Source organism: Crinia signifera, chromosome 8 (assembly GCF_055691185.1).
Source record: "Crinia signifera chromosome 8, ASM5569118v1, whole genome shotgun sequence".
Taxonomy (NCBI): domain Eukaryota; kingdom Metazoa; phylum Chordata; class Amphibia; order Anura; family Myobatrachidae; genus Crinia; species Crinia signifera.
In genome coordinates, this window is record NC_139224.1 from 45646991 (window position 1) to 45719079 (window position 72089).

Here is a 72089-nt window from a genome sequence, read left to right on the forward strand (position 1 = left end):
GCAATCCCCAGCGCGGAGGAGAGAGCCAGTGCACTGCCCACGCTATAGGGGCTTAGTGTGACAGTGCTGAGACCTTGCCTGCACGCCAGAGGAGTGAGAGAGGCCCTGTAGGCTGCTGCATTGGATGGGCTGAGTCTACAGGATCGCTGAGGGCGAATGCCTCCATCTTGAGGTTCCAGGATTGAGAAGTACTGGCCGCCATCTTGTCACCCCTCCTGAGCAGGAGCACCTAACCGTGAGTGTTGCCCTTGAGGCCCCTAGGGATCCGGCACTACACCTACTTTAAGCCCCACCAGAGTCATACCCAACACAGGGGTAGACCCTGCATCCTTGGAGTTGGGCACCCCCCTGTAAGTGGCCTGCCCGCAACTTCCAGGCCACCGGCCTTTCTTCCCCCGGGCCGCCCTACCCAGTGAGGAAACCCGTTCACTATAAGGGCCGAGTAGGCCTCCTCACTGCGGCTAAGACTGCATACCCTCCTCCCCCGAGGACTGCGTGGAGTACTCTCTGTTATAACTCAGGATACCCTGGGTAGAGGGCCAGTAAATACCCAAGACACTAGACAGACCCTACCCCTGCCCCACGACTGGATATGTGCACCACCATGGGCCCCAGCCAAACTCCTGTGCACAGGTCGGGCCATTAGGGCATGCGAGTTAGGACATTATACAATTTTCGCGAAGGGTTGTCAGGCGTAAGCTGAGTAGGTTACCGGTAACTTTAGCTTAGTTTGGGATACGTCACTAATACAGAGAAAGGTGTCGTAAAACATTTCCTTTTGCTTGAACGTTTATTGCACTGTGAAACATTTCCTTTTACTTGAATGTTTATTGCACTGTGAACCATTTCCTTTTGCCTGAATGTTTATTGCACCGTAAAACATTTCCTTTTGCCTGAATGTTTATTGCACCGTAAAACATTTCCCTTTACCTGAATGTTTATTGCACCGTAAAGCATTTCCTTTTTACCTAAAAATAAAAGGTAAAGCTAATCTGATAGTGGAGTGTTCTGTGTCCATTCCTGCATCCTGAGAAGACTCCTGACTGAGATCCAGATACTGGGGAAGAACGGCCCCCGCCGCATCCATAAGGTAACTCCTCCTTTTGGGTGTCTACAGTTTTCTGGCGTCACGAACAGGATCTAGTCGACGCGGAGTATAATCTGATCACAGGATGGACGCACCACAGGCCGGGGGTGGGCAACCGCCCGGTGTGCCCCCCAACGGCGACCAACAGGCTGCCCCGCCAGTGGCAGTGCCTGCCCCAGCAGCAGCTCCTCACGCCCCCATCACACTACCCTACTACTTCGGAGCTCCATGGATGTTGACATACAGTGGGGACCCCAACAAGGGTGCCACATTCACAGCCTTCAAGAACCAGATGAAGTCCATGGCCCAGCTCTACACCCCGAGAGAAGAGCAGAGGGTACAGATCCTCATCGGCCAACTCACGGGCTCGGCCCTCAGCGAGGTCGAATCATGGGAGGACGACCAAAGGAAGGACACCGACCAGATCTTGGAACGGCTAGCCACGATCTTCGAGACTGCCACCCTCCCAGAGTTGAAGATGCAACTCTACGGTCGGAAACAGCGACCAGGCGAAACCCTCCGGGACTTCGCCATAAGTCTACAAAAGACCCTGAGGCTCATCCAAGCGGCCGACAAGGATGAGGTGCGTAACAGTGATGAGGCGCTCACACTCCAATTCGTGGAAGGGGTGTCGAACTCTAACATTAAGACCCAACTGCGACTCCTAAGGATGCAGATGTCGGGGAAGTCCTTTGCTGATTTTAAGAACGCCGCCATCTTGACCGTCGGGAACCACGTGGACCCCGAGGTGGAATACCCGGAGATGGTGGGGGCCCGAGGAGCCGTAGCCTCGAGTTCGGAACAAGTCGGCCGACTGAAGGGCCCAGCCAGCCGGGGTGGCCAACCACCAGCGGATGATTCAGAGCAGGCCCTCCAACGTCAGGTAGAAGACCTGGCCCTCGGGATGGCAGCTATGCAGCGGGACATACGCCAGCTGGTGCAACAGACCACGTCGGACCACGAGGAAGCCAGATGGAGGGCGGAAAGGCAGCCGTCAAACCGGAGGCGATGGGACCCGCCTCGGGAATATGGGAGGCGAGCCTCGGACCAATTTGACCATCAAGGTCGACCCATCTGTCGCCACTGTCAGGAGGCCGGGCACGTCGAGAGAAGCTGCCCCTCACCCGACCATTTAAACTCCAATGCCCCGAGGGAGAGGGCCGAACCTCGGGGAGAACGCCGGGAGTAGACTCAGACCCGGAGGAATGGTGGGCCCAATATGTAGGACAATGCCCGAGGATCCCAGTGGTGATCGATGGGATAGAGGCAGTGGCCACGATCGACACTGGGTCACAGGTATCCATGATACAGCTACCCACTCTCCAAAAGTATTGGGGGAAAGAAGTGCCGCTCAGACAGCCCCCCACGCAGGTGAAGGTGGTCGCTGCCAATGGCCGCGAGGTCATCTGCAACGGGTACTGGGAAGCCGATTTACAGGTTGGACGAACATGGTTACCCAGGCAGGGGTATTTAGTGATCACCTGTGGGAAAGGAAGAGTCGCCCCCATCATCCTGGGCATGAACATATTAAGGAATTGCCCTGAGGAGCTGATTGCAGCGTTAAAGGAAGAACCAGTTAACCAAGACCAGGCTGGAGAGTTCACCCAACAGCATATCATCTGTGTCCAGGGGAGCCAAGTGGGCGAGAGAGTGCTGGCCCCGCGTACCCAAGGGACGGTCAAGTGGTTTAACGTCCGAAGGGGGTATGGCTTCATCAACCGGAACGACACGAGGGATGACATTTTTGTCCACCGGACAGCCCTTAGGAGGAGCCACTCGCGGAGATCTTCGTACAGTCTCAGAGAAGGCGAGACGGTGGAGTTCGACGTGGTAGAGGAGGAAAAGGGTGCCAAGGCGGTGGACGTGACTGGTCCAGGTGGCCTGCCAGCGAGAAGAAACCGGCCGGACCTCGACAGGTGTCCTTTCCGCAGACGTGCTCATCGGTGTCAAAGTGGGCAGATGGCGGCGTCGATTTCCCTCAGGCCAGTCTCGCGGCATTCATTCTCAGAAGTGAACCTCGTCCCCGCCAATAGAGGACAGAAGCCGGTCGCTGAAGAGGAGTGGAATTACCGCACCCCTATGGTTAACAGACGTCCACGGCGTAGAGTCCGCCATACCTGGGAGGCCGAGCCCTACATGGTCACCAAGAAACCGAGGGCAGTGGTCGAAGTCCACGGAAGCGGAATACCAGACGAGGCCCAACTGGGTTGTGGGTATACTACCAGCATGGTCGCAAAATTTAAGTCCCATGCCCTAGGGCACTATCAGCATTGTATCTAAATGTGTCCTACCGTTATGTATAATGCCGTTCTAGTGTTATACAAAATATGTATGTGTAGGTTGTTCGCTTATAATTTTGCTATGATAACGGTTAATAGGTTGCCCTTCTTACTGAAAGTAGGTGGACTATGAAAGAGACTTTATTAATTCAGAACTTTTGAACGGTTTGGACTTGTGTCTCCGATAGTGTGGCGTGAGGACACGACCACAAAAAAGTATGGGCGGATGTAAGCCCCAGGACAGGGAAGGGGTTAACCCCCAGTGACGGCGCTGAGTGACTGGCAGGTGAGGAGGAGGAAGGGGCGGAAGAGAGGAGCAGCGTGGTAGGAGGAAGGGGCAGGGTGTACTCACGTGGGTCTGGGAGGAAGCGCGAAGAGTGAGACAGGAGAGGAGCCGCAGCAGCGTGGAGAAGACGGGCAGAGTAAGTGCCTGCCGCAGCCGCACGAGACGCGGTCTACGTCGGGTGACCCCCGCCGACCTCTAAGAGAAGGGAGAGAGAGGAGACGCGGCGCACCTCCCCATCCTCTAGCCGGGCACGGAGAAGCGTTCTGTACAGCAGTGACCCCCGCTGACCTCCCCAGCAGCGAGCCAGCACCAGCGCGCCAGACGGAGGCAGCGGGAGAGACGGGTGACGTCACGCGACCCCCGCTGACCTCCAGAGATACGCAAGGAGCAGCCTGACAGTGCCAGACCCGGGGCCCGCGGCGGGTGACGGAGCGGCAATCCCCAGCGCGGAGGAGAGAGCCAGTGCACTGCCCACGCTATAGGGGCTTAGTGTGACAGTGCTGAGACCTTGCCTGCACGCCAGAGGAGTGAGAGAGGCCCTGTAGGCTGCTGCATTGGATGGGCTGAGTCTACAGGATCGCTGAGGGCGAATGCCTCCATCTTGAGGTTCCAGGATTGAGAAGTACTGGCCGCCATCTTGTCACCCCTCCTGAGCAGGAGCACCTAACCGTGAGTGTTGCCCTTGAGGCCCCTAGGGATCCGGCACTACACCTACTTTAAGCCCCACCAGAGTCATACCCAACACAGGGGTAGACCCTGCATCCTTGGAGTTGGGCACCCCCCTGTAAGTGGCCTGCCCGCAACTTCCAGGCCACCGGCCTTTCTTCCCCCGGGCCGCCCTACCCAGTGAGGAAACCCGTTCACTATAAGGGCCGAGTAGGCCTCCTCACTGCGGCTAAGACTGCATACCCTCCTCCCCCGAGGACTGCGTGGAGTACTCTCTGTTTTAACTCAGGATACCCTGGGTAGAGGGCCAGTAAATACCCAAGACACTAGACAGACCCTACCCCTGCCCCACGACTGGATATGTGCACCACCATGGGCCCCAGCCAAACTCCTGTGCACAGGTCGGGCCATTAGGGCCTGCGAGTTAGGACATTATACAATTTTCGCGAAGGGTTGTCAGGCGTAAGCTGAGTAGGTTACCGGTAACTTTAGCTTAGTTTGGGATACGTCACTAATACAGAGAAAGGTGTCGTAAAACATTTCCTTTTGCTTGAACGTTTATTGCACTGTGAAACATTTCCTTTTACTTGAATGTTTATTGCACTGTGAACCATTTCCTTTTGCCTGAATGTTTATTGCACCGTAAAACATTTCCTTTTGCCTGAATGTTTATTGCACCGTAAAACATTTCCCTTTACCTGAATGTTTATTGCACCGTAAAGCATTTCCTTTTTACCTAAAAATAAAAGGTAAAGCTAATCTGATAGTGGAGTGTTCTGTGTCCATTCCTGCATCCTGAGAAGACTCCTGACTGAGATCCAGATACTGGGGAAGAACGGCCCCCGCCGCATCCATAAGGTAACTCCTCCTTTTGGGTGTCTACACATACAGTATATTAGGGTAGAAATTCCCATATTTATACATTCTATATAGGATATCATTATCATAATGTCTTGGAAATCTCTGAAAATTTAAAAAGTGCATTTTTTTTTCCCTTATGCTGAGATACTGTCACCACGGCATATTTTATACTTAGTATGGAGCTCTGCAATTTCTCTGTAACTCCTCCCCCCTTTTGAGCACAGCGTACAATACCGCTGAGATCAATATGATGAAACCTAAAGCAAACACTATCTATCAGCAATATTATTTACAGTACACATTTCTTTTGTATCTCTTTGGCTGCTTCTATATAACAGTCTGTATGTGAGACATCAGCAGCGTCCCCCGCTACACTCCCTTATTCTGACTCTAGTGTAAAGGCCCCCATACATTAGGCCGACTTGTCCTATGGACAAGTCGGACCCAATTTACCTGGGAGCCGCCCGGCAGCTCCCCGGGAGGCTCACATACAATTTGGTACTTGATGTGCCATTTTTTGCATGGGATAAATCGCATGCGATTTATCCCATGTTAAAAAAAACCCGGGGAGCTGCAGGGCAGTGAGGAGTAGTGGGGGCGGGCAGCGGCAGTAGTGGGGGCGGGCAGCGGCGGCGGGGGCGGGCAGCGGCGGCTGCGGTGGTGGGGGCGGCCAGCGGTGGTGGGAACGGGCGGCCAGTGGTGGTGGGGGCGGGCGGCGGGGGCGGTGATCGCTGCTGACCTGGCCAGGCAGTGTACTTACTTACACATAGCAGCAGCGGGGACGGGCAGTGCAGTGGCGGCTATTATATTTTTAAAATACTTGTCAAATGACCGGCCGCTCTCTGATTGGCTGAGAGCTCTCCGGCCAATCAGAGAGCGGCCGGTCATTTGACAAGTATTTTAAAAATCTAATAGCCGCCACTGCGCTGCCTGTCCCCACTGCTGCTATGTGTAAGTAAGTACACTGCCCGGCCAGGTCAGCAGCGATCACCGCACCCGCCGCCCGCCCCCACCACCGCTGGCCGCCGCCGCTGCCCGCCCAGTGTCTGCATGCATATGCCTGTCAGGTGGCAGGCATATGCATACAGGGAGGTCGGACGTGATCGTATGTACAGACCGTCCGACCTCCCTGATCCGGTCCGATGCGCACGGGACCGCGCATCGGATCGGATCAGATATCACACACATACGATTTTGGGCCGATTTCATCCGATTATCGGTACAAAGTGCCGAAATCGGATGAAATCGGACCAAAATCGCATAGTGTATGGGGGCCTTAACAGTCTGTATGTGAGACATCTGCAGCGTCCCCCCGCTACACTCCCTTATTCTGACTCTAGTGGAAATAATGAAGCTGATTTCAGACTTACAGCGCTTGAGGATTACATTGGAGGGTGTTAGGAGAGCTATTTCATATTTAGTTTGTTACATGTTTATAACAGTAAAGCATTAACATACTAAAGTAATGCAGTATACAGTATTGGAATTTTCTTATAACCAGTATAATAGTGTCATTACCTTTATGAATACAAGTAGCTGATTTCTCTTAATACATGAAACAAACAAAACTTATGTTAAATCAATTAGGATAAAATACATTTTATTTTCTGCTGTGAATCTTTCTGCAGACAAATATCTTATCTGTAGTAACAAAGCATAGCCCCTCTTAATAATACACTGCACGGCGACTCATAGCCCCTCCCTACAAAGTGCAGAACTGCTGACACTTTTGTACACTGTCATATGACTGAACACAGTTAAATTAATCAAAATAAAATAGATTTTAGTTGATCTGTTCAGATTTTAACTAGAGATGTGCGGCTGCCACTTTTTCTGGTTTTGGTTTTGGATCTGGATCTCCCTTCGTGTTTTGGATCTGGATTGGTTTTGGCAAAACCACCCTTGTGGGTTTTGGTTTTGGATCTGGATTTTTTTGGAAAAATGCTAACAATTGCTAAAATAATAGTTTTTGGGCCTGTTTTTGCCCCTAAAGTGTTATTAAGCTCAATAACATTAGTTTCCACTAATTTCTAGACAATTTTGATCACTTCACAGCTCACAAAATTGTTTTCATTTACTGTAGTAGGGCCATAAGGTTATCCCGAGGTAGCTGGATGACTAAGCTAGGCGACAGCAGTGGGCATCACATACATGTGGACCTTACACTTCCAACCTGGCACATGTTGGAAGCAGAGCAGCACTACAGGGGCAGACAGGGTGGCAGTTTAATAACCCCCCCCCCCCCCCCCAAAAAAAAGAGCAAAGAATACAAAGATGTGCAAGTTGAAATTGTCCTTGTAGCTGCGCTCCTCTGTTAGAACCTCCACACAAGTACCAAGAGCCCAATGTGGATTGATTTTGCAGTTTGGCATGTTCAGCCAAGGAGCAGTGGGTGTTTGGTGCAGCATTAACTGTGTCTGCAAGGTAGTATCTGATTGGATCAGTTTAATATCTAACAAGACCCCTATCTGGCGTGAGGTCACGTGGTTTGTGAAGTTACCTCCTTATCAAACTTGATCAGACTGGCTATGCGTGCGTTCCATTTCCTCCCTCACCACTTCACCACATTACATGTGTTCCTCCCGAAGCCACGCACTTGGTCTAGTACGCTGACCATCAGCAGCTGTTGGGACTTCTTCTTCCCAAACATTTATCAATCCATCCATACTATCCCAAAAGGAGGATAAATACTCTGGATGTCACTGATGACATATATTCTTCCCCAATAGAGAAGGACTGATCTTCGTTCAAAGCTATACTAGTAGCTGCGCTCCTCTGGTAGAAGATCCAATCAAGTACCAAAACCCCTGTTTGGCTTGATTGTGCACTCTTCCTCATGTTCAGCCAAGGAGCAGTGGGCGTTTCGTGCAGCACTTATTTAGTCTGCAAGGTACTATCTGATTAGATCAGTTTAATATCTAACAAGACCCCTATCTGGTGTGAGGTCACGTGGTTTCTGAACGCTGGGAGCATTACCAGTTGCCTCCTCATCCATCACCTAATGGGTGGAGGGGGGTGGGGTAATTGGTGGCAGGGGTGGGGTAATTGGTGGCCTCCACCTCTCTAGGACCCCAGGTTAGGAGATCCCTATATAGTCTACCCTTATAGACCGCTATCTAGGTAGTAGGGTCAATTAGTCTGCGACATCTGTCACCCAATTTACCGCTAAGGTTAATTTGTTTGAGCTGGCTGGCTAGGTGTGTTTTCCATTACCTCCCTCACCACTTCACCAAATCACGTGTGTTCCTCCCAAAGCCACGCACTCGGTCTAGGAATGGATAAGACCATGGATGTCCCTGAGGACATGTTTTCATCCATTATGGATGGGGTGGAGAGCGAATCACCCATCTCCCCACCATTCATCCATCAAAGATTTAAAAATTTATGACGCTACAAAGAGCCAACAAATGACGCAGAAAGAGGTGCAAGAAAAAGATTTGCTGGGGCCCTGCCACCCAGCCATCCATCCATCCGGGACATCCCATCCAAAAAAGAAGTACGATAGGAATGGATGAGACCATGGATGTCCATGAGGACATATTTTCATTTATAATGGATGATGTGGAGAAAGAAATCACCCATCTCCCGACCATTCATCCATCAAAGAGGTAAAAAATCAGGACGCTACAAAGAGCCAACAAATGACGCAGAAAGAGGTGCAAGAAAAAGATTTGCTGGGGCCCTGCCACCCAGCCATCCATCCATCCGGGACATCCCATCCAAAAAGAAGTACGATAGGAATGGATGAGACCATGGATGTCCATGAGGACATATTTTCATCCATAATGGATGATGTGGAGAAAGAAATCACCCATCTTCCCACCATTCATCCATCAAAGAGGTTAAAAATCAGGACGTTACAAAGAGCCAACAAATGACGCAGAAAGAGGTGCAAGAAAAAGATTTGCTGGGGCCCTGCCACCCAGCCATCCATCCATCCATCCGGGACATCCCATCCAAAAAAGAAGTACGATAGGAATGGATAAGACCATGGATGTCCCTGAGGACATGTTTTCATCCATTATGGATGGGGTGGAGAGTTAATCACCCATCTCCCCACCATTCATCTATCAAAGATTTAAAAATTTATGACGCTACAAAGAGCCAACAAATGACGCAGAAAGAGGTGCAAGAAAAAGATTTGCTGGGGCCCTGCCACCCAGCCATCCATCCATCCGGGACATCCCATCCAAAAAGAAGTACGATAGGAATGGATGAGACCATGGATGTCCATGAGGACATATTTTCATCCATAATGGATGATGTGGAGAAAGAAATCACCCATCTTCCCACCATTCATCCATCAAAGAGGTAAAAAATCTGGACGCTACAAAGAGCTCACAAATGACGCAGAAAGAGGTGCAAGAAAAAGATTTGCTGGGGCCCTGCCACCCAGCCATCCATCCATCCGGGACATCCCATCCAAAAAAGAAGTACGATAGGAATGGATAAGACCATGGATGTCCCTGAAGACATGTTTTCATCCATTATGGATGGGGTGGAGAGTTAATCACCCATCTCCCCACCATTCATCCATCAAAGATTTAAAAATTGATGATGCTACAAAAAGCCAACAAATGACGCAGAAAGAGGTGCAAGAAAAAGATTTGCTGGGGCCCTGCCACCCAGCCATCCATCCATCCAGGACATCCCATCCAAAAAGAAGTACGATAGGAATGGATAAGACCATGGATGTCCATGAGGACATATTTTCATCCATAATGGATGATGTGGAGAGAGAAACCACCCATCTCCCCACCATTCATCCATCAAAGATTTAAAATTTATGACGCTACAAAGAGCCAACAAATGACGCAGAAAGAGGTGCAAGGAAAAGAATTGCTGGGGCCCTGCCACCCAGCCATCCATCCGAGACATCCCATCCAAAAAAGAAGTACGATAGGAATGGATAAAACCATGGATGTCCATGAGGACATATTTTCATCCATAATAGATGATGTTTAGAGAGAAATTACCCATCTCCCCAACATTCATCCATCAAAGAGGTAAAAAAATTAGGACGCTACAACAGCCAACAAAACGACGCAGAAAGAGGTGCAAGATGACATTGTCCTTGGGCCCTCCCACCCACCCTTATGTTGTATACAGGACATGCACAGTTTAACAAACCAATCATTTCAGCGACAGGTACTTCAGCGGCAGGGACTGCCAACTGTGGCTGAAATGATTGGTTTGTTTGGGCCCCCACGAAAAATAAATGGCAATGGGCATTGCACAAACTGGCTTTACAAGATGTCATCCTTAGCATCAGATTCCTCAGCCTCATCCTCTTCACACACAATTAATTCGTCGTCGCTGGAATCAACCAATAACGGAGGACTGTGTGTATTAGGAGGACGTAAGTGCTGGTGAAGGAGGTCAAGTTCGTGGAATTTGAAATTCATTTTTATAAACATCATCTTCTCCACGTTTTGTGGAAGTAACCTCCATACGCCGATCGCTTACAAGGTTCCCAGCTTAGGTCGTCACACTGGACACAGGATATGTCGTCAGTCGTCACACAGGACAGGACACAGGATATATGTCGTGAGTGACTCGTGACACTGGACAATGGATAAGATATAGGCTGTCACACTGGACACAGCCCCTTGTATTACTGCAGCCCCTGTACACAGTGTACTACTCAGCAGCACTGCAGCCCCTGCGTGTGAGCACTGCAGCACTGAGTTAGTTAGTTAAATCACAAAAAACACAGGGTTCAGGGCTAAATAAATCACAACACAGGGCTTACGGCTAAATAAATCACAACTGGGCACGGGCCACAGGACAGCCCCTGGACAGTGGACACTGCAGCCCCTGCGTGTGAGCACTGCAGCACCTAGTTAGTTAAATCACACTACAGGGCTCAGGCCTATAAACAGTCACTTACTCTCAAGTCTACAACACAGGGCAGTGAGGGCACAGGGCAGGTCACGGAGCACAGCACAGCACAGAGCACATGGCACGGAGCACAGCACAGGGCAGTGAGGGCACAGGTCAGGTCACAGAGCACATGGCACAGAGCACAGCACGGAGCACACGGAGCTTCCCAACCACCCTCTTCCCTCTCCAAGATTGGAGTGAAGATGGCGGGGCGCGCGTGCGTCTTTTATAAGATCCCACTCTCGCGAGAATCCGACAGCGCGATGATGACGTTCGGCCTCGTTATTGGTCCGGAATTCAGGCGGGAACTCCCGAGCCGGCTCGGATCTGGCCCGGATCCCCGATATTCGGATCTGTCGGATCTCGGGGATCCGGACCCGCTCATCTCTAATTTTAACCAAATGTTCTGTTTTGCTCTATTAAATACACACCATACGTTGAGGTAGAAAAGAGTTTTTTACACATTTTTAGAATTAATTATGTATATTTTCAGACTTTAAACATCATACAAGCTCCTTATACAGACAAAAGAACAGCTCCTGCCGAATTCAGGGAACAGTCATTTGCATAATCTGAGATAACATGTAACATTATTTTGGGGAGTCTCTTTTTGACTGTTATTAAGGGCTTTTTATATTGGAGCTAAAACAAAAACATTTATTTAAATTACAGTACTAGTCAAAGAACTAAATTTGCATCAATCTTTACAGAATATACAGATATCATTCAAATAACTTTTAAACTTTACAAATAACGTATATATACTTAGCAAAAGAGTTTCATATCATTAAAGATAAATCTGAGGGTTAAAGTATTCAGCACTGATCTTACAGCTTACATTTCACAGTTAAAGTTCTAGCAACATATATTATTTTGCAAAGACAGAAGCCAACCCCCCCCCCCTTTTTTTTTAACTCGTCCTTGGAATTCCTTTGGTTAGCATCAAAGACACATTTATTTAACAGTTTTTACTTAGGGTACCCCGCTGCACCTTACAATTAAAACCAAAATAATAGATCAAAACTGGGTCATAACAGACACACAAAGATTGGAAATCCATAATCAGTTGCAGGAATTATTTTATTTTATATTCAATGTGACTTAAGCTCACATCACATGTACACTGTATTTTAAAGATTTCATTAAATTTTTTGCTAAGTGTTCAAGTGTGTTAACAAATATTCTGGAAAGTATACAATCAGTATCCACTTTAGTGGTGTGATACAATTCTGTGACGACACAACTTGAAGGGTGACATTCTATGGGATGTGATAAATGCGCATGTTATTTTAGCGCACCACATCGCCGCTATTCGCCCTTTTTGAAATCGCATTTTTTGTTAATAATTCGCATATTTAATGGGATGCGTTTGGAGGCTGAAAAGTGCGAAGTGGTGCGATGTGCGGGGAAGTGGTGCGATTTTAAGTCACAAAAAAGTTTTATTTCTTCCGCCGGTCATGTGCGAGTTTTGGACCAACCGGAGTGCGATTTACAAAACTGTCTCCGCATGACTAAGAACCCCCCAACCTATTGGCCCACCTCTGTCCCCTCCATTACACATCACAACCCCTATATAAAGGGGCATTGGCGCCATTTCATTCTTTGATAGGAAGTAAGGAGCATGGAGAGGAGCAGTGGCAGTGTGAGTAGAGGAAGAGGTGTTGGTGGCAGAGTGAGGAGTGGCAGAGGGAGCAGTGGCAGAGTGAGGAGTGGCGGAGGGAGCAGTGGCAGAGGAAGCAGTGGCAGAGGGAGCAGTGGCAGAGGGAGCAGTGGCAGCAGCCAGCCAAGTGGGAGAGCCAGCAGTGTGGCAGGCAGCATGGCCACAGCAAGGCCAGCCCCAGACCAGGCCCTGGGCGTCCAGCCCCAGCAGGAGGAGGTGGAGGATCAAAAATTATGAAAGGGGAAAGGGAAAAGAAGGGAAAGGCCAGTTATTGATGGATGCACTCCTTATTCTGAAAATTTATACTGTATTTTTAATGAATTTGTTGATTCCGCTGGCATCCCCATCCTATAGCCAAGACCTTGACCATACCCCAAAGCAGCTGCAGGAGGGCCACATGTCAGAGGTGGAGGAAGATGGAGGTGAGGAGGAGGAAGACACTGGCATGGAGGAGGAGGGGTACATGGCTGGAGTAGAAAATGAGGAGGAGGAGGTGGAAGCTGGCCGCACAAAAAGTGGCCGAAAGGTCAGATTCTCATATGAGGAAAATGCTGCACTTGTCCGGGCTATCATGCCTGTGTTTGACCGTTTACTTGGCAAATCTCACCACAAGACCACTGCACAGCGCAAAAGGGCTATGTGGAAGGACATCACCCAGGCGGTGAACGCTATCAGTCAGCACAAGCGCCTGGTCAGAAATGTCAAGAAGAGATTCAATGACATCAAAAGGCAGTTGAAAAGTAAAATGGCCATGGAGTTGGAGGAGGCCACCAAGACTGGAGGAGGAAGCCCCTCCACTGTGTGCTACACATCGTATGAGGTGAAGTTGAAGCGCATCATACCCCCTGAGGTCCTGCCTGGCATGCACGTGGCGGATACCGATAGGCCGCAAACGCCATCCAGAGCTGGTAAGTGTGACCACATGCAATCTTAAACATACATGCCAATGTTTTCTAACTGTAATGTTCACTTGTATTGTTATGCTAAGTAAAGTGCTGCTGTGGAACTACATAGCCCAGCAAGGTCATGCACAAGAAATTGCCTGCTCCTACTTTCAAATTGCTCATAATGCTGGGCCTTGTAGTTCCACAACTGCTCATATTGATCAACACTGTAACATTCTTTCTAGCAGCCTAACATGTATGTGGCCAAAAACACAGAGGTGTACTGGTGGTTTAGTTGCCATGACTACATACCACAGATTATCCAACAGTTGTCATGTGTCCACTAATTTAATAATAAATTAACAAAATAATATTGTGAAAAAAAAAAAATTGTGGTGAATAAATAATGCAGTCTTTATCCAAAGGAAGTATTGTCCATTATTGTCATTTGAATGCATGTTTGCAGAAAATTCTTAACCATTGTAAGGTCCATAATGGCTGGTCCAAAATATCTCACCTTTTCGCAAGCCCACAACAAGTGCCAAAAAGTGGCCCCATTTTCCCCGCATTTTGGACATTTATCTTTTTTTGAACTATTCATTTTATTTAACCTAACCCGGATTATATAGGTCCTGTGTAGAATGTTAAACTGGACTTGTTGTGTCCTTGTGGAGTTCGTAGCCCTACCCGGGTAGGCTAGAGCTGTCTGCCATTCGTTTATATCTAGGTTTGAGATATCCCCAGTCCATTTCTGCCTGAGCTGAAATAGGTCTATGTCATTAATATTACTCTGCAAGTGTCCATATAGTTTGGAGATCTGCTTTCGGTGAGGTATTTGTTGGATAAATGTTTTAATTGGGGTTTCCTCCAACCAACCTTCCCTCCCTACACTATACCGGGTCAATGCGCTCCGAACCTGTAGAAATCTGAAAAACATCTCTTTTCGACCTGCTCATATGATTTGAAACTTCTCTCTTGATAGAATTGACCTACTGTGCATATGCCATACTTTGACCATGTTTTCCCACCCTGCTGTTTCCTGACTGCTTGAACTGTCGTAATAGATAAGAGAGAGGTCTCTGGATCCACCCCTGTACATTTATTCTGTTTGCAGACTGTTCTCCAAATTCTGATGGCTTGATTAATTATAGGAGGGTAGTCCTTGCTTGTGCCATTTGATAACAACATCTGCAAAGGAGTAATCCTTCTGTCAACACTATTTATTAAGCTATTTAATTCCTTAGTTGCGTCAGCTATTATGACCCAGGTTTTCAACTGAGCCATTTGAGCTGCATAGTAATAGTTTTTAAAATTCGGTAGTGCGAGTCCCCCTTTTTCTTTTATTCTCCACAGGGTGGCTAGTTTAACTCTGGGTCTTTTATTACCCCATATAAAAGCGGATATTATGCTATTTAAATTTCTAAAATATTCGTCTTTAATATATATTGGCGAGTGCTGGAGCATGTATAGGACAGTGGTTCCCAAACTTTTTCAGTCTGAGGCACCCTTTGGGGCTCCATGACTTTTTTAAGGCACCCTTAAGCCAAAATAATTACCGAACTGTCCCTTTTTTTAGTTAGTTAGGTCAAAACAATGCTATGTACTGTATTCAGTGCATACCTGGTCACCAGGACCCATTAAAAGCCAAGGCTTTCTATGAAGGTCTACTAAGAACCTGATTCAGACCTGCTTGCTGGGCTGCAAGAGTTCGGAGCCCAGCTAGCAGCGTAAAGCCTGCCCCGCCAAACTACATCCATCACCATCGAATGATTGTCTCCCTGCTCGCAAGTTACTCAGCACTGCTAAGGCGGTGGGAAGAAGGAGGCCGCTGCTGATGGCCGTGACCCTCCCGATTGGCCAGGGAACACCTGCATTTCCTAGAAAATGCTTGGTTACGGTCACAGGGTGTCAATCATTTCTCTGGCTGTATTAGTACAGACAGTTTGCACAACATACTGTGCGCATATGCAGTCATCTGATAATTGCCCAAAGTGCGAACTTGGAGCACAGCAAAGAGGTCTGAATCGGGCCCTAAGACCTCCCCTGTTACAAGCCTGACCTTTTCCTATATATATATAATCACTTATTACATCATACACCCCACTCTCACAGTCCTATAGCTCCCTACTATGCAACACCTATCAATGTCATGCACCAAGACCCCCCCCCCCTGCTAGCTTTACCGGTACTTGGTTCCTAGCACGGCCACCCCGATTTCCATCGGGGTGGTCGTGTCGGAAAAATCGCGTTGGTCGCATCGCATGCGATTTGGTAGGATGCGATGCGACCGACCCGATTTTTTTATTGAATGAAATGTGAATAGGGTCCCTGGGACCTGATTTTACATTGGATTCAATGTAAAATATTCTCTAGACCCCCAATTTTACACCGTAAACCCCACCCTACGATTGACGCCAACCCGAAGCGTGGCGAGCGCAGCGAGCCCGCGAGGGGCGGCGGTGCGCGTCCTCCGACCTTTTCATTCCCCTACTATCCACGACGGCGTGGAGTTGAGAATATAAAGTGTGGCGAGCGCAGTGAGCAACCGAGCCCGAAGCGCGGCGAGCGTAGCGAGCCCCGCGAGGGGACGCGTATAACTTCACAGGTATACGCGTCCCCTTGCGGGGCGCGCTGCGCTCGCCACGCTTCGGGCTCGGTGGCTCGCTGCGCTCGCCACACTTTATATTCTCATCTCCACGCCGACGTGGATAGTAGGGGAATGAAAAGGTCGGAGGACGCGCACCGCCGCCCCCCGCGGCCTCGCTGCGCTCGCCACGCTTCGGGTTCACGTCAATTGTGGGGTGACGACGGGGACATATATAATGTAAAATGGGTCATATTGGCCCATTTCACATTTTTTACTATGTGAGATGGACTTAATCAAGTCCATCTCAGCTTGTGCCATTATAATGGTACAAGACCGACGCGATGCTCCCGATTTCAATGTTAAAAAATATTTTAACATTGAAGCCTATGGCAAAATCGCGGGCACCGCGATTTTCCCTTTGCTGGCAAAATGGACCTGATTTCAAAGGAAATCGGGTCCATCACGGGCATCGTGTACCTTAACTTAAAGGTACACGATGCCCGCGATTGTGGCCGTGCTAGGAAACAAGTACCGCTTTACCCTTTCCATGTATAAATCACCTATATCACCCCCTCCCCTCGACCCAGGTCACTGGCGCTGATTAATAACCTGCACTCAGGATATTAGTCAGGCCAGTGTTCTCCCCGGTGACCACTGGCCTTGATAGATCGCTCAGCACACAGCGCCAACACATCGCTGTGTGCTGAGTGATCATGCGCTGTTGACAAAGCACACAGAAATATGGGGCAGCTGCAGCCTGATACTTACAGCTGCATGCACACTCCCTGGCTGACTGGCTGCCGGGCTGGCTCACCTCAACACTTGGCCAGCAGCCCAATAACATACCTCCCAACTGTCACGATTACAGCGGGACAGTCCCGATTTTCGGGTCCTGTCCCGCTGTCCCACCCGCGGCAGGCATTGTCCCGCTGCGGGGGGTGGCAGTTGGGAGACTCTAGTAGAAAATGAGGTCGCGGCTAATTAGCATAAGCCCCGCCCCTTTTCGGGCGCTCGCGCGGCTTTGACGCACGAGTGTCCCTTTTTCTACAGGTCAGAAGTTGGGAGGTATGCAATAAAGAAGGAGGTCACATGTGTGACATTGGAGAAAAAGGTTGCAATGCAGCCATAGAGGAGGGGGAGAAGGGGTTGCCTGCATCACAATAAAGGTGAACGTCGCTGGAGGAGTACCCACTAACCTGCAAGACTTCTGGAGCTTGTGTACCCTCCCTAAACCCCTCATCCCCCCCTCTGCTGACTCAGACTCATACTGCTCGCACCTCCCCCCAGCTGCTCACTCTGCGCACCAGCCCAGCACTCACTCCCCTCTCTACCTCCAGCTACTCTCACCCCTGCAAGCGCTCACTCCCCGCCGCTCAACCCTGCCCTGCCCCCTCCCATCACTCAATCCCCGCTGCTTCCCGGCGCTCAAACCCGCCCCCTCCTCAGCGCTCACTCCTGCCCGCTCACAGTGCTCAATCCCCGCTGCCTCCCGGCACTCAACCCCGGCCCGTCCCAGCACTCACTTCAGCCCATTCCCAGCGCTGCAGCTCAAGCAATCCCCCTGCCTCACAGCGCTCACTCCATGCTGTCAGTATGGACACTGGACGCAGACGCTGCACCCCTGTCACAGCGCCGCGGCACCTCAGGGAGCCGCGGCGCACAGTTTGGGAACCACTGGTATAGGATCTTAGGCAATATAACCATTTTTACTAGATTGGTCCGGCCGATTAGTGTCAATGGGAGTTTTACCCAACATTTACATTTATTCCTTACCTCCCCCAACGCTGGTAAAAGGTTTCCTTACATATACTCTTCTGGCTGTCTGAACACTTCAATCCCTAAATATTTAAAACTGTTTACATTTTCCAGGGGAGTGTTTACATGTTGATCATCTGACCAGTCCTTGCCTATTGCCAGTAGGTGGGATGTATACAGATGTATACCCGTTGATAGATATTTGTGCACTTGGGTTCTTATAGAGTAGCCTTAACCGTCTAATAAAGGATGATCCAAATCCAAATGCCTCAAGGGTACCCCACAGATAACTCCATTCCACGGAGTCAAATGCCTTGTTGGCATCAAATGATGCCAACGCGGCCTCTAACCCCACCCTGTTAGCATACTGGATATATGAGAATGCCCTCCTTAAATTTATCATTGTGGACTTTCCCAGGGCCGTAACTAGGGGGGGGGCTGGGGGGTCACGCGCACCGGGCGCTGGAGGTGAGGGGCGCTGTGAGGTCCGGTGTGTGGACGCTGTAGCGGCATGTTTGACTCCGTCCATCTCCTACTAGCGCGGCTGCAGGAAGCGCTGATGACTTCGAAAAGACTTGCCGGACGCTGATTGGCTGAATTCAGCCAATCAGCGTCCGGCAAGTCTTTTTGAAGTCATCAGCGCTTCCCGCCGCAGCGCTAGTAGGAGACGGACGAAGTCAAAGTAAGATGCGGTGAGAGGACTGTGCGGGGAGGGGGGGGGGTCTCCGGCGCCAGGGACAAGGCGTCATTTGGTCCGGTCCCCCCTGTCAGCTGCTAACTAAGCAGCGGGGAATAAACGCTGTGCGCATGCGCACAGCGTCTATTCCCGCAGCCAGGGGGCTGGGGGCATGGCTAGAGGCTCACAGAGCCTCTGGGTCATGCCCCCATAGCGGCAAAATTAGGCCACACCCCCGAAAATTTCGACGCGCATCTGGCGCGCACCAGCATCACTGGGGGGGGGGGCGGCACCAAATGACTGCCTTGCCCCGGGCGCCGGAAACCCTAGTTTCGGCCCTGACTTTCCACTCATGAACCCTGTGTGATCAGGGTGAACTATACTTTGAATGACACCGCTCAGTCTGTTCGCTAATATTTTTGCGATGATCTTGGCATCTGTTGGAATTAACGAGATTGGTCTGTATGAGTCCACCCTGATCAAGTCTTTACCCCTTTTAGGTATAACAACAATGGAGGCTTCTGCCATTGATACTGGCATCTCATCTTCCTCCATCATGTTTTGATATACTGTAACAAGCCGTGGGGCCAGTAGTCTCTCGAACTTTTGATACACCTCCCCTGGTAGTCCGTCCAGCCCTGGGGCTTTTCCTGCTGGCAGGGATCTGATTACTTTTTCTACTTCCTCTATTTTTATAGGGGCATCCAAAATAGTTCTAGCTTCTGATGAAAGCTGTGAGATATCTAGTTCTTTTAAGAAAGTCCCTATTTCCTCCTGATTTTTTGTTCACGTCCACGATATTGGGAGTGGAGGTCCGGATTTCTCCTGCCTCTGTTTCAATTTTAGATATTATATTTGAAGGTCTATCTTGTTTTGTTAGGTATGCCAGTAATTTACCAACTTTATCGGAGCTCGAATACCAATGATGCGAGCTTGATATGAGCCGGCGACTGTTTACATCCTGTACATACTCCAGCCATTCATCTTGCGCTTTTTCCCACTTACTCCAGTCTGAATCTGTTTTGCTAACCTGGTATATTGCCTCAAGCTGCATCATCAGAACCTCAAGTTTATGGGCTCTCTTCCGATGTTCTTTTTTAAGAAAAGAGATTTTTTTAATAAATATCCCTCTCAAAAAGGTCTTGAAGGCGTCCCATAGACACATATTTGAGGTGGATCCTTCATTAATTTAAAAAAAAGCCATCATTTCCCCCTCCATCTCATCTAAATTAAGTTGTGAAAGCCAAAATGGCTGGAGCTTCCACGATCGATACCCCACGGACTTTTCCAGATCTAAGTGTGTTATTAGCGGGGAATGATCTGATATTCCTCGCGCTGTGTATTCTATACGCACTATTTTGTTTATAATTTTTTCTGAGGTTAATATCATATCTATTCTGGAGAAACTCCTATGGGTTGCTGAGTAGCAGGAAAATTGGGACAGATCTGGATATCTAATACGCCATGGATCCTTCCATCCTATCCCCTCGTCCGGCAAGTCTTTTTGAAGTCATCAGCGCTTCCCGCCGCAGCGCTAGTAGGAGACGGACGAAGTCAAAGTAAGATGCGGTGAGAGGACTGTGCGGGGAGGGGGGGGGGTCTCCGGCGCCAGGGACAAGGCGTCATTTGGTCCGGTCCCCCCTGTCAGCTGCTAACTAAGCAGCGGGGAATAAACGCTGTGCGCATGCGCACAGCGTCTATTCCCGCAGCCAGGGGGCTGGGGGCATGGCTAGAGGCTCACAGAGCCTCTGGGTCATGCCCCCATAGCGGCAAAATTAGGCCACACCCCCGAAAATTTCGACGCGCATCTGGCGCGCACCAGCATCACTGGGGGGGGGGCGGCACCAAATGACTGCCTTGCCCCGGGCGCCGGAAACCCTAGTTTCGGCCCTGACTTTCCACTCATGAACCCTGTGTGATCAGGGTGAACTATACTTTGAATGACACCGCTCAGTCTGTTCGCTAATATTTTTGCGATGATCTTGGCATCTGTTGGAATTAACGAGATTGGTCTGTATGAGTCCACCCTGATCAAGTCTTTACCCCTTTTAGGTATAACAACAATGGAGGCTTCTGCCATTGATACTGGCATCTCATCTTCCTCCATCATGTTTTGATATACTGTAACAAGCCGTGGGGCCAGTAGTCTCTCGAACTTTTGATACACCTCCCCTGGTAGTCCGTCCAGCCCTGGGGCTTTTCCTGCTGGCAGGGATCTGATTACTTTTTCTACTTCCTCTATTTTTATAGGGGCATCCAAAATAGTTCTAGCTTCTGATGAAAGCTGTGAGATATCTAGTTCTTTTAAGAAAGTCCCTATTTCCTCCTGATTTTTTGTTCACGTCCACGATATTGGGAGTGGAGGTCAGGATTTCTCCTGCCTCTGTTTCAATTTTAGATATTATATTTGAAGGTCTATCTTGTTTTGTTAGGTATGCCAGGAATTTACCAACTTTATCGGAGCTCGAATACCAATGATGCGAGCTTGATATGAGCCGGCGACTGTTTACATCCTGTACATACTCCAGCCATTCATCTTGCGCTTTTTCCCACTTACTCCAGTCTGAATCTGTTTTGCTAACCTGGTATATTGCCTCAAGCTGCATCATCAGAACCTCAAGTTTATGGGCTCTCTTCCGATGTTCTTTTTTAAGAAAAGAGATTTTTTTAATAAATATCCCTCTCAAAAAGGTCTTGAAGGCGTCCCATAGACACATATTTGAGGTGGATCCTTCATTAATTTAAAAAAAAGCCATCATTTCCCCCTCCATCTCATCTAAATTAAGTTGTGAAAGCCAAAATGGCTGGAGCTTCCACGATCGATACCCCACGGACTTTTCCAGATCTAAGTGTGTTATTAGCGGGGAATGATCTGATATTCCTCGCGCTGTGTATTCTATACGCACTATTTTGTTTATAATTTTTTCTGAGGTTAATATCATATCTATTCTGGAGAAACTCCTATGGGTTGCTGAGTAGCAGGAAAATTGGGACAGATCTGGATATCTAATACGCCATGGATCCTTCCATCCTATCCCCTCTATGAACTGCAAATATGTTCTTATTTTTGTGGGGTTCTCTATCTACCCTGCTCCACCTGTCCAGATGAGAAGAGAGGATATTGTTGAAGTCCCCAAGACATATCACGTGATTCTCAGGACATGATATGGAGAAATCAACAGCGGCCCTCAAAACTCCATATGAGAACGGCGGGGGGGTATAAACATTCATCAAACAAAAATCAACATGGTCAATACTGCATTCAATAAAGATAAATCGGCCCCCTGGGTCTATTTTTACCCTTCTACTTACAAAGTTAAAAGATTTCTTCACTAGTGTTGACACCCCTCTAGATGTAGATGTAAATGGGGCGTGGAAAGCCGCTCCTACCCAAGGACGTTTTAGGGCCATTACCCGATCCCCATTTAAATGGGTTTCTTGGAGGCATATGATGTCAGCCTCTGACGATTTACAATGATTTAATACTAATGCCCTTTTAATTTTATTGTTAAGACCCCTCACATTCCACGTAAGTATTTTAACCATCAAGGCATATTTTCATCTGGACTAGTCCCCACCCCTTCTCTCCTCATTATATTTGTCGTTTTTATAACCTCTATCTCCTTCGGTGTCTCCAATTGCGTACCTATTTTTACATTGTGCTTAGACCTATACAAAACATACTGACAAAACATACACAACATGTACCCCTTCCCCCTCCCCCACCCTGTACCTCCTGATCCCCCAGGTGTACCTAGTTTTCCAGTCCCCTCCCCTTCCCTTACTATCCTCCTATTTCCTTCAAGGAGCACTTATTTAATGGCCACCAAGCACGCGGCCGGCTCTCCATATCCATAACATTTTTATACATTTTCTCTCCCTTCCCCCACATGCGAGGACACAAAAAAAAAGAAAGAAAAAAAAACAGCAATATTAAATCATATAAACTTAAGCGTCAGCTAATCTTCATACTGTCAGCATATACAAAGAAAAAAACAAAAAACAAAAAAAAAAAAGGGAGAGAAACAAATTCTATCATATCTCCAATCTTTGCTGTGGATTGGACAGTTGTTTCCTGCCTGAATAGGATCTGTCCAACCAATCGGCAACTTCTCCTGGGGAAAAAAAGAACTTAGTCTCTCCATTTACTTCGATCCTTAATTTTGATGGATATAACATTGAGCATTTAATTTCCAGCTCTCTAAGCCTTGACTTTATCTCTCTAAACTTTGCTCTTTCTTTTTGGATCTCAATCGGGAAATCCGGAAATGCAGAGATTCTTTTCCCCTTATAACCGAAATCTGGTATGAACCGTGCTAGCCGTAGAATACTGTCGCGGTCCTTGAAGTGTAGAATCTTGGCAATAATGGTCCGGGGAGGACCTCCTGGTATGGCAGGGCGTGCTGGAACTCGATGGGCTCTTTCAATTGCGAATTGTGCAGAAAAGACCTCCTTCCCGAATTCCTGTATCAGCCATTCCTCCAAGAACTTTTCTGGCTGGCTGCCCTCCACCCGTTCTTCAAAGCCAATAAATCTGATGTTGTTGCGACGGAGTCTCCCCTCAAAATCTGACATTTTCAGTCGCATGTCCGCCATTTGTACTGCCAGAGTTTTAACTTGAGATTGAAGGGGGACCATTACATCTTCCATTGAGGAGACACGGCCTTCTATCTCTGTAACCCTTTCCCGTGTTTTCTGTGCATCATTTCTTAGCAACATTATGTCCGATTGGACCTTGTTAATTTATTCCGAAAGACGGGATTCACAAGTTTTAACGGCTTCTAAAACCTGTTGCTGAGTAACATCGGTCTGGGAACGGGCAAACTTCTCTAGCCGGGCTGCGGCCGTGTTCTGACCAGTTTTACCCATGTTGTAAGTAGCTTATTACACAGAGGGTACACAGAGAAGGAAAAAAAAGCAAAAAAAAACAAAAAACAAAAAAACGCACAATTGGGGAGAGTCACAGGCGGGGTAACGCCGAGATTCAGTTATTCAGCTTTGCCAGATGGATATTTTATTTAGCTTTACCGAGTAATAGGGAAGGATCACCTCTAGGCTCTTTTGTGCCCACTTATTATTGCCAGGGCCGTTGAGACCCGTGTCTATTATTCCCGATTTGGGTACAGTTCATGCAACCGTCACTGTGCGGGCCTAGGCAATGTTTGCTATAGAAAAGTGAGACCCACCAAGAGAGCACAGTTCACATTGATACAGGCTTACTTGCCTATTCCTGCATTTTTATATCTCACTTAACTTTACATAGAAGACAAGGCCCCAAAGCAGAGTAATATGAGGTAGCTTCAGTTTTATGAGTCAGCAGGTTCCTACAATGCAGGGAATAATGGTCCCACTAGATAACAAGACAGGCACTGTTCAGGTTCCTATTGTCCTTTTACTCGGCTGGGCTTTTTCCCAGCAAGCCCCCTCTGCTACCACCAACCTTACAGACCACTTCTACGGTCTGGGAGAGGAGCCTGGCTGCAGTCACAAATGTCTGTTGGTGTCCCACGCCAGCTTCCTATGGGGGTGGATGATTCTTTTCAGGGCTCTCGTTGTTCCGTACCACTCTCAGGGCCGGAGTGCATCAGCAACGAGTCCCCCCTCTGCGGGCGTTTGAGTCTGCTTCTCCCCTCCTTGCCCATCTCCCCGGACCAGCGCTCAGCTCAGGTGCTCACTCGTCACCCGGAGAAGCCCCAGGGGTCACGCCGGGGTTAGGCAGGAAGTGCGTGTCTTGCCGGGCGAACGTCACTCGCTGCCACTCCGTCTCCTCCAGCCGCTGGACCAAGCCGTCTCCCGCTGTAGCAGCAGAACGAGAACCAGCCAGGAGACCTCAGCGAATCTCAGCAATATGCCGCCCTAGATCTCCCCAAGTGCGGCACAGGTAGCATGTAGGTTTGGGCGTTGGGGAGCCATTCTTTTTTCATGCAGGAGAGCCGGCTCAAAAACCTCCCTCACTCACTCGCGCGCTGCCGTGGCCACGCCACAGGCATTATGGTGTTTGGCATAATACGTAATGGAGATTATGGTGTGAGGCTTAACATGTAATGGGCATTATAATGTAAATTTTTAATGTGCGCCTTTGGCGCGCAATGCCCCTATTTATGAAGCATATTGTGCATTATTGCTCAATGTGTTTGGTATGCAGGCATGTCCAAACTATGGCCCTCCAGCTGTGAAACTACAAGTCCCATCATGCATTGCCACAGTTTTGCAATTAGGGAATGCTAAAACTATGGCAAGGCTTGCTGGGACGTGTAGTTTCACAACAGCTGGAGGGCCACTGTTTGGACATGCCTGGTATAGTGTGTATTTTGGCTCAATCCATGTGGCAAAATGTGAATTTTGCCTTAATCTGTGTGGCATAACGTGACTTTTGACTCAATCTGTGTGCCATAGTGTGAATTTTTGCTCAATCGGTGTGAATTTTGTCTCATTCCATGTGGCATAATGTGTAAGAAGCAAGTACAGTATAAGGGGTTACTATTGTGTTGCATGATTTGTATAAGGGGTATATGGTGTGGTAAACTTAGGTGACCACATAAAAGTTGCTGACATATTGTCTACCAAGTTTCGATTTTCAGTATTTTTTTATGACTGGAGTGCCATCTCACCCCGCAAGTATCTTAGGACATCGGCGTCCTGCGGGTGCACCTTTGGAGTGCACCCGCCAATATATCTCCTTGCATTTTTTTATGCCATCCCCCTGCCTTTTCCAGGCATATATAATTAGTTGAAAGTATTTACACAAATAGAGACACACCCATGAGCAGACCACCCAAACAGAACACTGGTCACGCCACCCACATTATTAGGTGCTAGCCGCAACCCCTATTATTGCGCATAATAGGCCCTTGATCATTTTCAGCTCCAGGCCCATTTAGACATTAATCTGGCTCTGATCACTTCACCCTCTCTATAACACCATCCTCACATCACATCACCCTCTCTATAACACCATCCTCACATCACCCTCTCTATATCACCTTCCTCACATCACCCCCTCTATAACACCTTCCTCACATCACCCCCTCTATAACACCATCCTCACATCACCCTCTCTATAACACCATCCTCAAGTCAACCCCTCTACAACACCATCCTCACGTCACCCCCTCTATAACACCACTCTCACATCACCAGTCACAGGGTAGGGAAGCGGCAGCACTGCAGTAAGCTATGGAGGACGGAGGAGCCAGCCAAGCACCGGACTCTCCTACCCCCGGCAGCAGAAGGAACAACAACAGTGAGTTCTGCTGTTGCTGGCACAGTGGGGGACATACCTGGCACAGCCGGGGACATACCTGGCACAGTGGAGGACATATCTGTTTCTGGCACATAGGAGCATATGTGTATCTGGCACTATTGGGGACATATGTGTATCTGGTACTATTTGGGCATATGTATATCTGGAACTGCACTATTGGGGGCATATGTATATCACACACCCATTTCCCATGTGGCTACACCCATTTTTTGGCGCGCGCCCAACACAGTACTGCTTGTGGCATAAGTAATGTGTCAGGGGCATTAAAGTGTTTGGGATAATGTGTAAAGTGCATTATTTGGTTATTAGGCAGATTTTTTATTTTTTTTAAATGTTAGTAGCTCTTCGGGTGGTTTATTTTGCCACGAGTAGCTCACATCCCAAAAAAGTTTGGAGACCACTGCTCTAGGCTGATACTGCACACCTAGAATTACCCCTGGACTGATATGGCACAGGTAGCATCACCCCTGGACTGATACGGCACATTTAGCATCCCCCCTAGTCTGATACGGCACACCTAGCATCACCCCTATACTAATACAGCACACTTGGCAGCACCCCATGAATTATACGTCAGACTTGGCTTACCCCAGAAATTATACGGCACAGATGGTGGCACCCCTGACCTGATACAGCACACATGGAATTGTACGGCACAGATGGCGGCACCCCTGGACTGTTACGGCACACATGGCGGCAGGCATGGAATTATACGGCAGACAAATTCCTGCAGTAAAAATAAAAATTTGTATTATTTTAATTATAAAAAAGAGCAGCACACCTGACTTAGCAACACCCAGGGCCGGTGCAAGGCACCGGAGCGCCCCAGGCGAGTCGGGGTGGGGGCGCCCTGGTGCCGGGGGAGGGGGGGGGTACCTGTCCTGCGGCGCTGTGTATTTAAAGCTGGCGGCGGAGGCAGCGGGGGGTCCCTGCAGTCAATAAATAACGAGCGCTATCCAACGGGCTATGCGAAAGCGCTTCTGTTGTGAAAACACTGTCCGCACGGCGCACGCTGATTGGCTGAATCTCAGCCAATCAGCGTGCGGAGTGTTTTCACAACAGAAGCGCTTCCGCATAGCCCGGCGGATAGCGCTCGTTATTTATTGACTGCAGGGACCCCCCGCTGCCTCCGCCGCCAGCTTTAAATACACAGCGCCGCAGAACAGGTACCCCCGCGGCACGGGGGGGGGGGGGCAAAATGCCGCCCTCCAGTGGCCGGCGCCCTAGGCAAATGCCTAGATTTGCCTAGTGGTGGCGCCGGCCCTGGCAACACCCCATGAATTATACAGCACTCTTGGCTCACCCCTGGACTACAGCGCATTTAACAGCCCTTGCAGTAAAAAAAAAAAAAAAAAAACACCTTAATTTAATTTTCATAAAAAAAAGGGCAGCTCCCCTGGTCTGATATGGGGCACCCCAGGAATTATACGGCACACATGCGGGCACCCCAGGACTGATACAGGACACATGGGGGCACCCATGGAATTATATGGCACACATGCAGGCACCCCTGGACTGATACAGCACACATGTGGGCACCCCTGGACAAATATAGCACACATATGGGCACCACTGGATGGATACAGCACACATGCGGGCACCCCTGGACTGATACGGGACACTGGGCAGAGCAGCTGGACTGATATGGCACACTTAACACCCCTTGCAGATTAAAAAAAAAATTTTTTTTTTAATTTCAATTAAAAATGGGGGCAGCTCCCCTGGACTGATACGGGACACTGGGCAGCACAGCTGGACTATTTGGGGCAGCCCTGTAGTAAAAAATAAATAAATTCAGAGATCCCTTTAGATGTCCCCCACAGTGGTCCCATATAACACAGCCCCCTTTAGTAGTAGCCTTAGTAATGCCCCCTTAGTAGCTGTTACCTGAATATGTTTCCCCCTCAGTAGTTCCCCATTAGTAGATGTACAACAGTTCCTGCACATGTAGTTCCCCCTTAGTAAATGTATCTTTTGTTGCTTCCCGATATATATTTGCCCCCCTTAAGCAGCCCCCATAAATTTATAGCTTCTATTAGTTCCCCCCTTAGAATGTCCTCCACAGTGGTATTATGTTATTATTGTCCCCCATAGCTTTTTTTCCCTGTGCGCACAGACAGCTCGGACACATCCGTGCTGTCTGACTTCTACATGCCGAATGAAGATGGCGCCGGAGCCGGACCTTTTATAGAGATCCGAATCCGATGCAGGATGATGATGTCTTGGCCTCATTTTGGACTCGGGAAGATGGCGGGAACCGGCGAACTCCTCGGATCCAGCCTCGAATAAGGTAAGTTCGGGTGGGTTCGGATCTCTAGGATCCGAACCCGCTCATCCCTACTTAGCATGGGTGTAAATCTTTAGGTAGACAAAAAGGTTAACCACTATTGTCGACATTTTGGTTATGTCGACCTTTTTTATGTGGCAACTTTCTGCCTGTCAACCAATGACTGTGACAGCCCACTGGGTAGATGCATCGCCTTCCGCAGCAGCAGCATCTCCTGCATGCCAGCTCCTTCTTAGGCAGGCTACGCTGTGTATCACCGGTTTCAAGAAGAGGCACAACGCCGACAACCTCTTAGAGAAACTGAGGGAAATCATCTCCCTGTGGCTTACCCCCCTTAGACTCTCCTGGGGATTTGTGGTGTCGGACAACGCCAGTAACATTGTGCGGGCATTAAACATGGGCAATTTCCAGCACGTGCCATGTTTTGCCCACACAATAAATTTGGTGGTGCAGCATTTCATAAAAAATGACAGGAGTGTGCAGGAGATGCTTGCGGTGGCACGCAAAATTTGCGGACACTTTCGGCATTCTGCCACAGCCTGCCGAAGGCTGGAGCGGGAGCAAAAACTCTGCAACCTGCCCTGCCATCAGCTGAAACAAGAGGTGGTGACGCGCTGGAACTCCACCCTCTATATGCTGCAGAGGATGGAGGAGCAGCAAAAGGCCATTCAAGCCTACACAGCCACCTATGACATAGGCAGAGGAGCGGGGCTGCACCTGACTCAAGCGCAGTGGAGGCTGATTTCCGTGTTGTGCAAGGTTTTCCAGCCGTTTGAAGTAGCCACACGTGAAGTCAGTTCCAACACTGCCTGCATTAGTCAGGTGATTCCCCTAATCAGGCTGTTACAAAAGCAGCTGGAGAAAGTGAAGGAGGAGCTAAAGCGGAGCGATTCCGCAAAGCATGTCGCTATTGTGGATGAAGCCCTCCATACGCTTTGCCAGGATACGAGGGTGGTCACTCTGTTAAAGTCAGAGGAATACATTTTGGCCACAGTGCTCGATCCTCGGTTTAAAGCATATGTTGTGTCTCTTTTTCCGGCAGACACAAGTCTACAAAGGTGCAAAGACCTGCTGGTCAGGAGATTGTCATCTGAAGGGGACCGTGACACGGCCCCAGCTCCTTCTTCATTTTCTCCCACACCTGTGCCTGTGAGGAAACAGCTGCGATTTCCCACACAACCCGCTGGTGGGGATGCAGGGCAGGCAGGAGGGAGTTTGGACATCTGGTCCGGACTCAAGGACCTGCCAACGATTGCTGACATGTCTACTGTCGGTGCATTGGATGCTGTCAACATTGAAAAAATGGTGGATGATTACTTTGGTGACAGCATCCAAGTAGACATGTCAGACAGTCCTTACCTGTACTGGCAGGAAAAAAAGGCAGTTTGGAAACCCCTGTACAAACTTGCTCTATTTTACCTGAGTTGTCCCCCCTCCAGTGTGTACTCCGAAAGAGTATTCAGTGCAGCGGGGAACCTGGTCAGTGAGCGGCGAAGGAGGTTGCTCCCGAAAAATGTTGAGAAAATGATGTTTATAAAAATGAATTATCACTTATTCAATGAAGACCAGGAATTGCCTCCAGAGATTATAACTGGACCTGTGATTGTGGAGTCCAGCGGGGACGAATTGATAATCTCTGAGAATGAGGAAGTACACACTGAAGGGGGCGAGGAATCAGAGGAGGAGGAGGAGAATGATGATGAGTGACTATGACATCTTGTTGCTGTAGAGCCAGTTTATACAGGGAGATATTATGAATTGGTTTATTTTTTGTGGGGGCCCAAACAAACCAATCATTTCAGCCACAGTTTGGTTTGTTAAAGTGTGCATGTCCTATTTTCGCAACATAAGGGTGGGTGGGAGGGCCCAAGGACAATTCCATCTTGCATCACCATTCATTATTCCTACTGCTGAGAGTCATTCATATGTGGGACTTGTCTTTTTAATGCATACAACTGTTTGCATTCCACTTGATTGCTGCACCTTCATGGGTGAGAATGTGATCTCCCTGACCTGGGGGAGTCAGGGCTGGGGCAGGAAGGCTCAATTAAACTTTTTTGTGGGCGGCTGCAATTGCACTTCTTTTTGGGCGGCTGCAATTGCACTTCTTTTTGGGCGGCTGCAATTACACTTCTTTGGGGGTGGCTAAACTTTTTTGAGGGCGGCTGCAATTACACTTCTTTGTGGGCGGCTGCAATTACACTTCTTTTTGGGCGGCTGCAATTAAACTTCTTTGTGGGCGGCTGCAATTACACTTCTTTTTGGGCGGCTGCAATTAAACTTCTTTGGGGGTGGCTGCAATTACACTTCTTTGGGAGTGGCTGCAATGAAACTTCTTTTTGGGCGGCTAAACTTTTTTGTGGGCGGCTGCAATTAAACTTCTTTGTGGGCGGCTGCAATTACACTTCTTTTTGGGCGGCTGCAATTACACTTCTTTGCGGGCGGCTGCAATTACACTTCTTTGGGGGCGGCTGCAATTACACTTCTTTTTGGGCGGCTAAATTTTTTTTTACCTGTCTGGTCTGGTGCCCACTGCTGAGAGTCATTTGTATGAGGGACTTGTCTTTGAAATGCATATAACTCTTTGCATTCCACTGATTGCTGCACCAATCGCCCACTGCTCCTCGGCTGCACTGTGTAAACAGTGCACAATCAAGCCAGATAGGGGTCTTGGTGCTTGTTTTGAGGTTGTAGCAGGGGAGTGCAGCTACGAGTCGTAACACCTTGAGAGAAGATCAGTACTTCTCTACCGGCAAAGGACATCCTCCTCGACAGAGCGCGCAGCTTCACGAGGGACGCATGTGAAGCAGTGAGCAAAGGGAACACCCGCCTAGCGAGCCAGATCACCTGAATCCACCCTAGCGATCAATAGAGTTACAGAAGTCGCAGCCAGATAGAACTCTTCCAGCTGCCACCTAGTCATTGATTAGCCCCCTCCTCTCCACCCATTAGGCAATGATTGACGAGACGAATGGTAATAATAAATAATAAATGAATAATATTACTAATCACCAAACTAAAAATCAGATGAAATTAATTATAAATAATCATAATCACAATAAAGACAGATAGGGGTCTTATGAAATATTAAACTGACCAAAACAGATACACACTCTGCACCATCGAGCAGGTGATCACTGACATGCCAGGTGCAACGGTCTTTAGCACCCTGAATGCCGAATGTGGGTTTTGGCAGATCCCTCTGGACAGAGCCTCTTCCATGCTTACTGCCTTCATGACCCCTATTGGGTGCTACGTCTTCCTACGCATGCCCTATGGCATCACCACAGGCAGCGAAGTTTTCCAGCGCTGCATGGAGCAACAGTTCGCTGGCTCTCCCTTTGACATCATCGCTGTCAGCATCCTCCTTATCTGCACAGCTGGGTCCATCAGTTACTGCCACTGCTGCAACCAATGCTAGTGATGGTTACGCATGCCCTATGGCATCACCACGGGCAGTGAAGTTTACCAGCACTGCATGGAGCAACAGTTCACTGGCTCTCCCTTTGACATCATCGCTGTCAGCATCCTCCTTATCTGCACAGCCTGGTCCATCAGTTACTGCCACTGCTGCAACCAATGCTAGTGATGGTTACGCATGCCCTATGGCATCACCACGGGAAGCGAAGTTTTCCAGCGCTGCATGGAGCAACAGTTCACTGGCTCTCCCTTTGACATCATCGCTGTCAGCATCCTCCTTATCTGCACAGCCGGGTCCATCAGTTACTGCCACTGCTGCAACCAATGCTAGTGATGGTTACGCATGCCCTATGGCATCACCACGGGCAGCGAAGTTTTCCAGCGCTGCATGGAGCAACAGTTCACTGGCTCTCCCTTTGACATCATCGCTGTCAGCATCCTTCTTATCTGCACAGCCGGGTCCATCAGTTACTGCCACTGCTGCAACTAATGCTAGTGATGGTTTACATTACATTACATCTTCCATCTGCCACCTTAAAATTGATTAGCCTACTCCCCTACACCCATTAGGCAATGATTTAAGAGACGACTGGTAATAATAAATAAATAATAATCACAAAATTAAACAATCAGATTACATTATCACACAATCAAGCCAGATAGGGGTCTTGTTGGATGTTAAAGTGATCAAAACAGTTACACACTTGCAGACAAACTCTGTGCTGCACAAAATGCCCACCACTCCTTGGCTGCACATGGTAAACAGTGCATGATCAAGCCAGATAGTTATCTTTTATGGGCCTATTTTTTTAAACTGCCATCATGTCTGCCGCTGCAGTGCCACTCTTACATGAGCCACGTGTTTGTGCCGCACACTTGTGTGGCTTAGCATAGTTATCCAGCTACCTCAGTGCAAACTTTGGCAATAAAAACAATATTGTGAGGTGTGAGGTGTTCAGAATACACTGGAAATGAGTGTAAATGAATGTTATTGAGGTCAATATAGCGTAGGAGCAAAAAAACCCACCAAATTCTGCGATTTTAGCTGTTTTTATGCTTTTTTAACAAAAAAATCAGAACCCAAAACCCAAAAAAATCCAAACACAAAACACTTAGGAGGTGTTTTGCCAAAACCCATTAGAACCCAAAACCTCAAGGTAATCAGAACCCAAAACCCGAAAAGTGGCCGGTGCACATCTCTAGTCTGGATACAGAATGACTCCCTGGAAAATGGAAAAGGTGTGGTGATAAAATTGAGGAGACCAAGGGTAGGTAAGGGTGACAGGAAGATGCACTAAAATCTGCTCCCCCACATCGCCGGCTACCGCATTCTTAATAATCGAATATGCACAAACATATGTGATTAAGGCAAAGGATAGATCCTGGACTTCTGTGTCTGAGACCCGCGAGTCCCTATGCACATGCACAGAGTGAGGGCTCTGACCACAGGTCGTGCTGGGTGGGATTCATGGGGTATCAGCAGCTTTTTCTGGCTTTACTCTATTTTGCAAAAACTCGGCCATTGCGATTTAGTGCACAGGGAAACGCAGAAAAACTCTGATAACAGGGTTTTTATCGCATTTTTCCCTTTAGTGCATATCCCCTAGGGTGAGATAAAAAGGGATAGATGGAGTGTGACAGCAAAAGGCAGAGGGAGACAGGGAGATGTTAAAGGCAATAAAGAAGTTGACAAGGAGATAGTGGGTGATTGGGTCATAATAGTGGCCGACAGTTGTGGCTACAACTAGCGACATTATAACTTGGATGGGCTGTGAGATGCAAACGGGGCATGACTGTTCCTCCTGTAGGTCCCGCCCTCATTATGGGCGAGATTTACTAAAGGGAAAATGCCGTAAAACCCCCGTTTTCCCAGACAACACTCGTCAAAGCCTTTCTCAGCTCCTTGTTTCTTACCTCCTTGCTCAGAGGCTTATTGTAGGAGCAACAAGTGTGTCTTCTGGCTTAGCACTTTTGGGTTCTATGTCCATCTGATGGTCGGGTGTATTCAATAACTGTAACACGGCTTACCTGCCTTGCAGGATATTAGCCATACTATTGCCCATAGTCATAAGTGTCTGCTCCTCAGTGTGCTGTGACCTTACACCACAACTGGCTTATGCTGGCCACACATCAGAAAGATATCGTTCCAACCAGCCAACTTTTGGCTGGTTGGAATGATAATCTTTCTAGTGTGTGGGAGCAAAAGATTATCAGCCGTTTGCTCCCACACGGGCTAAAACGCAGATAAACGGCCCAAAACGGTCGTTCCAACTTGCTGGGAAAAATCAAACCTGTTTGATTTTCCCCAGCTAATCGTTCTGGTGTAGGGGGAAAGTTCCCCCAACCAAACGATATGTAGGCGGACACTGACAAGCAGTGTCCACCTACTTCTGCCGCTGAAAGCCCCATTGTCCCGTCCCCACGATCCCCCACAGAATCCCAGCCCAGTGTACTTACCGGCCCCCGCGATCACCCAGCCCTGGACATGCAGGCGGCAGCAGCAACAGTAACAGCGGTGGGAGGTGAGAGGCCGAGCCAGCGCAGGGCATGTGAGAACAGCCCCAGCAGAATCCCCATTGTCCCGTCCCCCTGTGATCCCCGCAGCATCCCCAGTGTCCCGGGGTCACCTGTCATCAGTGCCGATCCCGGGGTCACCTGTCATCAGTGCCGCGGGTGTCCTGAACGCAGCACCGTGTTCCCTGTCATCAGCGCCTGGTCCCATGTCATCAGCGCTGGGTCGCGGGGTCCCCTGTCAGCAGCGCCGGGTCCCGGTGTCCCCTGTCATCAGCGCCGGGTCCCCTGTCATCAGCGCCGGGTCCCGGGGTCCCCTGTCATCAGCGCCGGGTCCCGGGGTGTCCTGCAGGCAGCGCCGGGTCATCATCACCATCCCCTCCTCATCCATCTGCCGCCGCGTCCTCCATCTCCAGCCCAGGCAGAGTAACCAGCTACTTCTGCTCAAGGGACCAGGTTCTGCTGCTCGGGTGTAGTTACAGCGGGGTGCTGGGGGTAGGTATCCTCCTCCGGCAACTTCCACCGGTCCCCGACATTTACCCGTCCCCTGGCAGCGGTAAACCCTCCCCTCCTCATCCATCTGCCGTTGCCTCTCCATCTCTCACCTCCAGCCTACCCCTCCACTCCTCACCTCCAGCCTTTATCTCTCTCTCTCTATCGCTCTCTCTATTTCTCTATCGCTCTCTCTCTATCTCTATCTCTATCTCTCTTTCTCTCTCTCTATTTCTATCTCTCTTTCTCTCTCTCTCTCTCTATTTCTATCTCTGTCTCACTCTCTCTCATATATTTGGGTAGGGAGAAGATAATTGTGCCCAACAGGTCAAAGGTTTGCCACATACATGGGGGCAATTGTGACAGGAACAGTAGGTGAGTAGGTACTGTATATGGCCATGGATAATGGATGTTTGAATGTTCATTAGGCCAATGCCCCTGAGTCCCCTTTTGTTGCTGTTATGTCACTATCTCGCATCCCCCGCTGTTTCTACCCCTTGCGTCCCCCCTGCTGTCTCTGCCCCCCACGTCCATCCTTGTCACTGCCCCCACGTCCCTTGCTGTTACTGCCCCCCGCTGTCACTGTGTCCACTGTCACTGTCCTCGTGTCCCCCTCTGTCACTGTCCCCGCTGTCTGTCCGTGTATCCCCCGTTGTCACTGTCCGGCATCCTCTGCTGTCTTACCCTCTCGTCCACCGTCACCTTACGCCGCCTCCCCCGTTGTCACCTCACCCCCTCTCGACTTCCGTCACCTCACCCCCTCGCGCATGCTGTCACATCACCCGCCATCACAACACTCGCTCTTGCCCCCCATCACCACACCAGCTCTTGCCCCACCTTCGCCACACCAGTTTTCACCCTCGTCACCACCACCACTCTCACCTCATCACCCACCTCACCCCATATTACCTCACCTATCACCACCTCACATTCTCTCACCTCTGGACTTGTCACCTCTGGACTTGTCACCTCACCCTCCGTCACCACACTACCCCCTTCACCACACTCACACTCACTCTCGCTCCCAGTCACCTCACCATCCTTTGTTTTTTTACCAAGACCGTGGATGCTACATGGAAAGAAGAGGACTTGATCTTCGCTGGAGGACCCCCAAGAGTATGGATTCCTTCCACAGGTACCCATATGGATTTTTTTCAATGGGCTCTGAGTGTAATAAAGATTTATTTTTCTGCTGTGTGTGTGTGTGTGTGTATTTATTTAACTATTGGTTCTGCTGTGGAACGAAGAGTCTCAGCAAGCCCATTAATGGGCCGCATGCTGGGACTTGTGGTTCTCCAAGTCCCAGTATGTGTTCCAGCCTTGCAGGGACTAATGGTTCCACAGCAAAACCCAATGGTTTTTTCTATTTTTACACAAATAATCAGCTCGATGCCCACCGCCCAGGGCCTGTTCTGTGAGCCTGGGGCTTCATATTATTATTTTTTTACACACTGAACCCTGCACGGATCAGTCAGATCCATACATGCTTCTGCCAAATATGCCAGGAAAATTAAGAGTATTTTCCTGGCATATTTGGGCGGCAATTAGTGGCCGTTTACCGCTTATTAGCGCCCATATTGTAATACGGCCGCTTAGTAAATTATGAATCACCATTCTTTTTAATGGCGATTCCTATTCGTATTTTCCGATGGCATATACATTCGTATTTGTAAATACAAATATGAATTTGCCATAAATACGAATACGATTTTACATATTTTCAGGATAGTAAATCCTGAAAATACGTATACGCCTAAAAAAATCGTATTTTACTATCCAAATACGATTTTTTTGCACATATTAGCCTTAGTAAATTTCCCCCAATGAGGTGGCACTCAAACGGGTTTTCTCCTAAAAAAATAATGCAGACCAACAACTGCAGCTAGATCTGCATTAGACCTAGCTGCAGTTGTTGGTCTGCATTATATTTTTTAGGAGAAAACCCGTTTGAGTGCCGCCACCAGAGGCGTAGCTACCGTAAGGCAGCCACCGCGGCTGCTTGGGGGAGCAAGCGCCAGCGGGGCGCCCCCGGTGCCCGGGCACACTGGTCAGACCCCCCCTTACCCCTCCGCATGCCGCTGCCACCGCATTCAGTCCGGCACCGCAGATAGCCTCCGGGCTCCGTCTCCTGCAGTAATGAAAAAATGACACAACAAAATGGCTGCCCCCTAATAGCAGACAGTTTTTAAGGATGCTAGAGGAGGCCGCCGCCTCCTCTAACATCCCTAAAAAAACTGTCTGCTGTACGGGGGCAGCCATTTTGTCGTGTCATTTTTCATTACTGCAGGAGACGGAGCCCGGAGGCTATCTGCGGTGCCGGACTGAATGCTGGGCCGGCGGCGGCATGCGGAGGGGTAAGGTAACTTTTTGTCGGGGGGGGGGCGCCACAATATTAGTTACGCCTCTGGCCGCCACATAGTGTCTTATGATACTTACCTGTCTGTGTATTTTTGGATGGCACCAAGGTAGTTGCAGAAGAGTTGGAGTGCCAGACCACACACCCACAATATATATATATATATATATATATATATATATATATATATATATATATATATATATTTATTTCAGAATGGGATGGCATTAGAGATTGATATAATAAATAAATACACATACAGTACCGCCCATAGCTGTGTTTATTTTTCTTGATTAAAGGGTTTGCGCCTTTAATCATCAACACAGCACAGCGTTTGGGCGGTAAGTGTATTTATTTATAACATCTGTCTCTAGTGCCATCCCATTCTGAACACCTGCACATTTAACATTCAGTTAATTTAGTAGAAAGGCCCATCCTCCTCCCCCCAGCAGTGACAGCAGCACCCCCATCCCCATCCTCCCTGGAGCAGTGACAGCAGCACCGAACCCCTGTCTCCATCCTCCCCCCCCCCCCAGCACTGACAGCAGCATCTCCTGTCCCCATCATTCCCTCAGCAGTGACAGCAGCACAGCACCCCCATCCTTATCCTTCGCCCAGCAGTTACAATAGGACCACCCCGACCTCCCCCCAGCACTGAGAGCAGCACCCCATCCCCATCCTCTCCACAGCAGTGACAATCACAAACATGTGCCTAATGTTATGAGGCTGGACTCCTCTTTTTCATGGTGTGATGCATCCTCAAAATGTCGGGCACATGTTTGTGATATTGAGCATACGCACGGAACAATATTTTTTAAAAGATATCGCTTATAAGGGCTAAAATTACCAATATCTTTTAAAAGGTAATCTAGTGTGTATGGGGCTTATGTTGCAACACTGAGGAATATTGTTATAAAGTATTTGCAATTAACAATTTGAATAGATACATGTAACTTTGAGGAGATTGCCTGGTGTGTGAAGCAGAGTTTCATTTCATTTCACTTTTTAATTGCTGTCTACTACATAAAGATGGAATTAAACCATTTTATTAAAGTAAATGAAAAAAAAAAATAGGCAGAACCTGCCCGCCCACTTCTGTGACATCAGAAGTTGGACAGAAGTTGGCTGGACTAAAAAAAAAAAAAAAAAGTTTGCTGGTTGGAAGAAAAGTTGGTTAGATGTGTGGGGAACTGTTTTAGTTGGACTGTGAAGTTGGATGGTTGGAGGTTTGAAGAGTTTAAAAAAAGTTGGTCTGAAGTTGTTCTGATGTGTGGCCAGCATTAGACAGGCAACTGAAAGACAGCATCCTTGTACTAGAGCCTTCAGCTCTGCTGTTTATGTAGACATACAGTATATTAGGGTAGAAATTCCCATATTTATACATTCTATATAGGATATCATTATCATAATATCTTGGAAATCTCTGAAAATTTAAAAAGTGCATTTTTTTTCTCAATATGCTGAGATACTGTCACCACGGCATATTTTATACTTAGTATGGAGCTCTGCAATTTCTCTGTAACTCCTCCCCCCTTTTGAGCACAGCGTACAATACCGCTGAGATCAATATGATGAAACCTAAAGCAAACACTATCTATCAGCAATATTATTTACAGTACACATTTCTTTTGTATCTTTTTGGCTGCTTCTATATAACAGTCTGTATGTGAGACATCAGCAGCGTCCCCCGCTACACTCCCTTATTCTGACTCTAGTGGAAATAATGAAGCTGGTTTCAGACTTACAGCGCTTGAGGATTACATTGGAGGGTGTTAGGAGAGCTATTTCATATTTAGTTTGTTACATGTTTATAACAGTAAATCATTATCATACTAAAGTAATGCAGTATACAGTATTGGAATTTTCTGATAACCAGTATAATAGTGTGTCATTACCTTTATGAATACAAGTAGCTGATTTCTCTTAATACATGAAACAAACAAAACTTATGTTAAATCAATTAGGATAAAATACATTTTATTTTCTGCTGTGAATCTTTCTGCAGACAAATATCTTATCTGTAGTAACAAAGCATAGCCCCTCTTAATAATACAATGCACGGCGACTCATAGCCCCTCCCTACAAAGTGCAGACCTGCTGACACTTTTGTACACTGTCATATGACTGAACACAGTTAAATTAATCAAAATAAAATAGATTTTAGTTGATCTGTTCAGATTTTAACTAGAGATGTGCGGCGGCCACTTTTTCGGGTTTTGGTTTTGGATCTGGATCTCCCTTTGTGTTTTGGATCTGGATTGGTTTTGGCAAAACCACCCTTGCGGGTTTTGGTTTTGGTTTTGGATCTGGATTTTTTTGGAAAAATGCTAAAAATTGCTAAAATAATAGTTTTTGGGCCTGTTTTTGCCCCTAAAGTGTTATTAAGCTCAATAACATTAGTTTCCACTCATTTCTAGACAATTTTGATCACTTCACAGCTCACAAAATTGTTTTCATTTACTGTAGTAGGGCCATAAGGTTATCCCGAGGTAGCTGGATGACTAAGCTAGGCGACAGCAGTGGGCATCACATACATGTGGACCTTACACTTCCAACCTGGCACATGTTGGAAGCAGAGCAGCACTACAGGGGCAGACAGGGTGGCAGTTTAATAACCCCCCCCCCAAAAAAAAAAAAGGAGCAAAGAATACAAAGATGTGCAAGTTGAAATTGTCCTTGTAGCTGCGCTCCTCTGTTAGAACCTCCACACAAGTACCAAGAGCCTCCACACAAGTACCAAGTGGATTGATTTTGCAGTTTGGCATGTGCAGCCAAGGAGCAGTGGGTGTTTGGTGCAGCATTAACTGTGTCTGCAAGGTAGTATCTGATTGGATCAGTTTAATATCTAACAAGACCCCTATCTGGCGTGAGGTCACGTGGTTTGTGAAGTTACCTCCTTATCAAACTTGATCAGACTGGCTATGCGTGCATTCCATTTCCTCCCTCACCACTTCACCACATTACATGTGTTCCTCCCGAAGCCACGCACTTGGTCTAGTACGCTGACCATCAGCAGCTGTTGGGACTTCTTCTTCCCAAACATTTATCAATCCATCCATACTATCCCAAAAGGAGGATAAATACTCTGGATGTCACTGATGACATATATTCTTCCCCAATAGAGAAGGAACGATCTTCGTTCAAAGCTATACTAGTAGCTGCGCTCCTCTGGTAGAAGATCCAATCAAGTACCAAAACCCCTGTTTGGCTTGCTTGTGCACTCTTCCTCATGTTCAGCCAAGGAGCAGTGGGCGTTTCGTGCAGCACTTATTTAGTCTGCAAGGTAGTATCTGATTAGATCAGTTTAATATCTAACAAGACCCCTATCTGGCGTGAGGTCACGTGGTTTCTGAACGCTGGGAGCATTACCAGTTGCCTCCTCATCCATCACCTAATAGGTGGAGGGGGGTGGGGTAATTGGTGGCAGGGGTGGGGTAATTGGTGGCCTCCACCTCTCTAGGACCCCAGGTTAGGAGATCCCTATATAGTCTACCCTTATAGACCGCTATCTAGGTAGTAGGGTCAATTAGTCTGCGACATCTGTCACCCAATTTACCGCTAAGGTTAATTTGTTTGAGCTGGCTGGCTAGGTGTGTTTTCCATTACCTCCCTCACCACTTCACCAAATCACGTGTGTTCCTCCCGAAGCCACGCACTCGGTCTAGGAATGGATAAGACCATGGATGTCCCTGAGGACATGTTTTCATCCATTATGGATGGGGTGGAGAGCGAATCACCCATCTCCCCACCATTCATCCATCAAATATTTAAAAATTTATGACGCTACAAAGAGCCAACAAATGACGCAGAAAGAGGTGCAAGAAAAAGATTTGCTGGGGCCCTGCCACCCAGCCATCCATCCATCCGGGACATCCCATCCAAAAAAGAAGTACGATAGGAATGGCTGAGACCATGGATGTCCATGAGGACATATTTTCATTCATAATGGATGATGTGGAGAAAGAAATCACCCATCTCCCGACCATTCACCCATCAAAGAGGTAAAAAATCAGGACGCTACAAAGAGCCAACAAATGACGCAGAAAGAGGTACAAGAAAAAGATTTGCTGGGGCCCTGCCACCCAGCCATCCATCCATCTGGGACATCCCATCCAAAAAGAAGTACGATAGGAATGGATGAGACCATGGATGTCCATGAGGACATATTTTCATCCATAATGGATGATGTGGAGAAAGAAATCACCCATCTTCCCACCATTCATCCATCAAAGAGGTAAAAAATCAGGACGTTACAAAGAGCCAACAAATGACGCAGAAAGAGGTGCAAGAAAAAGATTTGCTGGGGCCCTGCCACCCAGCCATCCATCCATCCGGGACATCCCATCCAAAAAAGAAGTACGATAGGAATGGATAAGACCATGGATGTCCCTGAGGACATGTTTTCATCCATTATGGATGGGGTGGAGAGTTAATCACCCATCTCCCCACCATTCATCCATCAAAGATTTAGAAATTTATGACGCTACAAAGAGCCAACAAATGACGCAGAAAGAGGTGCAAGAAAAAGATTTGCTGGGGCCCTGCCACCCAGCCATCCATCCATCCGGGACATCCCACCAAAAAAGAAGTACGATAGGAATGGATGAGACCATGGATGTCCATGAGGACATATTTTCATCCATAATGGATGATGTGGAGAAAGAAATCACTTATCTTCCCACCATTCATCCATCAAAGAGGTAAAAAATCAGGACGCTACAAAGAGCCAACAAATGACGCAGAAAGAGGTGCAAAAAAAAGATTTGCTGGGGCCCTGCCACCCAGCCATCCATCCATCCATCCGGGACATCCCATCCAAAAAAGAAGTACGATAGGAATGGATAAGACCATGGATGTCCCTGAGGACATGTTTTCATCCATTATGGATGGGGTGGAGAGAGAAATCACCCATCTCCCCACCATTCATCCATCAAAGATTTAAAAATTTATGATGCTACAAAGAGCCAACAAATGACGCAGAAAGAGGTGCAAGAAAAAGAATTGCTGGGGCCCTGCCACCCAGCCATCCATCCATCCAGGACATCCCATCCAAAAAGAAGTACGATAGGAATGGATAAGACCATGGATGTCCATGAGGACATATTTTCATCCATAATAGATGATGTGGAGAGAGAAATCACCCATCTCCCCAACATTCATCCATCAAAGAGGTAAAAAAATTAGGACGCTACAACAGCCAACAAAACGACGCAGAAAGAGGTGCAAGATGACATTGTCCTTGGGCCCTCCCACCCACCCTTATGTTGTATACAGGACATGCACAGTTTAACAAACTAATCATTTCAGCGACAGGGACTTCAGCGGCAGGGACTGTCAACTGTGGCTAAAATGATTGGTTTGTTTGGGCCCCCACGAAAAATAAATGGCAATGGGCATTGCACAAACTGGCTTAACAAGATGTCATCCTCAGCATCAGATTCCTCAGCCTCATCCTCTTCACACACAATTAATTCGTCGTCGCTGGAATCAACCAATAACGGAGGACTGTGTGTATTAGGAGGACGTAAGTGCTGGTGAAGGAGGTCAAGTTCGTGGAATTTGAAATTCATTTTTATGAACATCATCTTCTCCACGTTTTGTAGAAGTAACCTCCATACGCCGATCGCTTACAAGGTTCCCAGCTTAGGTCGTCACACTGAACACAGGATATGTCGTCAGTCGTCACACAGGACAGGACACAGGATATAGGTCGTGAGTGACTCGTGACACTGGACAATGGATAAGATATAGGCCATCACACTGGACACGGCCCCTTGTATTACTGCAGCCCCTGTACACAGTGTACTACTCAGCAGCACTGCAGCCCCTGCGTGTGAGCACTGCAGCCTGAGTTAGTTAGTTAAATCACAAAAAACACAGGGTTCAGGGCTAAATAAATCACAACACAGGGCTTAGGGCTAAATAAATCACAACTGGGCACGGGCCACAGGACAGCCCCTGGACAGTGGACACTGCAGCCCCTGCGTGTGAGCACTGCAGCACCTAGTTAGTTAAATCACACTACAGGGCTCAGGCCTATAAACAGTCACTTACTCTCAAGTCTACAACACAGGGCAGTGAGGGCACAGGGCAGGTCACGGAGCACAGCATGGAGCACATGGCACGGAGCACAGCACAGGGCAGTGAGGGCACAGGTCAGGTCACGGAGCACATGGCACAGAGCACAGCACGGAGCACACGGAGCTTCCCAACCACCCTCTTCCCTCTCCAAGATTGGAGTGAAGATGGCGGGGCGCGCGTGCGTCTTTTATAAGATCCCGCTCCCGCGAGAATCCGACAGCGCGATGATGATGTTCGGCCTCGTTATTGGTCCGGAATTCAGGCGGGAACTCCCGAGCCGGCTCGGATCTGGCCCGGATCCCCGATATTCGGATCTGTCGGATCTCGGGGATCCGGACCCGCTCATCTCTAATTTTAACCAAATGTTCTGTTTTGCTCTATTAAATACACACCATACGTTGAGGTAGAAAAGAGTTTTTTACACATTTTTAGAATTAATTATGTATATTTTCAGACTTTAAACATCATACAAGCTACTCATACAGACAAAAGAACAGCTCCTGCCGAATTCAGGGAACAGTCATTTGCATAATCTGAGATAACATGTCACATTATTTTGGGGAGTCTCTTTTTGACTGTTATTAAGGGCTTTTTATATTTGAGCTAAAACAAAAACATTTATTTAAATTACAGTACTAGTCAAGTACTGATATGTGATATGCAAATCAGCTGTAAATGCAAAGAACTAAATTTGCATCAATCTTTACAGAATATACAGATATCATTCAAATAACTTTTAAACTTTACAAATAACATATATATACTTTCATATCATTAAAGATAAATCTGAGGGTTAAAGTATTCAGCACTGATCTTACAGCTTACATTTCACAGTTAAAGTTCTAGCAACATATATTATTTTGCAAAGACAGAAGCCAACCCCCCCCCCCCTTTTTTTAACTCGTCCTTGGAATTCCTTTGATTAGCATCAAAGACACATAACAGACACACAAAGATTGGAAATCCATAATCAGTTGCAGGAATTATTTTATTTTATATTCAATGTGACTTAAGCTCACATCACATGTACACTGTATTTTAAAGATTTCATTACATTTTTTGCTAAGTGTTCAAGTGTGTTAACAAATATTCTGGAAAGTATACAATCAGTATCCACTTTAGTGGTGTGATACAATTCTGTGACAACACAACTTGAAGGGTGACATTCTATGGGATGTGATAAATGCACATGTTATTTTAGCGCACCACATCGCCGCTATTCGCCCTTTTTGAAATCGCATTTTTTGTTAATAATTCGCATATTTAATGGGATGCGCTTTGGAGGCTGAAAAGTGCGAAGTGGTGCGATGTGCGGGGAAGTGGTGCGATTTTAAGTCACAAAAAAGTTTGATTTCTTCCGCCGGTCATGTGCGAGTTTTGGACCAACCGGAGTGCGATTTACAAAACTGTCTCCGCATGACTAAGAACCCCCCAACCTATTGGCCCACCTCTGTCCCCTCCATTACACATCACAACCCCTATATAAAGGGGCATTGGCGCCATTTCATTCTTTGATAGGAAGTAAGGAGCATGGAGAGGAGCAGTGGCAGTGTGAGTAGAGGAAGAGGTGTTGGTGGCAGAGTGAGGAGTGGCAGAGGGAGCAGTGGCAGAGTGAGGAGTGGCGGAGGGAGCAGTGGCAGAGGAAGCAGTGGCAGAGGGAGCAGTGGCAGAGGGAGCAGTGGCAGCAGCCAGCCAAGTGGGAGAGCCAGCAGTGTGGCAGGCTGCATGGCCACAGCAAGGCCAGCCCCAGACCAGGCCCTGGGCATCCAGCCCCAGCAGGAGGAGGTGGAGGATCCGCTGGCATCCCCATCCTATAGCCAAGACCTTGACCATACCCCAAAGCAGCTGCAGGAGGGCCACATGTCAGAGGTGGAGGAAGATGGAGGTGAGGAGGAGGAAGACACTGGCATGGAGGAGGAGGGGTACATGGCTGGAGTAGAAAATGAGGAGGAGGAGGAGGTGGAAGCTGGCCGCACAAAAAGTGGCCGAAAGGTCAGATTCTCATATGAGGAAAATGCTGCACTTGTCCGGGCTATCATGCCTGTGTTTGACCGTTTACTTGGCAAATCTCACCACAAGACCACTGCACAGCGCAAAAGGGCTATGTGGAAGGACATCACCCAGGCGGTGAACGCTATCAGTCAGCACAAGCGCCTGGTCAGAAATGTCAAGAAGAGATTCAATGACATCAAAAGGCAGTTGAAAAGTAAAATGGCCATGGAGTTGGAGGAGGCCACCAAGACTGGAGGAGGAAGCCCCACCACTGTGTGCTACACATCGTATGAGGTGAAGTTGAAGCGCATCATACCCCCTGAGGTCCTGCCTGGCATGCACGTGGCGGATACCGATAGGCCGCAAACGCCATCCAGAGCTGGTAAGTGTGACCACATGCAATCTTACATACATGCCAATGTTTTCTAACTGTAATGTTCACTTGTATTGTTATGCTAAGTAAAGTGCTGCTGTGGAACTACATAGCCCAGCAAGGTCATGCACAAGAAATTGCCTGCTCCTACTTTCAAATTGCTCATAATGCTGGGCCTTGTAGTTCCACTACTGCTCATATTGATCAACACTGTAACATTCTTTCTAGCAGCCTAACATGTATGTGGCCAAAAACACAGAGGTGTACTGGTGGTTTAGCTGCCATGACTACATACCACAGATTATCCAACAGTTGTCATGTGTCCACTAATTTAATAATAAATTAACAAAATAATATTGTGAAAAAAAAAAAATTGTGGTAAATAAATAATGCAGTCCTTATCCAAAGGAAGTATTGTCCATTATTGTCATTTGAATGCATGTTTGCAGAAAATTCTTAACCATTGTAAGGTCCATAATGGCTGGTCCAAAATATCTCACCTTTTCGCAAGCCCACAACAAGTGCCAAAAAGTGGCCCCATTTTCCCCGCATTTTGGACATTTATCTTTTTTTGAACTATTCATTTTATTTAACCTAACTGGGGTTATATAGGTCCTGTGTAGAATGTTAAACTGGACTTGTTGTGTCCTTGTGGAGTTCGTAGCCCTACCCGGGTAGGCTAGAGCTGCCTGCCATTTGTTTATATCTAGGTTTGAGATATCCCCAGTCCATTTCTGCCTGAGCTGAAATAGGTCTATGTCATTAATATTACTCTGCAAGTGTCCATATAGTTTGGAGATCTGCTTTCGGTGAGGTATTTGTTGGATAAATGTTTTAATTGGGGTTTCCTCCAACCAACCTTCCCTCCCTACACTATACTGGGTCAATGCGCTCCGAACCTGTAGGAATCTGAAAAACATCTCTCTTCGACCTGCTCATATGATTTGAAACTTCTCTCTTGATAGAATTGACCTACTGTGCATATGCCATACTTTGACCATGTTTTCCCACCCTGCTGTTTCCTGACTGCTTGAACTGTCGTAATAGATAAGAGAGAGGTCTCTGGATCCACCCCTGTACATTTATTCTGTTTGCAGACTGTTCTCCAAATTCTGATGGCTTGATTAATTATAGGAGGGTAGTCCTTGCTTGTGCCATTTGATAACAACATCTGCAAAGGAGTAATCCTTCTGTCAACACTATTTATTAAGCTATTTAATTCCTTAGTTGCGTCAGCTATTATGACCCAGGTTTTCAACTGAGCCATTTGAGCTGCATAGTAATAGTTTTTAAAATTCGGTAGTGCGAGTCCCCCTTTTTCTTTTATTCTCCACAGGGTGGCTAGTTTAACTCTGGGTCTTTTATTACCCCATATAAAAGCGGATATTATGCTATTTAAATTTCTAAAATATTCGTCTTTAATATATATTGGCGAGTGCTGGAGTATGTATAGGACAGTGGTTCCCAAACTTTTTCAGTCTGAGGCACCCTTTGGGGCTCCATGACTTTTTTAAGGCACCCTTAAGCCAAAATAATTACCGAACTGTCCCTTTTTTTAGTTAGTTAGGTCAAAACAATGCTATGTACTGTATTCAGTGCATACCTGGTCACCAGGACCCATTAAAAGCCAAGGCTTTCTATGAAGGTCTACTAAGAACCTGATTCAGACCTGCTTGCTGGGCTGCAAGAGTTCGGAGCCCAGCTAGCAGGTTAACGCCTGCCCCGCCAAACTACATCCATCACCATCGAATGATTGTCTCCCTGCTCGCAAGTTACTTAGCACTGCTAAGGCGGTGGGAAGAAGGAGGCCGCTGCTGATGGCCGTGACCCTCCCGATTGGCCAGGGAACACCTGCATTTCCTAGAAAATGCATGGTTACGGACACAGGGTGTCAATCATTTCTCTGGCTGTATTAGTACATACAGTTTGCACAACATACTGTGCGCATATGCAGTCATCTGATAATTGCCCAAAGTGTGAACTTGGAGCACAGCAAAGAGGTCTGAATCGGGCCCTAAGACCTCCCCTGTTACAAGCCTGACCTTTTCCTATATATATATAATCACTTATTACATCATACACCCCACTCTCACAGTCCTATAGCTCCCTACTATGCAACACCTATCAATGTCATGCACCAAGACCCCCCCCTTGCTAGCTTTACCGGTACTTGTTTCCTAGCACGGCCACACCGATGTCCATCGGAGTGGTCGTGTCGGAAAAATCGCGTTGGTCGCATCGCATGCGATTTGGTAGGATGCGATGCGACCGACCCGATTTTTTTATTGAATGAAATGTGAATAGGGTCCCTGGGACCTGATTTTACATTGGATTCAATGTAAAATATTCTCTAGACCCCCAATTTTACACCGTAAACCCCACCCTACGATTGACGCCAACCCGAAGCGTGGCGAGCGCAGCGAGCCCGCGAGGGGCGGTGGTGCGCGTCCTCTGACCTTTTCATTCCCCTACTATCCACGTCGGCGTGGAGTTGAGAATATAAAGTGTGGCGAGCGCAGTGAGCAACCGAGCCCGAAGCGCGGCGAGCATAGCGAGCCCCGCGAGGGGACGCGTATAACTTCACAGGTATACGCGTCCCCTTGCGGGGCGCGCTGCGCTCGCCACGCTTCGGGCTCGGTGGCTCGCTGCGCTCGCCACACTTTGTATTCTCATCTCCACGCCGACGTGGATAGTAGGGGAATGAAAAGGTCGGAGGACGCGCACCGCCGCCCCTCGCGGGCTCGCTGCGCTCGCCACGCTTCGGGTTCATGTCAATTGTGGGGTGACGACGGGGACATATATAATGTGAAATGGGTCATATTGGCCCATTTCACATTTTTTACTATGTGAGATGGACTTAATCAAGTCCATCTCATCTTGTGCCATTATAATGGCACAAAACCGACGCGATGCTCCCAATTTCAATGTTAAAAAATATTTTAACATTGAAGCCTGTGGCAAAATCGCGGGCACTGCGATTTTCCCTTTACTGGCAAAATGGACCTGATTTCAAAGGAAATCGTGTCCATCACGGGCATCGTGTACCTTAACTTAAAGGTACACGATGCCCGCGATTGTGGCCGTGCTAGGAAACAAGTACCGATTTACCCTTTCCATGTATAAATCACCTATATCACCCCCTCCCCTCGACCCAGGTCACTGGCGCTAATTAATAACCTGCACTCAGGATATTAGTCAGGCCAGTGTTCTCCCCGGTGACCACTGGCCTTGGTAGATCGCTCAGCACACAGCGCCAACACATCGCTGTGTGCTGAGTGATCATGCGCTGTCGACAAAGCACACAGAAATATGGGGCAGCTGCAGCCTTATACTTACAGCTGCATGCACACTCCCTGGCTGACTGGCTGGCGGGCTGGCTCACCTCAACACTTGGCAAGCAGCCCAATAACATACCTCCCAACTGTCACGATTACAGCGGGACAGTCTCGATTTTCGGGTCCTGTCCCGCTGTCCCACCCGCGGCAGGCATTGTCCCGCTGCGGGGGGTGGCAGTTGGGAGACTCTAGTAGAAAATGAGGTCGCGGCTAATTAGCATAAGCCGCAACCTCATTTGCATACACTCCGCCCCCTTTTCGGGCGCTCGCGCGGCTTTCACGCGCGAGTGTCCCTATTTCTACAGGTCAGAAGTTGGGAGGTATGCAATAAAGGAGGAGGTCACATGTGTGACATTGGAGAAAAAGGTTGCAATGCAGCCATAGAGGAGGGGGAGAAGGGGTTGCCTGCGTCACAATAAAGGTGAACGTCGCTGGAGGAGTACCCACTAACCTGCAAGACTTCTGGAGCTTGTGTACCCTCCCTAAACCCCTCATCCCCCCTCTGCTGACTCAGACTCATACTGCTCGCACCTCCCCCCCAGCTGCTCACTCTGCGCACCTGCCCAGCACTCACTCCCCTCTCTACCTCCAGCTACTCTCACCCCTGCAAGCGCTCACTCCCCGCCGCTCAACCCTGCCCTGCCCCCTCCCATCACTCAATCCCCGCTGCTTCCCGGCGCTCAAACCCGCCCCCTCCTCAGCGCTCACTCCCGCCCGCTCCCAGTGCTCAATCCCCGCTGCCTCCCGGCACTCAACCCCGGCCCGTCCCAGCACTCACTTCAGCCCACTCCCAGCGCTGCAGCTCAAGCAATCCCCCTGCCTCACAGCACTCACTCCACGCTGTTAGTATGGACACTGGACGCAGACGCGGCACCCCTGTCACAGCGCCGTGGCACCCCAGGGAGCCGCGGCGCACAGTTTGGGAACCACTGGTATAGGATCTTAGGCAATATAACCATTTTTACTAGATTGGTCCGGCCGATTAGTGTCAATGGGAGTTTTACCCAACATTTACATTTATTCCTTACCTCCCCCAACACTGGTAAAATGTTTCCTTACATATACTCTTCTGGCTGTCTGAACACTTCAATCCCTAAATATTTAAAACTGTTTACATTTTCCAGGGGAGTGTTTACATGTTGATCATCTGACCAGTCCTTGCCTATTGCCAGTAGGTGGGATGTATACAGATGTATACCCGTTGATAGATATTCGTGCACTTGGGTTCTTATAGAGTAGCCTTAACCGTCTAATAAAGGATGATCCAAATCTAAATGCCTCGAGGGTACCCCACAGATAACTCCATTCCACGGAGTCAAATGCCTTGTTGGCATCAAATGATGCCAACGCGGCCTCTAACCCCACCCTGTTAGCATACTGGATATATAAGAATGCCCTCCTTAAATTTATCATTGTGGACTTTCCACTCATGAACCCTGTGTGATCAGGGTGAACTATACTTTGAATGACACCGCTCAGTCTGTTCGCTAATATTTTTGCGATGATCTTGGCATCTGTTGGAATTAACGAGATTGGTTTGTATGAGTCCACCCTGATCAAGTCTTTACCCCTTTTAGGTATAACAACAATGGAGGCTTCTGCCATTGATACTGGCATCTCATCTTCCTCCATCATGTTTTGATATACTGTAACAAGCCGTGGGGCCAGTAGTCTCTCAAACTTTTGATACACCTCCCCTGGTAATCCGTCCAGCCCTGGGGCTTTCCCTGCTGGCAGGGATCTGATTACTTTTTCTACTTCCTCTATTTTTATAGGGGCATCCAAAATAGTTCTAGCTTCTGATGAAAGCTGTGGGATATCTAGTTCTTTTAAGAAAGTCCCTATTTCCTCCTGATTTTTTGTTCACGTCCACGATATTGGGAGTGGAGGTCAGGATTTCTCCTGCCTCCGTTTCAATTTTAGATATTATATTTGAAGGTCTATCTTGTTTTGTTAGGTATGCCAGGAATTTACCAACTTTATCGGAGCTCGAATACCAATGATGCGAGCTTGATATGAGCCGGCGACTGTTCACATCCTATACATACTCCAGCCATTCATCTTGCGCTTTTTCCCACTTACTCCAGTCTGAATCTGTTTTGCTAACCTGGTATATTGCCTCAAGCTGCATCATCAGAACCTCAAGTTTATGGGCTCTCTTCCGATGTTCTTTTTTAAGAAAAGAGATTTTTTTAATAAATATCCCTCTCAAAAAGGTCTTGAAGGCGTCCCATAGACACATATTTGAGGTGGATCCTTCATTAATTTAAAAAAAGCCATAATTTCCCCCTCCATCTCATCTAAATTAAGTTGTGAAAGCCAAAACGGCTGGAGCTTCCACGATCGATACCCCACGGACTTTTCCAGATCTAAGTGTGTTATTAGCGGGGAATGATCTGATATTCCTCGCGCTGTGTATTCTATACGCACTATTTTGTTTATAATTTTTTCTGAGGTTAATATCATATCTATTCTGGAGAAACTCCTATGGGTTGCTGAGTAGCAGGAAAATTGGGACAGATCTGGATATCTAATACGCCATGGATCCTTCCATCCTATCCCCTCTATGAACTGCAAATATGTTCTTATTTTTGTGGGGTTCTCTATCTACCCTGCTCCACCTGTCCAGATGAGAGGAGAGGATATTGTTGAAGTCCCCAAGACATATCACGTGATTCTCAGGACATGATATGGAGAAATCAACAGCGGCCCTCAAAACTCCATATGAGAACGGCGGGGGGGTATAAACATTCATCAAACAAAAATCAACATGGTCAATACTGCATTCAATAAAGATAAATCGGCCCCCTGGGTCTATTTTTACCCTTCTACTTACAAAGTTAAAAGATTTCTTCACTAGTGTTGACACCCCTCTAGATGTAGATGTAAATGGGGCGTGGAAAGCCGCTCCTACCCAAGGACGTTTTAGGGCCATTACCCGATCCCCATTTAAATGGGTTTCTTGGAGGCATATGATGTCGGCCTCTAACGATTTACAATGATTTAATACTAATGCCCTTTTAATTTTATTGTTAAGACCCCTCACATTCCACATAAGTATTTTAACCATCAAGGCATACAGTATTTTCATCTGGACTAGTCCCCACCCCTTCTCTCCTCATTATATTTGTCGTTTTTATAACCTCTATCTCCTTCGGTGTCTCCAATTGCGTACCTATTTTTACATTGTGCTTAGACCTATACAAAACATACTGACAAAACATACACAACATGTACCCCTGCCCCCCTCCCCCACCCTGTACCTCCTGATCCCCCAGGTGTACCTAGTTTCCCAGTCCCCCCCTTCCCTTACTATCCTCCTATTTCCTTCAAGGAGCACTTATTTAATGGCCACCAAGCACGCGGCCGGCTCTCCATATCCATAAAATTTTTATACATTTTCCCTCCCTTCCCCCACATGCGAGGACACAAAAAAAAGAAAGAAAAAAAAACAGCAATATTAAATCATATAAACTTAAGCGTCAGCTAATCTTCATACTGTCAGCATATACGAAGAAAAAAACAAAAACAAAAAAAAAGGGAGAGAAACAAATTCTATCATATCTCCAATCTTTGCTGTGGATTGGACAGTTGTTTCCTGCCTGAATATTATCTGTCCAACCAATCGGCAACTTCTCCTGGGGAAAAAAAGAACTTAGTCTCTCCATTTACTTCGATCCTTAATTTTGATGGATATAACATTGAGTATTTAATTTCCAGCTCTCTAAGCCTTGACTTTATTTCTCTAAACTTTGCTCTTTCTTTTTGGATCTCAATCGGGAAATCCGGAAATGCAGAGATTCTTTTCCCCTTATAACCGAAATCTGGTATGAACCGTGCTAGCCGTAGAATACTGTCGCGGTCCTTGAAGTGTAGAATCTTGGCAATAATGGTCCGGGGAGGACCTCCTGGTATGGCAGGGCGTGCTGGAACTCGATGGGCTCTTTCAATTGCGAATTGTGCAGAAAAGACCTCCTTCCCGAATTCCTGTATCAGCCATTCCTCCAAGAACTTTTCTGGCTGGCTGCCCTCCACCCGTTCTTCAAAGCCAATAAATCTGATGTTGTTGCAACGGAGTCTCCCCTCGAAATCTGACATTTTCAGTCGCATGTCCGCCATTTGTACTGCCAGAGTTTTAACTTGAGATTGAAGGGGGACCATTACATCTTCCATTGAGGAGACACAGCCTTCTATCTCTGTAACCCTTTCCCGTGTTTTCTGTGCATCATTTCTTAGCAACATTATGTCCGATTGGACCTTGTTAATTTATTCCGAAAGACGGGATTCACAAGTGTTAACGGCTTCTAACACCTGTTGCTGAGTAACATCGGTCTGTTGCGGATCCTTGGATCCCTTAGCAGGAGTTGTCTGGGGAGTAGTCATCTGGGAACTATTCCCAGTCTGAGTCTGGGAACGGGCAAACTTCTCTAGCCGGGCTGCGGCCGTGTTCTGACCCGTTTTACCCATGTTGTAAGTAGCTTATTACACAGAGGGTACACAGAGAAGGAAAAAAAACCAAAAAAAAAACCAAAACAAAAAAACGCACAATTGGGGAGAGTCACAGGCGGGGTAACGCCGAGATTCAGTTATTCAGCTTTGCCAGATGGATATTTTATTTAGCTTTACCGAGTAATAGGGAAGGATCACCTCTAGGCTCTTTTGTGCCCACTTATTATTGCCAGGGCCGTTGAGACCCGTGTCTATTATTCCCGATTTGGGTACAGTTCATGCAACCGTCACTGTGCGGGCCTAGGCAATGTTTGCTATAGAAAAGTGAGACCCACCAAGAGAACACAGTTCACATTGATACAGGCTTACTTGCCTATTCCTGCATTTTTATATCTCACGTAACTTTACATAGAAGACAAGGCCCCAAAGCAGAGTAATATATGGTAGCTTCAGTTTTATGAGTCAGCAGGTTCCTACAATGCAGGGAATAATGGTCCCACTAGATAACAAGACAGGCACTGTTCAGGTTCCTATTGTCCTTTTACTCGGCTGGGCTTTTTCCCAGCAAGCCCCCTCTGCTACCACCAACCTTACAGACCACTTCCACGGTCTGGGAGAGGAGCCTGGCTGCAGTCACAAATGTCTGTTGGCGTCCCATGCCAGCTTCCTATGGGGGTGGATGATTCTTTTCAGGGCTCTCGTTGTTCCGTACCACTCTCAGGGCCGGAGTGCATCAGCAACGAGTCCCCCCTCTGCGGGCGTTTGAGTCTGCTTCTCCCCTCCTTGCCCATCTCCCCGGACCAGCGCTCAGCTCAGGCGCTCACTCGTCACCCGGAGAAGCCCCAGGGGTCACGCCGGGGTTAGGCAGGAAGTGCGTGTCTTGCCGGGCGAACGTCACTCGCTGCCACTCCGTCTCCTCCAGCCGCCGGACCAAGCCGTCTCCCGCTGTAGCAGCAGAATGAGAACCAGCCACGAGACCTCAGCGAATCTCAGCAATATGCCGCCCTAGATCTCCCCAAGTGCGGCACAGGTAGCATGTAGGTTTGGGCGTTGGGGAGCCATTCTTTTTTCATGCAGGAGAGCCGGCTCAAAAACCTCCCTCACTCACTCGCGCGCTGCCGTGGCCACGCCACAGGCATTATGGTGTTTGGCATAATACGTAATGGAGATTATGGTGTGAGGCTTAACATGTAATGGGCATTATAATGTAAATTTTTAATGTGCGCCTTTGGCGCGCAATGCCCCTATTTATGAAGCATATTGTGCATTATTGCTCAAGGTGTTTGGTATGCAGGCATGTCCAAACTATGGCCCTCCAGCTGTGAAACTACAAGTCCCATCATGCATTGCCACAGTTTTGCAATTAGGGAATGCTAAAACTATGGCAAGGCTTGCTGGGACGTGTAGTTTCACAACAGCTGGAGGGCCACTGTTTGGACATGCCTGGTATAGTGTGTATTTTGGCTCAATCCATGTGGCAAAATGTGAATTTTGCCTTAATCTGTGTGGCATAACGTGACTTTTGACTCAATCTGTGTGCCATAGTGTGAATTTTTGCTCAATCAGTGTGAATTTTGTCTCATTCCATGTGGCATAATGTGTAAGAAGCAAGTACAGTATAAGGGGTTACTATTGTGTTGCATGATTTGTATAAGGGGTATATGGTGTGGTAAACTTAGGTGACCACATAAAAGTTGCTGACATATTGTCTACCAAGTTTCGATTTTCAGTATTTTTTTATGACTGGAGTGCCGCCTCAACCCACAAGTATCTTAGGACATCGGCGTCCTGCAGGTGCACCTTTGGAGTGCACCCGCCAATATATCTCCTTGCATTTTTTTATGCCATCCCCCTGCCTTTTCCAGGCATATATAATTAGTTGAAAGTATTTAAACAAATAGATACACACCCATGAGCAGACCACCCAAACAGAACACTGGTCACGCCACCCACATTATTAGGTGCTGGCCGCAACCCCTATTATTGCGCATAATAGGCCCTTGATTATTTTCAGCTCCAGGCCCATTTAGACATTAATCTGGCTCTGATCACTTCACCCTCTCTATAACACCATCCTCACATCACATCACCCTCTCTATAACACCATCCTCACATCACCCTCTCTATATCACCTTCCTCACATCACCCCCTCCATAACACCTTCCTCACATCACCCCCTCTATAACACCATCCTCACATCACCCTCTCTATAACACCATCCTCAAGTCAACCCCTCTACAACACCATCCTCACGTCACCCCCTCTATAACACCAGTCACAGGGTAGGGAAGCGGCAGCACTGCAGTAAGCTATGGAGGACGGAGGAGCCAGCCAAGCACCGGACTCTCCTACCCCCGGCAGCAGAAGGAACAACAACAGTGAGTTCTGCTGTTGCTGGCACAGTGGGGGACATACCTGGCACAGCCGGGGACATACCTGGCACAGTGGGGGACATATCTGTTTCTGGCACATAGCAGCATATGTGTATCTGGCACTATTGGGGACATATGTGTATCTGGTACTATTTGGGCATATGTATATCTGGAACTGCACTATTGGGGGCATATATATATCACACACCCATTTCCCATGTGGCTACACCCATTTTTTGGCGCGCGCCCAACACAGTACTGCTTGTGGCATAAGTAATGTGTCAGGGGCATTAAAGTGTTTGGGATAATGTGTAAAGTGCATTATTTGGTTATTAGGCAGATTTTTTATTTTTTTTAAATGTTAGTAGCTCTTCGGGTGGTTTATTTTGCCACGAGTAGCTCACATCCCAAAAAAGGTTGGAGACCACTGCTCTAGGCTGATACTGCACACCTAGAATTACCCCTGGACTGATATGGCACAGGTAGCATCACCCCTGGACTGATACGGCACATTTAGCATCCCCCCTAGTCTGATACGGCACACCTAGCATCACCCCTATACTAATACAGCACACTTGGCAGCACCCCATGAATTATACGTCAGACTTGGCTTACCCCAGAAATTATACGGCACAGATGGTGGCACCCCTGACCTGATACAGCACACATGGAATTGTACGGCACAGATGGCGGCACCCCTGGACTATTACAGCACACATGGCGGCAGGCATGGAATTATACGGCAGACAAATTCCTGCAGTAAAAATAAAAATTTGTATTCTTTTAATTATAAAAAAGAGCAGCACACCTTACTTAGCAACACCCCATGAATTATACAGCACTCTTGGCTCACCCCTGGACTACAGCGCATTTAACAGCCCTTGCAGTAAAAAAAAAAAAAAAAAAAAAAATTAATTTTATTTTCATTAAAAAAAAGGGCAGCTCCCCTGGTCTGATATGGGGCACCCCAGGAATTATACGGCACACATGCGGGCACCCCAGGACTGATACAGGACACATGGGGGCACCCATGGAATTATATGGCACACATGCGGGCACTCCTGGACTGATACAGCACACATGTGGGCACCCCTGGACAAATATAGCACACATATGGGCACCACTGGATGGATACAGCACACATGCGGGCACCCCTGGACTGATACGGGACACTGGGCAGAGCAGCTGGACTGATATGGCACACTTAACACCCCTTGCAGATTAAAAAAAAAAAACACCTTTTTTTATTTCAATTACAAATGGGGGCAGCTCCCCTGGACTGATACGGGACACTGGGCAGCACAGCTGGACTATTCGGGGCAGCCCTGTAGTAAAAAATAAATAAATTCAGAGATCCCTTTAGATGTCCCCCACAGTGGTCCCATATAACACAGCCCCCTTTAGTAGTAGCCTTAGTAATGCCCCCTTAGTAGCTGTTACCTGAATATGTTTCCCCCTCAGTAGTTCCCCATTAGTAGATGTACAACAGTTCCTGCACATGTAGTTCCCCCTTAGTAAATGTATCTTTTGTTGCTTCCCGATATATATTTGCCCCCCTTAAGCAGCCCCCATAAATTTATAGCTTCTATTAGTTCCCCCCTTAGATTGTCCTCCACAGTGGTATTATGTTATTATTGTCCCCCATAGCTTTTTTTCCCTGTGCGCACAGACAGCACGGACACATCCGTGCTGTCTGACTTCTACATGCCGAATGAAGATGGCGCCGGAGCCGGACCTTTTATAGAGATCCGAATCCGACGCAGGATGAGGATGTCTTGGCCTCATTTTGGACTCGGGAAGATGGCGGGAACCGGCGAACTCCTCGGATCCAGCCTCGAATAAGGTAAGTTCAGGTGGGTTCGGATCTCTAGGATCCGAACCCGCTCATCCCTACTTAGCATGGGTGTAAATCTTTAGGTAGACAAAAAGGTCAACCACTATTGTCGACATTTTGGTTATGTCGACCTTTTTTATGTGGCAACTTTCTGCCTGTCGACCAATGACTGTGACAGCCCACTGGGTAGATGCATCGCCTTCCGCAGCAGCAGCAGCAGCAGCATCTCCTGCATGCCAGCTTCTTCTTAAGCAGGCTACGCTGTGTATCACCGGTTTCAAGAAGAGGCACAACGCCGACAACCTCTTAGAGAAACTGAGGGAAATCTTAGACTCTCCTGGGGATTTGTGGTGTCGGACAACGCCAGTAACATTGTGCGGGCATTAAACATGGGCAATTTCCAGCACGTGCCATGTTTTGCCCACACAATAAATTTGGTGGTGCAGCATTTCATAAAAAATGACAGGAGTGTGCAGGAGATGCTTGCGGTGGCACGCAAAATTTGCGGACACTTTCGGCATTCTGCCACAGCCTGCCGAAGGCTGAAGCGGGAGCAAAAACTCTGCAACCTGCCCTGCCATCAGCTGAAACAAGAGGTGGTGACGCGCTGGATCTCCACCCTCTATATGCTGCAGAGGATGGAGGAGCAAAAGGCCATTCAAGCCTACACAGCCACCTATGACATAGGCAGAGGAGCGGGGCTGCACCTGACTCAAGCGGAGTGGAGGCTGATTTCCGTGTTGTGCAAGGTTTTCCAGCCGTTTGAAGTAGCCACACGTGAAGTCAGTTCCGACACTGCCTGCATTAGTCAGGTGATTCCCCTGATCAGGCTGTTACAAAAGCAGCTGGAGAAAGTGAAGGAGGAGCTAAAGCGGAGCGATTCCGCAAAGCATGTCGCTATTGTGGATGAAGCCCTCCATACGCTTTGCCAGGATACGAGGGTGGTCACTCTGTTAAAGTCAGAGGAATACATTTTGGCCACAGTGCTCGATCCTCGGTTTAAAGCATATGTTGTGTCTCTGTTTCCGGCAGACACAAGTCTACAAAGGTGCAAAGACCTGCTGGTCAGGAGATTGTCATCTGAAGGGGACCGTGACACGGCCCCAGCTCCTCCTTCATTTTCTCCCACACCTGTGCCTGTGAGGAAACAGCTGCGATTTCCCACACAACCCGCTGGTGGGGATGCAGGGCAGGCAGGAGGGAGTTTGGACATCTGGTCCGGACTCAAGGACCTGCCAACGATTGCTGACATGTCTACTGTCGGTGCATTGGATGCTGTCAACATTGAAAAAATGGTGGATGATTACTTTGGTGACAGCATCCAAGTAGACATGTCAGACAGTCCTTACCTGTACTGGCAGGAAAAAAAGGCAGTTTGGAAACCCCTGTACAAACTTGCTCTATTTTACCTGAGTTGTCCCCCCTCCAGTGTGTACTCCGAAAGAGTATTCAGTGCAGCGGGGAACCTGGTCAGTGAGCGGCGAAGGAGGTTGCTCCCGAAAAATGTTGAGAAAATGATGTTTATAAAAATGAATTATCACTTATTCAATGAAGACCAGGAATTGCCTCCAGAGATTATAACTGGACCTGTGATTGTGGAGTCCAGCGGGGACGAATTGATAATCTCTGAGAATGAGGAAGTACACAATGAAGGAGGCGAGGAATCAGAGGAGGAGGAGGAGAATGATGATGAGTGACTATGACATCTTGTTGCTGTAGAGCCAGTTTATACAGGGAGATATTATGAATTGGTTTATTTTTTGTGGGGGCCCAAACAAACCAATCATTTCAGCCACAGTTTTTTAGGCCCTGTCGCTGAAATGTTTGGTTTGTTAAAGTGTGCATGTCCTATTTTCGCAACATAAGGGTGGGTGGGAGGGCCCAAGGACAATTCCATCTTGCATCACCATTCACTATTCCTACTGCTGAGAGTCATTCATATGTGGGACTTGTCTTTTTAATGCATACAATTGTTTGCATTCCACTTGATTGCTGCACCTTCATGGGTGAGAATGTGATCTCCCTGACCTGGGGGAGTCAGGGCTGGGGCAGGAAGGCTCAATTACACTTCTTTTTTTGGGCGGCTAAACTTTTTTTTACCTGTCTGATCTGGTGCCCACTGCTGAGACTCATTTTTTAATGAGGGACTTGTCTTGAAATGCATATAACTCTTTGCATTCCACTGATTGCTGCACCTTCATGGGTGAGAATGTGATCTCCCTGACCTGGGGGAGTCAGGGCTGGGGCAGGAAGGCTCAATTACACTTCTTTTTTTTGGGCTGCTAAACTTTTTTGTGGGCGGCTGCAATTACACTTCTTTTTGGGCGGCTGCAATTGCACTTCTTTTTGGGCGGCTGCAATTGCACTTCTTTTTGGGCGGCTGCAATTACACTTCTTTGGGGGTGGCTAAACTTTTTTGAGGGCAGCTGCAATTACACTTCTTTGCTGGCGGCTGCAATTACACTTCTTTTTGGGCGGCTGCAATTAAACTTCTTTGTGGGCGGCTGCAATTACACTTCTTTTTGGGCGGCTGCAATTAAACTTCTTTGGGGGTGGCTGCAATTACACTTCTTTGGGGGTGGCTGCAATGAAACTTCTTTTTGGGCGGCTAAACTTTTTTGTGGGCGGCTGCAATTAAACTTCTTTGTGGGCGGCTGCAATTACACTTCTTTTTGGGCGGCTGCAATTACACTTCTTTGCGGGCGGCTGCAATTACACTTCTTTGGGGGCGGCTGCAATTACACTTCTTTTTGGGCGGCTAAATTTTTTTTTACCTGTCTGGTCTGGTGCCCACTGCTGAGAGTCATTTGTATGAGGGACTTGTCTTTGAAATGCATATAACTCTTTGCATTCCACTGATTGCTGCACCAATCGCCCACTGCTCCTCGGCTGCACTGTGTAAACAGAGCACAATCAAGCCAGATAGGGGTCTTGGTGCTTGTTTTGAGGTTGTAGCAGGGGAGTGCAGCTACGAGTCGTAACACCTTGAGAGAAGATCAGTACTTCTCTACCGGCAAAGGACATCCTCCTCGACAGAGTGCGCAGCTTCACGAGGGACGCATGTGAAGCAGTGAGCAAAGGGAACACCCGCCTAGCGAGCCAGATCACCTGAATCCACCCTAGCGATCAATAGAGTTACAGAAGTCGCAGCCAGATAGAACTCTTCCAGCTGCCACCTAGTCATTGATTAGCCCCCTCCCCTCCACCCATTAGGCAATGATTGACGAGACGAATGGTAATAATAAATAATAAATGAATAATATTACTAATCACCAAATTAAAAATCAGATGAAATTAATTATAAATAATCATAATCACAATCAAGACAGATAGGGGTCTTATGAAATATTAAACTGACCAAAACAGATACACACTCTGCACCATCGAGCAGGTGATCACTGACATGCCAGGTGCAACGGTCTTTAGCACCCTGAATGCCGAATGTGGGTTTTGGCAGATCCCTCTGGACAGAGCCTCTTCCATGCTTACTGCCTTCATGACCCCTATTGGGTGCTGCGTCTTCCTACGCATGCCCTATGGCATCACCACGGGCAGCGAAGTTTTCCAGTGCTGCATGGAGCAACAGTTCGCTGGCTCTCCCTTTGACATCATCGCTGTCAGCATCCTCCTTATCTGCACAGCCGGGTCCATCAGTTACTGCCACTGCTGCAACCAATGCTAGTGATGGTTACGCATGCCCTATGGCATCACCACGGGCAGCGAAGTTTTCCAGCACTGCATGGAGCAACAGTTTACTGGCTCTCCCTTTGACATCATCGCTGTCAGCATCCTCCTTATCTGCACAGCCTGGTCCATCAGTTACTGCCACTGCTGCAACCAATGCTAGTGATGGTTACGCATGCCCTATGGCATCACCACGGGCAGCGAAGTTTTCCAGCGCTGCATGGAGCAACAGTTCACTGGCTCTCCCTTTGACATCATCGCTGTCAGCATCCTCCTTATCTGCACAGCCGGGTCCATCAGTTACTGCCACTGCTGCAACCAATGCTAGTGATGGTTACGCATGCCCTATGGCATCACCACAGGCAGCAAAGTTTTCCAGCGCTGCATGGAGCAACAGTTCACTGGCTCTCACTTTGACATCATCGCTGTCAGCATCCTTCTTATCTGCACAGCCGGGTCCATCAGTTACTGCCACTGCTGCAACCAATGCTAGTGATGGTTTACATTACATTACATCTTCCATCTGCCACCTTAAAATTGATTAGCCCACTCCCCTACACCCATTAGGCAATGATTGAAGAGACGACTGGTAATAATAAATGAATAATAATCACAAAATTAAACAATCAGATTACATTATCACACAATCAAGCCAGATAGGGGTCTTGTTGGATGTTAAAGTGATCAAAACAGTTACACACTTGCAGACAAACTCTGTGCTGCACAAAATGCCCACCGATCCTTGGCTGCACATGTTAAACAGTGCATGATCAAGCCAGATAGGTATCTTTTATGGGCCTATTTTTTTAAACTGCCATCATGTCTGCCGCTGCAGTGCCACTCTTACATGAGCCACGTGTTTGTGCCGCACACTTGTGTGGCTTAGCATAGTTACAGCTACCTCAGTGCAAACTTTGGCAATAAAAACAATATTGTGAGGTGTGAGGTGTTCAAAATACACTGGAAATGAGTGTAAATGAATTTTATTGAGGTCAATATAGCGTAGGAGCAAAAAAAACCACCAAATTCTGTGATTTTAGCTGTTTTTATGCTTTTTTAACAAAAAAATCAGAACCCAAAACCCCAAAAAATCCAAACACAAAACACTTAGGAGGTGTTTTGCCAAAACCCATTAGAACCCAAAACCTCAAGGTAATCAGAACCCAAAACCCGAAAAGTGGCCGGTGCGCATCTCTAGTCTGGATACAGTATGACTCCCTGGAAAATGGAAACGGTGTGGTGATAAAATTGAGGAGACCAAGGGTAGGTAAGGGTGACAGGGAGATGCACTAAAATCTGCTCCCCCACATCGCCGGCTACCGCATTCTTAATAATCGAATATGCACAAACATATGTGATTAAGGCAAAGGATAGATCCTGGACTTCTGTGTCTGAGACCCGCGAGTCCCTATGCACATGCACAGAGTGAGGGCTCTGACCACAGGTCGTGCTGGGTGGGATTCATGGGGTATCAGCAGCTTTTTCTGGCATTACTCTATTTTGCAAAAACCCGGCCATTGCGATTTAGTGCACAGGGAAACGCAGAAAAACTCTGATAACAGGGTTTTTATCGCATTTTTCCCTTTAGTGCATATCCCCTAGGGTGAGATAAAAAGGGAGAGATGGAGTGTGACAGCAAAAGGCAGAGGGAGACAGGGAGATGTTAAAGGCAATAAAGAAGTTGACAAGGAGATAGTGGGTGATTGGGTCATAATAGTGGCCGACAGTTGTGGCTACATCTAGCGACATTATAACTTGGATGGGCTGTGAGATACAAACGGGGCATGACTGTTCCTCCTGTAGGTCCCGCCCTCATTATGGGCAAGATTTACTAAAGGGAAAATGCCGTAAAACCCCCGTTTTCCCAGACAACACTCGTCAAAGCCTTTCTCAGCTCCTTGTTTCTTACCTCCTTGCTCAGAGGCTTATTGTAGGAGCAACAAGTGTGTCTTCTGGCTTAAGCTGGGTACACATATGTACAATTGTCGGGCCGTTCTTCCGATCTGCGGACGAACGGCCGTTCGATTGTATATATGTGTACGCTGTCCCGATCCCTTCGTTGCGATCGATAAACGGCCAAAAACGCTCTTGGCCGTCCACGGTCGGTCGGTCGCAGGTTCTTTGCTGCTTAATATTCTTCCGACAGGACGGCTCCATATCGAAAGAAAAGTGACATGTGTACGCACATTCGATCGATATGCAGCCCGTTCCTGCGATCATTCCTCCCAAAAGCAGCACGCCCATGTGGGTGTTGACTAGCTGCGTCATCCCTCCATCAGCGCAGCATGTAAACAACAGGAAGTCTTCTCCCCCGTACTTTCCGCGCCATGCTGTTAAAGAATATTCGTTGTGTGTGCATTCCTTTTGAAATAAATAATCGTTGTGTGTGCATTCCTGACAGATTATAGTTATAGAAGATAGATAGATAGATAGATAGATAGATAGATAGATAGATATGTGATGTTCATTGTTCTGCATAAACACTTAACATTTATTAAGAAATACTGACAAAAAATACTGTGAACACTTTGTTTATTTGGGTGGTCGGACCTGAACAGAGTATCACATACAGGTGCTTGCGTGAAGGTGTAGCAGGAACGCCCACCCACCCAAAAAACATAAAAACACATTTGAACATGGTGGTGTATGTAGTGGAAAGCGGTCCCACGGCAGCAACGCATCACATGGGAACATCCCGGCCTGCTCACATGTGATGCATTGCTGCCGTGGGACTGCTTGCCATGACATAAGTGCCATGTGTGAAGGTGTAGCAGGAAAGCCCACCCACCCAAAAAACATAAAAACACATTTGAACATGGTGGTGTATGTAGTGGAAAGCGGTCCCACGGCAGCAACGCATCACATGGGAACATCCCGGCCTGCTCACATGTGATGCATTGCTGCCGTGGGACTGCTTGCCATGACATAAGTGCCACGTGTGAAGGTGTAGCAGGAAAGCCCACCCACCCAAAAAACATAAAAACACATTTGAACATGGTGGTGTATGTAGTGGAAAGCGGTCCCACGGCAGCAACGCATCACATGGGAACATCCCGGCCTGCTCACATGTGATGCATTGCTGCCGTGGGACTGCTTGCCATGACATAAGTGCCACGTGTGAAGGTGTAGCAGGAAAGCCCACCCACCCAAAAAACATAAAAACACATTTGAACATGGTGGTGTATGTAGTGGAAAGCGGTCCCACGGCAGCAACGCATCACATGGGAACATCCCGGCCTGCTCACATGTGATGCATTGCTGCCGTGGGACTTCTTGCCATGACATAAGTGCCACGTGTGAAGGTGTAGCAGGAAAGCCCACCCACCCAAAAAACATAAAAACACATTTGAACATGGTGGTGTATGTAGTGGAAAGCGGTCCCACGGCAGCAACGCATCACATGGGAACATCCCGGCCTGCTCACATGTGATGCATTGCTGCCGTGGGACTGCTTGCCATGACATGCACCATTTTAAGGTGCATGCTGCTGGCCTCCAAATAAACAAGAAGGAGAAAAAAGTAAAATAAAGTACACAAACTATTTTTTGACTTTATAATGCAAACCGTTATAAATTTTTTCATATAAAGAGTGTACTACTGCTACGCCTTTTTGGATTTTCGTAATTTTTTGGGCTACGGTATGGACTTTCCCGCTTAGTTCTTGTAGACATTTATGGACTTGTGTCATGTTTTCTTGCATTGTGCTTTCGTCGCTGGACGTGTCAGGTGATGGTGTGTTCTTCTCCCCCTCTGCACTGACATCTGAAATCTCGATGATATCTATAATAAGTACAGATAAAGAAATGTTTACCTTTCCACAAATGATACGTCACTATCCCATAAAGATGATTTGCAGTATACACTCACCATCTACACTGCTGGTGATCGCAATCACTTGGTGGCCCTCTGTGGTCCCTTCCATCGGCTGCGCAGCCTGGATATCATCTATAGTGACAAGGTAAAGTGACATATTACTACCCCTTGTTGTGTGTATAAAACATGTGTTGTTCTGTTGGTGTGCTGGTACAAAACCTTACCTGTTGTACTCTCCTTCTTTATTTTCAGGTTGGAGGCCCTGTCTCTGCCTTCCTCATGTCTTCTCCTGGATTGGATTTCCTCTGAGTAAAAACAAGCAACATGTCAGCAAAACACACAAAATGTAATGGATCAAGACAGTATATTAATAAAGCCACCTAGGGCATTGGACTCACTTCTTTTAATAATTCCACGAATTTTCTTGAGCTTGGCCTGCTCCTTGTGCTTCAGGTCCGACCACCGTTTTTGTAGCTGGTATTTGGACCTTCTTTTCCCAAACTTCTCCTTTATCTCCTTGCATACACGCTGCATAATAATTTCTTTTCTATAATTTGTCTTGGGGTATGTTTTTCGCGAACAATCGTAGTCCCTTCTATCCAGCATTTTGACCATCAGTTCCACCTCTGCAGATGACATGGCGGAGGCGCGCGTCACTTTTTTCTCCTTGTTGTCCTGTCTCTCAGCGATTTCTTTATCTGTTGTTATCAGTGCTGAATTGGAAAACAAAGGTGCTGTACTGGCCTCCCCCATATGCGGTGGCGCCAGACCCTCCGACATGGCTCCTCGATGTCCCGTGTCTGTGTGACACGAAGCACGTGAGTGGGGCGGAGATTCCTGCGCTCATCCAATCACTGTGTTTCAAGCCACGTTCAGCACGAAAGAATATTCCGTCGTTGCTGTTCGAGTGATCGGAGCTGCGCTGCGAATTTTCCGGACTATTTATCGACATTTCTTTCGGTGAGTATTAAAACAAAATGTGTAGTTTTCTATGACAGGGACTTCAATCTGTGGGCCATGGGTATGCTGGGGCTTGTAGTGACCGTGTATCCTATGTCCCACAGAGTTTCAACTCCTGTACTATAGCTACAGTATATCTAGTGGCCCACAGACTGAACACCTGTACATTAAATGGTTTATGGTGTGCTTTGTGTATCAAGAAAATAATATGCCTTTTTATTTTATTTTTTGGAACAGAAATTCAACCATGGCAGAAAAAAATGTCGAATTTATGAAGGACTTCATTGAGGCCTACAGGGATCAGAATTGTCTCTGGAATACCAAATCCAAAGACCATTCGAATCGGCAGAAGAGGCTATCTGCTCTGGAGGAGCTGGTGAGGGTGAGCCAGACCTACTACCCCACAGCAAATGTAGAGTGGGTCCGGACTCGGATCGCTAATATGAGGACCGTATTTAAAAAGGAACTAAATAAGGTGGAGTCCTCAAAGCGGTCTGGGGCAGGGGCAGACCAAGTCTATGTGCCCAGGCTGTGGTACTACGACCTGCTGGCCTTCACGGTGGACCAGGAGCTGCCCAGGGATTCGGTCAGCAACACTACAAGGAACCAGACTGCCCCCTCCACCTCCGCGTGCAACCAAGAGCTTTCTGATGACACCATTTGCGGCACAGTAAGTAGACGTATTTTGTTTTAATTTTTTTTTTTTAAACCAGATAAATATAACAGCAAGTACAGTATAAAAATTGTGAACATGTAAAATGAAAAGGGGGGGGTATCGCCCCCTGCAACTGACCTCTCTGTTGGGCACAACAGAGAGGTCAGTTGCAGGGGGCGATACCCTTCCTTTTGGTTATACATCGTCAATTTGACCTTCTCTGTGGCCCTAATTCTGGTTCTTCTCAGTGGTGGAGGTATACTGTTATCCGCCTGAGAACACAGTGATCAATATTCAGACATCGCAAGTGCATTTACCACATTTTTTGTATTTGGAACTTTTGGTTGGCATTGGTAATCCCTGGTATCTACACTGTTGTAGTCTTTCTGGCGCGGATTATTGTAATATTTTTTTGTTGTCTAAAATTAACGAAATAATATCATTCTGCCAATCCACAGCGCCAACACCAATAAAATACTGCATGTATTCATCCCTGGTTAATTTAGCACGCATAGATGCATTTCTGGTATTTAAATTAGTATTTGGTATGTCTGGTATCTAAATAATTAGTTTCCAGAGATGCCAGTCATAACGCCTCTTCAACTAGCTCACTTTCATCCATGGCAGCAACATGGTGGTGTGTGGGCTGCGTTCTTCTGCGTAGATATAAAAATATATGGAAGTCTTAAAAATCGATAGTGATACATCATTGTCATCTTGTTTTGTTACAGCCATCGCTATTTGCCGAGGAGGAATCTTCGGCATCGCTGGAGGTGGCATCACAGCTGCCTTCACCGGCCCTCTGCTCCACCCCCACATCAACCGCCACGACCAGCGCTGAACCGCAAACAAGCGCTCAACCTCCAGCAGAAGCGCCATCAAGAAGAGGGCGCAAAAGGCCGAGGCAGACTCCAGATGCTGCGGACGTGGCAACCACCAAGATCCTGGAGTCTGCCAACAGATTGATGACCATGGAGGAGGATGATGCGGACCGGGTGGGGAGTGTATTGGCTGACAATTTAAGAAAGTTAGACCCGGCTACAAGGGTGGAGGTAGAGCGCATATTTTATGAAACGCTGTACCGGGCCCGTGTGGGGACTCTGTCCCGGCACACACGGCTCACCGATGAGACCCCTCTGCCTAGGGTTGAATTTCAACCCATCAGCCCTGCCCCTATACCCCAACAAGCGGTATTTCACCCGGTGCAATATCCGCACTACCAACATTTCCAGCCACCAACTGGGCAAAGGCAGCACCAACCGGCAACGTTGGCTAATACACTCCCACCAGGTCCACCTGGTGGCCCCTTCCAGAGTTTAGTGGAAAGTCCATCTCCCTCCCAACCACCGATGGATACAGGGGATTATGGGGTGGGACAAGTTTACCACCAGATGTAAATATTTTATATAGTTTATTTAATTGCATTATTGTTTTAATAATATAGTTTAAATATTTTTATGTTTAAGTATTTCTTTATTATTTATTTCCTTGTTATTTATGTTATATTTGTTATAAGTTTATAAGTTAATAATTTATATAAAAATTAAAAATTCTCTAATCTAGTTGGTGTCCGTGTGAAAATATCATTTACCATGCAGGTTGACTATAGGGCAAAGATATACATATGGGGTACATGCATGTTGTTTCAATATTTACCTTCATGTATTGCTCCTGGAGACTGTACAAAAGTACCAGGAGAAATTGGCATAGAAATAGGTGTGGTGGAGCAACTACTTGCTAGTACATAAACACCAGTACTGGGTACAGTCTGCACTCCAGGTGTCGTGGCATTGTGCCCTCCAGGAATGCCTGGCACCTGAGTACTACCACTCACTTGCCGTGATTCGGCCTCCACCTCCCCCTCCTTGCTGCAAGAAGACGCAGAGGACAACTTGTGTAGAACTGTGAGTATACAAATTTTATTGGCAAAATATTGATTAGTACACACCAAAAAACAATATATTTACAATGACAAAAACGTATATTTTCAAGCAATCATGTCATTCTGCCACTCCACAGCCCCAACACCATTGAAATAATTCAAGTACTCGTCTCTTGACAACTTTGCTTGCGTTGATGCATTTCTGGTGTTTAAATTATTTGCCAAAGCTGTCAGACCAATAGGCTCGTCAACAACTTGGCTGTCGTCCACTGTAGCCCCCAGTTGTTGTGTGTGCACCGCTTTTCTGCGCATGTAGTTGTGCAGCACACAACAGGCCAGCACCACTTTGTCAATCTTATCTAGGCGCAGATTGATGGCACTGTGAAAAATTCTGAATTTATTACTCAGAATCCCAAACGCATTTTCAACCACTCGCCTGGCACGTGACAGGCGATAGTTAAAAATGCGCCGTTCCCTGTTCAGTGCCCTTTGTGGGTAGGGTTTAAGGACATTAGGGTGCAATGCAAAGGCCTCATCCGCCACAAAAACAAAGTTCAAACCGTGCTCATTTTCAGTCCGCTCTGGCAGATTCAGTTCATTTTTTTTCAGTTGCTCGTGGAAAAAGGTATTCTCCAGGGCTCCTCCATCTGAAACTCTACCATTTTTCCCAATGTCCACAAATACAAACTCGTATCGAGCATTAGCGATGGCCATTAGAACAATGCTGAAGAACCCCTTATAGTTATAATAAAAAGAGCCACTTTTTGCAGGGGGCATGATTCTGACGTGTTTGCCATCGATAGCTCCACCACAATTAGGGAAATTCCAAAGATCACGGAAATCACGTGCAATATTTTGCCACTCCTCCTTGGTCGATGGAAACTGCAATATAAAAGTATATGCGTATTAATAATCTGTTGGGTTGATTTTAGACCCATCAGCCCTCCCCCATTGCAGCCTCAAAGCTATTACCCGCCTTATCAAAATGACCCCCCACCCACTGGTGTAAAAGTTTAAATTAACAGGCATTGTAAAGATATACATATAGGGTACAGGTATGTGCACAGCTATACATATGGGGGACATGTATGTAATTTCCATATTTACCTTCATGTATTTGTCCTGTAGAACTTGGACGATGGCATCACAGGTGTCTGGTATTATCAACCCCAGCGCTTGAGATGATATTGCGGTGGTGAATCTCAGGTCGGCAAGGGTCCTGCCTGTTGCCAGGTAATGCAGCGTTGCCACCAGTCTCTGCTCTGCAGAAATAGGCCTCCTGAAATAGGTGTCCTCTCTCTCTATTAAAGGGGTAACCAGTGTCAGCAGCTCCATAAAGGTAGCGTCATCCATACGGAGATAATTCCTGAAATCATCAGGATTGTTCTCCCGTATCTCCTGTAGCAATGGCATGTGGGAGAAGGTGTCTCTCCTCAGAAGCCAGTCTCTGGTCCAGCAGCTCCGATTCTTGGTCCTTTTTCTTTTTTTAATAGCCTGCAATCTAATGGCCATAGCAGCCAAAATGCACGCACGAGCCTTCCTTCTCCTCAAGCTCATAATTAAAAAGGCCCAAATGCACCGATAGACGAACGTACGTACGTATATCCTGCACAGCTAGCAATGGATCTGAATAGTCACGGCTCTATTCACTGTACTACACGAACGATTCTTTGTTCCGTGATCACGCCTCGTTTTGGTATGCTCTTTTAATCCAGCCCATTATGATAATGTTGTGTACATTTTTATCGTGCGAATAGCCAGAACGGGAGAGTGTGTACGGTGGTACAATCTTTTTCTTGCGATTGTTTGGACGGGAGTACATCGGACGTCGCAAGTAAAATTGTACATATGTGTACGCGCAGATCGGTCGTATGTTTCGGACGGCCGAACGTGTATTCGGTCGATCGAACGGTCGCAAGAAAAATGAAATTGTACATATGTGTACCCAGCTTTAGCACTTTTGGGTTCTATGTCCATCTGATGGTCGGGTGTATTCAATAACTGTAACACGGCTTACCTGCCTTGCAGGATATTAGCCATACTATTGCCCATAGTCATAAGTGTCTGCTCCTCAGTGTGCTGTGACCTTACACCACAACTGGCTTAGACAGGCAACTGAAAGACAGCATCCTTGTACTAGAGCCTTCAGCTCTGCTGTTTATGTAGACATACAGTATATTAGGGTAGAAATTCCCATATTTATACATTCTATATAGGATATCATTATCATAATGTCTTGGAAATCTCTGAAAATTTAAAAAGTGCATTTTTTTTTCCTTATGCTGGGATACTGTCACCACGGCATATTTTATACTTAGTATGGAGCTCTGCAATTTCTCTGTAACTCCTCCCCCCTTTTGAGCACAGTGTACAATACCGCTGAGATCAATATGATGAAACCTAAAGCAAACACTATCTATCAGCAATATTATTTACAGTACACATTTCTTTTGTATCTCTTTGGCTGCTTCTATATGAGACATCAGCAGCGTCCCCCGCTACACTCCCTTATTCTGACTCTAGTGTAACAGTCTGTATGTGAGACATCTGCAGCGTCCCCCCGCTACACTCCCTTATTCTGACTCTAGTGGAAATAATGAAGCTGGTTTCAGACTTACAGCGCTTGAGGATTACATTGGAGGGTGTTAGGAGAGCTATTTCATATTTAGTTTGTTACATGTTTATAACAGTAAATCATTATCATACTAAAGTAATGCAGTATACAGTATTGGAATTTTCTGATAACCAGTATAATAGTGTGTCATTACCTTTATGAATACAAGTAGCTGATTTCTCTTAATACATGAAACAAACAAACTTATGTTAAATTAATTAGGATAAAATACATTTTATTTTCTGCTGTGAATCTTTCTGCAGACAAATATCTTATCTGTAGTAACAAAGCATAGCCCCTCTTAATAATACAATGCACGGCGACTCATGGCCCCTCCCTACAAAGTGCAGACCTGCTGACACTTTTGTACACTGTCATATGACTGAACACAGTTAAATTAATCAAAATAAAATAGATTTTAGTTGATCTGTTCAGATTTTAACTAGAGATGTGCGGCGGCCACTTTTTCGGGTTTTGGTTTTGGATCTGGATCTCCCTTCGTGTTTTGGATCTGGATTGGTTTTGGCAAAACCACCCTTGCGGGTTTTGGTTTTGGATCTGGATTTTTTTGGAAAAATGCTAAAAATTGCTAAAATAATAGTTTTTGGGCCTGTTTTTGCCCCTAAAGTGTTATTAAGCTCAATAACATTAGTTTCCACTCATTTCTAGACAATTTTGATCACTTCACAGCTCACAAAATTGTTTTCATTTACTGTAGTAGGGCCATAAGGTTATCCCGAGGTAGCTGGATGACTAAGCTAGGCGACAGCAGTGGGCATCACATACATGTGGACCTTACACTTCCAACCTGGCACATGTTGGAAGCAGAGCAGCACTACAGGGGCAGACAGGGTGGCAGTTTAATAACCCCCCCCCCCCCCCCCCCCCAAAAAAAAGAGCAAAGAATACAAAGATGCAAGTTGAAATTGTCCTTGTAGCTGCGCTCCTCTGTTAGAACCTCCACACAAGTACCAAGAGCCCAATGTGGATTGATTTTGCAGTTTGGCATGTGCAGCCAAGGAGCAGTGGGTGTTTGGTGCAGCATTAACTGTGTCTGCAAGGTAGTATCTGATTGGATCAGTTTAATATCT